The 72,089-nt window shown below is 47.0% G+C and overlaps 1 pseudogene; it reads right to left on the bottom strand.

Annotated features, from left to right (window-relative positions):
* Positions 1–18,537: 18,537 nt before the first annotated feature.
* On the bottom strand, positions 18,538–43,171 carry LOC139604601 (serine/threonine-protein kinase PAK 3-like; annotated as a pseudogene).
* Between the last annotated feature and the right edge of the window lie 28,918 nt (positions 43,172–72,089).

Here is a 72,089-nt window from a genome sequence, read left to right as displayed (position 1 = left end):
CAAGCTAAAGCTATCATTAGTACTTGCCCTGAATGTCAGACAAGTGGATATCACTAAATGGCAAATTTGGATATCACTAAATACCCTTCCTTTGGTAAATTTAACAATACTCATGTTTCAGTGGACAAGTTCTCTGGTGCAGTTTTTGCTTCTCTTCACACAGGTGAAACAGGTAATCATGCCTGTCAACATTTTTTGCAGAGCTTTTGCTTCATTGGGTGTGCCCCAAGAAGAAAAAACCGACAATGATCCTGCATATATATCTCAAAAATTGGCCACATTTTTAAAGATTGGGGTGTTTGTCACATCCTTGGTGTTCCTCCTTCTCCCACAAGTCAAGCAATTGCTGAGAGGACACATCAGACATTAAGATGCATTCTTGATCACCAGAAGGGGATAGTCGAGGTCACACCACAGATGAGGTGGAACAAAGCTTTATATGTTTCTAATTTCTTAAACAGCTCTGTGTCAGAACCCAATCCACCAATTTTTAGGCATTTTTTCAATAACACACAGGCAAAGCAGAAAGAAAATCCCCCTGTTTTAATTAGAATCCCTGGGACAGGACCAATTGAAGGTCTTTTCCGATTAATCACTTGGGACAAAGGGTATGCTTCTGTCTCTACAGGTGCAGGAATGAAGTGGGTCCCAGTGAAAAACATCAAACCATATCACACCCAAGAATGTGTTGGCGAGTTCAAGACTGTAGAAGCAAGTACGCAGACGTGAGCCAAACAGAGGGATCACGGGTCATGCCTGATGTTCCCTTTTCATCAGTGGGATCTGTAAACTCTGATTTGATGCGATTTTTAAATGTTTCAGTTGTTGGTTTCATTGTTGTAAGTCTGGTGAAATTGACAATGGGAGCAGTCCTGTATTGCATAGGAACATTTGGGCCAAAGAATTTCCGAAAGCAGTATCTGAGCCCCAAGACTTAGAAATCCTTGGCCCTTTAACAATGGATTTCTGCCTTACATTTACAGCTAATTATTAGTGAGAAGGTGATCCTCCAAAGTACAATGTTACTCCCCATTATTTTGCATACAGAATCTTTGTTAGTGATTTAATCAATGACTTTTAACTTTTAAAATGTGTCTTGGTTTGAAAAGACAGGTGTCGGCTAAGGAAGGCAGGAGCCTCCCCTGAAATGGAAAATGTAAACCTTCTCCCTTTGAATTGTTCTCATTTTGAAATTAATCAAAGTTTTGCCTCTTAGGCAAAAATATGGAGCAGGAATAACAGTTCTTTATTAGGGAAGAAAATAAAAGTAAAATAAACAATGCAGTAATACAAAACAACACTGACAGAGTCAGAATACCACCTGACACCTGTCGGTGATGGAGAGAGACAGGGAAGAACGTGTCGGTGATCAGAATCCAATTTTATTGTGGGATACAAGTGCTTATATACTATTTTAGGGAGACTAGTAATGTGTACTACAATGATTAGGTTAAAATCACATACACAAAGTTATGCATATAACAACATCTCTTGCTTGCAGATTTTAATGAGATTTTCTTTTTCCAGTAAACCTGTTTGATTTAATCTTCTTGAAATCTAGGTCTAATTTTCAAAGTTCTGTTTGCTGTTGCCAAGGCATCCTGTTATCAAATCTCTGATGTTACCCCCGTCCAAAGTCCATCATCTGTCTTGTGTCCTCCAACATTCAACAGACACCCTGTTGGTCAGGGGGTTGGTAGTAATCCAATTGAAATGGTGGCTGCCGTCCTCCTGGAGAGGCAGATGTGGTTCTGTTGAAGCAGTGATCCTGTAGAAGGGTGTGGTCTTCCTCTGAAGATCCAGTGGTGGTGTAGATGAGCCTGGTCTTCCTCTGGGAATCCAGTGGAAAAGTCTGTCCTGGTGTCCCAAAATCTCAGCTTCTATCCAGTTAGGAATGCTTGGCTCCTCCCTCTGGGCAGAGCTTCTCACAATGTGGGATGATGTAATTTTATCAGTCATGCTGTGGCACTCAAAGGCACATTAAGAGCAGATGTCTCCCTGGAGGGAGGACTGGTTTGTAGAAGAGATGAAAAAACTGCTCAATTAACAGAAGATAACAGAGCCACACCTCCAACAGATGGCAAATAGAATACACACATTACCTTGCAACCTAGGACAAAATTATGACAAGTGGCAGAACTTCAGTTAAAGAACTTTGCAACTGAAATTTGGCTATGATATATTGATTTTTTTTAATGAGTATCTTAGTGGATATCCCTTGGATCTTAACCATCCTTCTTGAAACAAGGAAATAATAATGAATAAGACTATTAAGAAAACACTTCTTAATACACACACTAAGACTTCCTTGATGCACAGCAGTAATTGCCTGAGACAGAAATATAACATTTTCCAAATCATAGTCTTATTGATTTTGGTCCTAACAATAGCAAACACCCATAATGAGTATTGTACTATTAATTCCTAGGCATATTTTACAAACAGTTGTACATTTTTCTAACTTTTGTAGGATAACCCTTCAGTGTGTTTATATTAGAGTTTTTGGAACATGATAGCCTTGATTTTTCGGGAGCTAAGGTGGTTATGAGGTTTTGAAAAGGTTTGTAGGGAAATGTTGGCTTTCTGTTGCACTTGGTGAGAGAGTGGCTCTCTCTTAGCTGCTGTGAAATGGCTGTGGCATGTGGCCAGCACCATCTTCTCAGGATGGCTTGGTGTAGAGATAAGGAGTTTAGAAGGGGTCTGGAATCAAGAAGCAACTCAATATGAGGTATGCATCTTGTTCGATTTATTACTGCTTGATATGTTCTTTTATACTATTGTTAGTTGTCCACACAGCTTTAGCTTACATGTTATTGGTTACAAATATTCTGTTTGTGAAGTTTTACTAATGCTATGATTGGTGCAAGCCAGCTGTTCATGCTTCTGCTTACTTCTGCAATGGTTCTGCCTTGTGGTTTACTGATAGTCTGCTAGCGGGCCTGGAGGCATTGTGTAATTGACCAGCTTCTCTTTATCAATGGGCCAAGGGCATTTCAAGGACTGCCTGCTGGCTTCAGGCCTGGTTATGCACTCCTTGCAGATAACCGTGCCTTTTCTCTATCAGCCAAGCCCGTGTGCTTTCTGCACTACTGGTCTCTAGACTCTCATGACTACCCCCATTTTTTTTTTGCATAAGCCAGGCCTGATCAGTTATGTGAAACAGAAAGTGCTTAATGCATGATGCAGCACAGCTCAAGCAGCAAAGCCCAATAAGCAGTACAATTAACAGCAAAAGACCTGTTTTCACTAATCCACAAATCTAACCTCCTATGCCCAACCAGTTCGTGAAAGCTTTTAATCCAAAAAATCAGACATGTTGTTGAGTCTTCTGTGTATGTGAAATCAATTGCTGAATTTCTTTGTGGATAGACCTAGAGTTCTCATTCAGATCCATGCAGCACAATCCGTCAAACTCTTCACACCCATGTCTGTGGCCAAGCAATAGGAAGTCAATGGCAGCCCTATTTTGGAGTACTGTGTGCTGTACAGTAGAAAGGTCATCTGCCATTTCAGCTAAAACCCTGCTAGTGCCATTAGCTTGTTTGACCACCCAGCATGATAATCTCTCTAAATTTCCATGTGCCCTGGCTGCTGATGCCCAAGGCAAGAAGGTTGAGGTAATGTTTATTTCCCAAGCATTCCATAGCGTTAGATCATCTTGGCAGTCTGAACTTATGACTTGTGTCAAATCCCTTTTCCATCTAGTGGGGTGAGATTTGTTAGGATGGTGGTGGGGCAAGGCTCAGCTTAACTGTCCGATAGTGCAGGGCCCTCCTACAGGTGCAGATGGAATACCAGACCATGCACGGTTTCCACAAATCAAAAAATAACCTGCTGGCAATCTCCTTGGGTAGGTAGTTCCAGGGGCTGAGTGATCTTTCATTGGGCTAAAATTCTTGCACCAGTTAACCTTTCATTCTGTTATGTTACCTATCGGGCTAACAGATGTAGGTATGGTCTGATTACAAGGTCTTGGCAATGGCTCATTGCATTTCCATTTTGTAGAGTTTATGAAGATGCAGTAGCTTGCTGTAAGGGAATCCAGTAGGTCTATTTCTTGTGGCTCAGGGCCTATGGGGAGTTTATCATCCCAAGAGTCATCATTTCCCATTCCCTCCAGAGTGTAAACGGGAGATTTGCATCTCCTTTAAGGCTTGCACAAAAAATTTCCATGTGGAGTCATTTAGAGATACTCCTACCAGGCAAGTTAAAGATGGAGTACTCGGTGTAGCTAGGCTCACACAAAAGGTAGTAGTGTTCAAACTTTGTGCCAAGGATACCCACACATTTTGTCTAGGGTCAAACCGTTGCCTAGAGATTTCTAACTTTTCCCCGCTACTTCCTGTTATTGGGACGAGATTTACCACTATAAGCACCCACCATCTTGTTACCCAGCCTCTTTTTCACCCAGATCTGTCTAGTCTCGGCCCAACAGTAATTGGGAACTGGTATATGTTGTACTGGTATACACACCTCATGTTGTACTGGTATACACACCTCTCTTCCACAGCAGAATTCTAACTGCTTGGTTAGTTTTCTAAGCCTGAGCTCCTTCAGGAGACCTTGTAATTGCCAAACTCTAAGAGCCCTCTCTTTCTGAGCCTTTGATTCGAATAGTTGATGGAATTCTGGTCCACTAAGGTTTTGTCTCAACCACTTTCCTAAAGATCTACGTGCGTTTGTTCTATATTGGTAGAATTGACACATGTGGCAACCTTGTGCTGCTCCTCATACTCTAGCTACCCACAGATCTCTCTCACAACCCCCACAATAAATTCTAACTTATCCACATCCAGTCTTTCCACAGAAACAATTCTCTGGTTTGACTTCAGCAGTTATCTGCTCATGGATGGCCAATAGCAGTATCTCTGGATCTTGCCAGGATAAGGTCAGCCCCAGTATTTCTCCTGCTTCCTCGAATATTGGTTTTAAAACAAGAGCCCAATGGTATTGCTCACGCGTGCAGGATTCTGGGTCGAGAGTTTCTGTGTCATTCATACCGCTGCTCGCATCTACTTACAGGGTACCCATAGCGGACCTGTGGGAGTGGAAACACATATATATCCTCAGCCATTAAATATGACAGATACAGGCCCTTCCCATTCCCCAGTTCTTGGATTGCGAAAATGCACAAGCATATCTCATATTACCACTCCTCCATTAACACAACTGGAATGTATTACCGCCAGAAGTTCTTGATTTTCCCCAAAAACACACAAATGATTCAACACAAATTAGGTTCGATTCAAGCATTCTTTTGGATCGAGGACCTCCTTGAATTTGTTTAAATAATCCTTTAAAGTTCTGTTGGTTCTCTCTACAATAGCCTGTCCTGTAGGGGAGTTCGGAATGCCTGTTTTGTGTTGCGCTCCCCGTGTGAGCATGAACCGTCGGACTGCATCGCTACTATAGGCAGGCCCATTATCAGCTTTTATCGGCACTGGTACACCCATAATGGCGAAGCAGGCAGTCAAATGTTTACAAACATGAACAGCTTTCTCTCCTGGTTGTGCAGTGGCTCATATAGATTTTGAAAAGTTACCGACAGTGACGTGAACATATTTGAATGTTCTGAACTCGGGTACATGAGTTACATCCCTTTGCCAGAGTTCTTAAGGCTTGTAAACATTTTGGATTTATTCCTATTCTGAGGCCTGCATTGAGGGAAGTGCAGAGTACGCCTTTGGCCTCATTTATTGATAAAGAGAATCATCGCCTTAGCCCTTTGGCATTCTGATGAAATTCATGGGAGATTCTGGCTGCTTCAAATTGATTGACTGGTGCTTGATTTTTCTTTACCACACTAACCAACTGATCAGCTCTGTGATTTCCTTCTCCAAGTCCTTCTTGCAACTTATGAATTCGAATGTGAATAACACAGTAGGCAGCTGTTCTTTGTCTTGTGGCTCTCTGCAGTTGCTGGAAAAGGGCAAGGAATCGTTCATTCTGTATATCCTTGATGAATGCCTCTTCTATCCTTTGGGCTACTCTAGCAACATAAAGAGAGTCTGTAACAATATTCAGCAGTGTAGAGAGCCATTGTGACATGGCCCAGCAGACACCTGCCAGCTCTAATGTTTGGAGTGTATCTTCTGGTAGGTCTTGCAAAATTTGGTGTTTCCATTGATCATTCTGGTACCAAGTGACCGCAGCTCTTCTGGTGTTTTTTCCAGCATCAGTATGTACTGTGAGACCATCCTTTAATGGTCTGCGTGAACATTTTTCCAATGTTATCCAAGAGTGCTCTGTAAGAAACTGAGCTTCCTTTCCTTTAGGAAGAGCCATTGAAATGTACCCTGTATAATCTAAGAGCGCAAGTGTCAGAGCAGTAGAATGTCTTGAGTGCCCATTCAAAGTCAGCTGTGCTCATATTCGAGTACTTGCAGCCTCCATCCCCGAGATAGCTGTCACCCAATCTCGTCCTTTCCGGATCACATCTCCTACTGTTTCCAGTCGGGTTTGAATACTTTGTTTAGGTTGGAGATTGACAAATATCCATTCTAGGATATATAATTTGTCTTCATTTCTTCCTCCCTTGATTTTCTTTTTCCACTGCGCCATGACAGCAAACACAGAAGTCGGTCAAGAAACAATCAGGAGGTGGATAGGGAGATGTAGGTGGCATTAGGATGCCCACTGTGTGGATATAAGAGTGCTGATATTAGAAATGCACTGTTCTTGTTCTGGGGTGAGAGAAATCTGTTTTGCTGCATCTACCATTCAGGAGAGGCCACAGAGGAGCCAGATCATCGTTAGTAATGCCCACAAGGGGTCAGACCTATTGCAAATTGCCCATCAGAGTTTGAATGTTAGTAAGACTCTTGATTTCAGTAGTGATGGTGGGTTTTTGTGGGCAAATAACACTATTGGTGATCTGCCACCCAAGACATTCCCATGGTGAAGAGCATTGGACCTTTTCAGGTGCAATCTGCAATCCTGCCTTGGAGAGGATTGCTGTTAGAATCTGCAACTGATCATTGGTGAAAGGCTTTTCATGTGCCAATAAGATGTCATCCATGTAATGATAGATCAGGGTGCGTGGCCAGAGTCGCCGTACTGGCAGCAATGCTGTGGCCACAAACAACTGACACATGGTTGGAGCTGTTATGCATTCCTTGTGGTAGTACTACCTATTTAAATCTTTGTGCAGGCCAGTCCTTACTTACTGCTGGCAGGGTGAAGGCGAAACATTGAGTATCGTGAGGGTGCAATGGAATGGTGAAAAAACAATCCTTCAGATCTATAATTAATAGGGGCCACCCTGCTGGTAACATGGAAGGTGATGGCAGACCAGGTTGTAGGGCTCCCATAGCTTGCATCTGCTCATTCACTTTCCTGAGATCATGCAGCAACCGATATTTTTCAGATTTCTTGGGAATGACAAAAATGGGGATGTTCCATGGGCTAGAAGATGGTTTGATATGTTGAGCTGCAAGTTGTTCCTGGACCAGCTCATGTGCTTTTTGCAGCCTCTTTTGGCTTAGTGGCTGTTCTACCCATACAGGCTCATCTGTTATCCAAGTCAGCTTTAGAATGGGTGGCTGCTCGACAGGGGCTGCTGCCAGAAAACCGTGTCTGGGGTGGTAAGAACAACTCCCCATTGTGTCATGCATTCCCTTCCAATCAGAGCATTCACTCCTTTTGGCAGTGGCAATACTGTAACTAATATGGTAGCAATCTTCTCTTCTATCTGGAAGGTAATGGGCTGAGTACTTAGGTGTGCCAGGGACACTCCTCCCACTCTGTTCACTGCTGAGTCGCTATGCCGAAGAGGCCAATGCCTTGGCCAAATATTGTTTGAAACAATAGTGATATCAGCTCCAGTGTCTAACAAGGCCATGAAAGTAATAGTTTCGCTGCTATTCATCACTTGTTTCTCTGGTCTATTGTGCATGTCCAATGTAAGGCAGATGATCTCACCTGTGGGACCAAAACTTGCATCTCCTTGTACACCAACTTCTCTTAAGGGGGTTTTACATACTTGGCTGGTAAGATTTTGCAATGGTACAAGCTGTGCAATCTTGCTGCTTTTTGGAATGTGTAGGGGTGGATGCATAGTATATGCAACAATTTGGATTTCCCCAGTAAAATCTGCATCAATCAAACATGGTATTACTATGATTCCTTTAATGCCAGAGGATGATTGGCCCATCAGTAGAGCTCCTATCTGGTATTGTGATTCATGCAACAGGCCATTTATTGATGTAGGGATCCGGAGTGGCTTATCATTGATTAGCATTATGTCTACTGCTGTTGCCAGGTCGATCCCCAAGCTCCCCTGGGTTGCTGGTTAGCCAATTCCAGAGTTTGAGCAGCCATTATTGTCTGTGCGTGGCTGCTCCCCGTGCTCCTCTTTACATTTCCTGAACTGCAACATGCCAAAGTGGAGTGGGAGTTGGACTGGCAGTGGTCGCAGCATACCATAACAGAGCAAGTTCTATGCAAGTGGCCTTTTCTCCTGCATCGATAACAGGCACCTCTATTATCCCTGGGTCTGCGGCAATTGTTAGTTTTTGCTGATGGCTTTAATGCTGCAGCCACAACTTGAGTTTGAGTAGATACAGCACTTTTCAGCTTCTGAAACAAAGGCAGCTTGTTGGCTCAAAGCACTGTGCACCATTCATTCTACAATTTCTTCTATAGTCATAGTTCTTGCAAAGTTGATAAAATCATCTTGGATTTGCCATTCACATTCTCAAATGCAAAGGTTTGCAGCATTTTGCTACGCATGTCATCCAATAGATCAGGAGCCTGCTCAAGTGATTGCACCAGTCTGTTGATAAAACTCTCGTATGGTTCTTGTAGCCCCTGTTTAATAGTAGTATATGCAGGAGCCTTGTGTTCAGAGGGGACTAAAAATACAGCCTGTTTTGCTGCTTCAGCATCTACATTGTGGAAGACAGCAGGAAACTGAAGTTGTGCCGTAGCGTTGGCATAATTTCCTTGGCCCAGAAGCATGTAAATGTTAATTGCGTGCAACGGGTCTTGTGCTGGCTGATTGACTGACACTATATGCTGTGCCTGCCTTTCCCACTACTTTTCCCACAAAATATATTGTGCCGGGGTCAGCAGAAGCTTTGCCACAGTCATGCAGTCACTGGGTGTCAGAATCTCAGCGCCGAAAAGGAAGTTGATAAGATGTTATGCCGGTTCAGAATGCAAACCATAGTCTGAGACTGTATTGCATATCTGTTGCATAAGCTTCCACTCAAACGGTTTCCATTCCCCACACGACTGCCCATTTCCTAAGCTGACCATATACACCAGGCAAGCAGCAGCTGACGCCACTTTCCATTCACCTTCCAGAATAACATCGCGGATAACGCCCAACAACTGGCTCTGTGGGGGCACTGGCTTAATAGTTACCCCTTCGGTTGTAGTTACTTGCATATCCCCCACAGGAGTTGCTTCTTTTGCCTTCAGATCTTTCATTCCCAGGTCTGACAGTTGCTGAAGGACCAAATCTACTAGGTGGTCAGATGGCTTATTTCACCTTTTTCGTTTTGATAGTGGGGAAGACAGTCTTTCAGTCTCTGATTCAGGGTCTGACTGAATTCCCAGTCCATCCAAATCAGAAATAACAGGTTTTGATATTTTCGGACGGCAACTTGGTCCCTCTATGTCTCCCTGGAATTGAGAGGACGCAGACGAACCTGCAACCTCAGATGAGCCTGCTGCCTCATTCGCGCTTGAAATGATTTCTGCAACACTGTTCTTAATAGTAGCAATAACACCCTTCGCTGTTTGGGAGCATTCATTGTCAAAAATGTGAGTATGCTCAGGCGGCAGACTGTCTTTCCCTAGTAATTCTGAGGCAGTAAGTGCCATTCTTTTCTCCGCAGCCATCTTCTTCAGGGTGTTTATCACCTCTCGACAAGTATTGCCCAACTGTGAAAGAGTTTTACTGCTGTTGTCTAATGAAGCGTCCCACAAGCTAATTGCAACCTCATTCCATTCAGTCAAGCTAAACATCAATACAGGACCCTGAAAATGACCATTTTCCTTAGCCCACTTGCAAAGCTCATGGATCTTTTTAGTACTCATGCTGGCTTCTCACTTAGCGAGCATTTTCTCCAGAAGTGAGAGTGCCCCTTCTCTATCCATGACCTGAGTAAGCAGTCTTACTATGGCGGTTGTTGACTGTTGTGATCAGTCTGGTCCAGCTACCCGCAGAGCAGATCCCACTTGCCTGTTCCCCTTCTTCCCATCGCGGCTTCCCTCTCGGCCGTCCGACCAAGAATCAGAGGCTTTCTAAAATTGGACACGAAGCCAAGTCCCTGTTTGGGCACCAGATAATGGGTTTTAGAAGGGGTCTGGAATCAAGAAGCAACTCAATATGAGGTAGGCATCTTGTTCGATTTATTACTGCTTGATATGTTCTTTTATACTATTGTTAGTTGTCCACACAGCTTTAGCTTACATGTTATTGGTTACAAATATTCTGTTTGTGAAGTTTTACTAATGCTATGATTGGTGCAAGCCAGCTGTTCATGCTTCTGCTTACTTCTGCAATGATTCTGCCTTGTGGTTTACTGATAGTCTGCTAGCGGGCCTGAAGGCATTGTGTAATTGACCAGCTTCTCTTTATCAATGGGCCAAGGGCATTTCAAGGACTGCCTGCTGGCTTCAGGCCTGGTTATGCACTCCTTGCAGATAACTGTGCCTTTTCTCTATCAGCCAAGCCCGTGTGCTTTCTACACTACTGGTCTCTAGACTCTCATCAGCTTGGTTGCTATTGCCGCCATGGCCCCACACCCTCGCACACTTCTTTCCACTCTTTTTTGCTGGTTGGGCCCCCTGCAGGGGCTTTTCCCACACTCTGCTTCTGGGTTTGGTGTCTGCAGCTCTTCTCAGATCCATCATTGGAGGAAGGCTGGGGGCAGGGCCACTCCCAGTGCAGATGTGGCCAGGCTCCACGGAGGTGTGACTTTGGAGCCAGCCCACTCAGTGTCCATGGTGATGGGAAGTGGGGGGGACCCGGTGCCAATGGCAGGGGTCGATCTCAGCAGCCACGTGGCACGGTGCAATGGCTGCGGAATTGCCCTTTAACCTGGGAGGGCTCGGAGCGGCTGCATGGTGTGGTGTGCCCAGAGGGGCAGAAGTGCCCACCACGTGCTCTGCTCCCCCAGAGCAGGGCGGCGTAATGTGCCCACCTGGGTCAGCTGCCAGAGCTGTGGGGAACGTCATCTCTCCACGTGTCTGGATTGTGCAATCGGCACCGCCTGAGGCATGCGGGACTCCAGGTGGCTCTCCAAAATGCAGTTTATTCCATCCAAGATGTTACAGCAGTCCAGGGTCATGGGTGATGGAGCCTGTGCCTACAGCTGTCAGCTCCAGCTGCAGGCAGGCCTGGAGACCCTTTGGTTTTGGTTACAATGCATTATAGACTTTTCTTTGCTCAGCATCTTAATACAGTAGAACCAATCTATACCTTAACTATTATTTATAGCCTATCATAGCTACTATAATTACCATATTCATGTTACTGTTCTCCAGTCACTAAAAGTTAGTACATTACAGTTTAAGCTAGAAGCTGTTGTTCAATTTTCTTGCAGTGGAAAATTCTGAGACCTTTTTTCTACTTGCAGCTTTGCTGACTTGTTTGCCTGTACTATCTTTCTGCTTGGTAAAAACATCTTGTTTGAGGTGGGTTTATCCTTTGCTCTAAGTCATAAAAACCCCTTCTAACTAACATACCCTTTGCCTTCTTGGTTATCCAGTAAGACTGGCTCAGAAATTCTTTTCTTCTATATCAAAACTTGCTTCCATCTCTATTCCTTCACCAGACTCTACATTTAAAAATCTTTCTGCTAAGCATACATATCTGTGGGACTTTCTTGTCAAAGTTTCATCCTTCCCAACAGCCACTGGCTCTCTGGATATCGTTGGTGTCCTCAGCTTGGGCAGCCCCTGGATGGTCTCTGTTTTCCAAGATTCCCCCACTCCCTGGGGCTGAGCTGCTTCCCACAACTGCTCCACTTCGGCCAGCCACAGTTCCATTGTAGTAGGACAGGTTTTCACAGCAGCCGGGGCCCGCTGGCTCCCGCGGCAATGCCGCTCACGCCCAGGGTGGAACGAAGAGGCGGCTGCTCTGCTGCCCTTCCCCCTTTGCCCTTCATAATCTGATTTATAATAAGTCCAGAACAAGCATCCATGGTTTTATAATACTGATGGCTGCATCATCACCAAATGAGACTGCCTCAAATATATTTTGTCCAACCCTCTCCCAAAAGGGCAAATCTAAAACGTCCCCTTCTGATATGTGCAGCTCATGGCTTTCGCACCACGTGAATAAATCTTGTAGAGTTCATTCATCGTGGTTTATCCCTCTTCTTTGAAAGAAGAAAGTCAGTACCTTCATTGCGGAGTTTTCTGATCCTGACATCCAAGCTCCCATGGTCTCCTAAGTGGTTCCAGTCCACAAAAACAAGGCTAGCACCCTCACAGCACTTTACGCTACTTAGCAAAATCCTGGCTTTTCACCCTATTGGCTCTGCCACCATTTCCAGCTCCCAGGCTGTATTTCTCCAGTTCCAAACACCAGTCGAGGGTGTGATGCCCTTGTAATCTGGTTCCCATTCGGTTTCCCAGCTGTCACACTTGTAATCTGGTTCTACACCATTTTCCAGCTCTAACGCTGTGTGTCTCCTTTGTGCTTCTGAATTCTTATCACTTCGGCATTCACCACGTGTTAGGTCAGGTGTGGGGGTTGCTGGTGCAGGAGACAGAGATTGCTCAGCCTCGAGGTTCGTGTGGCACAGAGAGTATTTATTTCCCAGGCTACCCCTAATATAGAGCATTTGAAAGACCTGGTCTGCATATTCTCATTGGTCTGAACTCCACGCCCCCTCGGGATCTGGCCAGTGAAATGCTTGCAGCTTCCTAAGAGACCTGACTGGGAGAAGCCCCTGGCAGTCAATCCTGGGGCTTGGTAGCAAGCTCATCCATGACATTCAGTAACACCAGCCAACGGGTGCCTTCTTTCTGCTCAGTTCTGCTAGGTCTCAGTTTGGTCTCAGTTATGTCAGGTTGAGATTAAAGGCATAAAAAGGGTGTGATTTTTACAGTAAAAGGATCTCCTTTGGATGCATGAGGGGGTCCCTGTCACTTTGTTCCCCACTGCTGCATGCAAATCTGCCTTTTGGGAGTGCTAATTCAATAGTCACTATACATAAACAAAGCTAGAGCTATAATTCTCAAAAAACTTAGAACTGTTTCAAGGTGTTTTGTTTTGTTTGACAGAATACCTTATGTGTGGGGTTGTGGTGGTGTTCACAGGGGTCCCATGACAAGGGAAAAGATGAGAATCTTGACTCCATGCTTCAGAAGGCTGATTTATTATTTTATGATATATATATATTATTAAAATGATATATTAGAACTATACTAAAAGAATCGAAGAAAGGATTTCATCAGAAGGCTTGAAAGGAAAGGAATGGAATGAATTACAAAAGCTTGTGACTCTCAGAGAGTCCCAGCCAGCTGACTGTGATTGCCCATTAAATAGAAACAACCACATGAGACCAATCAAAGATCCACCTGTTGCATTCCACAGCAGCAGATAATTACTGTTTACATTTTGTTCCTGAGGCCTCTCAGCTTCTCAGGAGAAAAATCCTGGCCAAGAGATTTTTCAGAAAATATCATGGCTACATGGGGTAGAGAGTTGTATCTTACAGGCTGCCTTAAAAGAAGAGATACTGCAATCCCACAAAATCAGATCAACCAAAGCACTCCCAATCTATTAGTAAGAATTAACAAAGTCTGAACTGATATTTTTATCTCAAAGCTTTGTACATACTTCCATCCATACAATACCACTGTGATTAACTACACTGACACACAGGTTTGCATAACTATTATTTTCTCAAATACACTGGAGTATGGTAGAGCAAAAGAAAATATCGATTGCAGTGTCTAAAACATGTTGTTAAATATTCCCTTTGTGTTCCCAGCTTTAAATTATAATTTACCTTTATAAATAAAGGTACTATAAATAAAGGTACCAGAGGTTCCCATCAACTCCACAGATCTTAGAGAGGTGTTTGAAAGCTAGGTCTGAAGAAAGAGAGATGTTTCATTAGAAGGTTTCAGTTGCAGAGTTTTCTGACTATATGCCACCTGTCACTTCTGTTTACAGTGTCTATAAAATAATTTTCATGTTGAAACTCACTAACAACTACCTTCCATATTTATTTATGGTTAGGCACTCATGCCAGATCCTGTTGAAGTCAAGAGAGGGTTTCTGAATATAGCAGGAATAGGATTAAACCTCAAAGGTCTGCCAGTACTATCATTGAAATACTAATTTGCGTGTTTTCTTATTTTTTGGACCAAAATACAACCATGGCTTTTATGAATGTATTTTGAACCAAAATATGACCATGGCAGCTGGTATGCAGATGCAATAATTACAGAACTGAAGTCATTTGAGATTACAGAAAGGTTAAAAATTATGCATGGGAAGGTAATAACAGGAATTTCGAGCTAACAAAAAATGGTTTGTCCTGCAGCCTTGAGGTCATGTCCTTATACCCTTCTCAAAAGAAAACCTATTCATCGAACTCGCATTATCATCCCACAAACATGTTTAAATTAATTGGAACTGTTGGTTAGCCCATGTCAATTAGCATCTTGCTTTTTCTTTTTGCTGACTAACTCTGATTCAATTTCAAATCATAAATCTTTCAAGGAAAAAATATACCATGCAGAGGAAACCCCAAGGCATAGGCTTCTATACATGGTATTGCCAATCCCTGTGTGACAGCCTCCTGCTAGCTTCCTGCATCAGACACAGGGCAACTTCACTGGCTGCAACATAGACTTTCTTCATATTGGTGACATTTTAAAAATCCAAAGACACTGCTTGTTTTAAAAGTCCTAAAAAGAGCATTCTATGCTCCTGAAAGCAAACATAGAGGCACTAATGTGGTTTAGGAGAGAAGGTGTTTGTGCAGTTGGATAACAGCAGCTTGCATGTTGACGTGTCTGGGGGGATTTATATGTTTGCGCTCCCCTTGTTTGAGGCAATGAGCGCAATGTCACCTGTGCATACCTGACACCATGGTTTAAGAGTATATGCCTTGAAGGTGCAATGCTTTATTTGTAATCAAAGGGGAAATGTATCTAAACTTATTAGGATAAACAGTTCCTTTGCAAATAGACTGATCTAGAAACTTTGCCATTTTTAAGGAGTAAAATCCCAAGGTTTTAAGGAAAATGCACATATGCTTTTCATTGCCTTATAGAATTTTCTTGGACATGACTTGATTTTTCTGAAACTGGACTTGTACACCTGCAAATACATTTGAGGGGTCTTGTTAAATTTATTTCAAAGGTATTTCAGACAGTAGGAGTAGCAGTAACATCTTTCATTTCAACAATGCTTGCTGCTTTCTTTTGTACTTAACTCCTATGCTACCTAATTTCCTTAAAACAGGATTTAATTTATACAGAGATATGTCATTGTTTTCGTCTACAACTGTTACTCAGAATGGAGTTTTGCAAAATGAATGCTCACAGAAGTGCTGATTTGACAATCTTAAATACTGCAGCATTTTAAAGAGATAGGATAATGGGATCTCTATTCTCCAATGTGTGGAGTAGAGACCCCCATTACCTGTGACTTCCTTTCTCAGTTAAAAAGAATAGAGGAATAGGTGGGCTTTAGCTGTGTGTCTAGATATGAAGCCACATGAGATTTTTGAATGGCTCCACACAAGTTTCTCAAGTTTTCTCTGGTCTCCAGGTTCCCCAGCCCCAGGACCACCACTGGCTGGTTTTGTTGGTTTTGCATGGCTTAATTTTTGGAGAGGAGGAAAGAAGGCAGCCACCAAAGTGGCATTTCTCTGAGGAGCTGCTATAAGCTTTCTCCGTGCAGGCAAAACCAATCACTGACTGCCTCTGAAAATAAGCCCACTGCTGAGCCAATTAGAAAAGCTGGTGATGCCTCTGGGACAGCGTATTTAACAGAGGAAAAAAGGTGCAGGAAGCTCTTTCTTTCTTTCTGCCTTCCGAGGGGGTCTGTGGGGACAGGTGAGCTACGGCCGAAACTGAGAGCAGCCAGGGCCACAGGAGCCCATGCAGCCACCGCCACCTGGGCACGGCCCGCGACACACTTTGCCTGCCAGGCCACCAAGAGCCTGCCGCAGCGCAAACCAAAGGACAGAAACCTTCTTATGAGGACCACTCGCTTTGTTCTCAAGGCTAAGACAGCCATTTGCAGGCATTAATCACTGCACTGGAGGAATAGAGGGCTCAATATTGTCTGCTACAGCTAAAGGAATTCAGCATTTCTTATTACAATTTAACTTTTTCTCAACACCTTCCTTCTCTGGGAATTGCTCACAAGCATTTTGTCAAAGCACCTCGCAAATGCTTTCGCTGACTGAAGCCGCATTGCATTTTTCCTTCAGAAATTAATGAAGAAAACACAAACTGCCTTCTGAAACCCTTCTGCTCCCTTCCAATTCAGTTCACTACCCAAGCACAAGCCTCAGGCTCATCCCAGATTCCCTCTGGGAGATAGGAGGTAATATTTTGCTGCAGCCAAAAGATTATTAGAAAAAAAAAGTTGCTGGTGCTAGGTGGCGCTAAATGCGCTTTGCATTTGTTCCAGTTAATTTGTTGGGTGTTGCGGTGAGCTGGAAAAGAGGAGGGGGTGAACACCAGACCAAAAGGGAAGTAGGAGAAGAGGAGAGGGGACAGAAAATAGGCTATCAGGAGGGAACAGAAGTTCCCTAGTACCCAGCCAAAGGGAAAGGGGACAGGGATCGCACAGGGCTAGAAAAAGCAATAAAAAGCAGCATTATCTTGGCGTGTGTATGTCCAGCTCTCAGGAGAGGGAGAGACAGCTGGCTCAGTTGAATCCTTACTAACAAGGCTCTCCTTTGCTTTAATGACTTTGTCTCCATTTAATTGTATCTAGGAGTTTGTTTATTTCTAACACCTCTCTCCCAGCAGCTCAGAGCTGCATTGCACAGCGCTTGCTGTGTGCCAGAGAACACAAAGCAGGCTGGCCTGATGGGCCTGAATATTTCTGCCAAACACTCTGCATCTCACACCTTTGCTCTGGCTCAGTGCAGAACTGCAGGCGCTTCCTCCCAGAGCTGCGTGAGGCGCTGGCTCCTGCAGACGTGCCCTGCCAAGCTGTCCCTGCCTCACGCTGGCCTCGCTTCCCCTGGCAGAAGTGCCGGGCCTGAAGGAGGCTGCCCTGTGCTCCAGCCTGCCGAGCAGCCCGGCTCCCTGCCCCGGTGCCCAGGGTGCTGCACACACTGCTGACCTTGGCCAGGAGTTGCAGGGCAGCCGGCAGAAGAGGAGGAATCCTCAGCCAGCCCAGCAGCCCTCGGCTGCCCTTGGCCTTTCTCTGCTCCTGGGCACACTCCAGACAGCCAATGCCTCCAGGCCGGGCTGTGCCCAGCACGGCTGCGCTTCCCCTCGGCAGCAGCCAGCTGCCACCTGGGCTCTGAGAGCGCAGGATTCGCCCGCTCCCAGGAACAGGCACCCAGGGCCCGGCTGCTGCCTCTTGCAGCTCCAAGGGCCTCCTTCCAGCCTGCCTCTGCCAGGGCTCAGCCTGCTCCGGCCTCTGCCTGGGCTCTGCTGGGGCTCCAGCCCGGGCAAGGCCGGGCCCACTCTCACCTTGTGTTGTCATCTTATTTCAAAAGTTCCATACCTTCTCAGTGATTTCTCATGGGCACCTCCTCACAGCACTGATTCCTTCTTTTTCACAACACAACCAACAAATTCCATCTCTCTTCTCACCCAACTAACCCACTCTTTTGTAGCACTTGTTTTCTTATTGGACACAGCTGTGGCCTATTAGGGGCAGGCCTATTCCTAATCTTTGGTGATTAGTACAGCTGCAACTCCTCAGGGGTGAGATTACCTTCTGCACTATTCTCTTACATTCTGTCCTTCCACAACCTCACAGGCGCTGATAGCTCTGCACCTCAGGAGACCTTGCCAAGCACCCTCTCTGATCTTTCTGCTTTCTCACTTGAGCAAGGCTCTCCTTCTGCCAAAGGAGATTGCACTTAGGGACACAAATCCAAGTGGCAGCAACCCAAATGCTCTCAAGTCACAGGTCAATGCCTTCATCTGCACAGGATGTTTGGGCTGCCCCATTCTTCCTTTTGTTTTTCCTGCAAATGCCATTGCCCTTTCTGCCTTAACTAGACATATCACAGATGTGCCAAAACCAGCCAGTGGGTTGTATTCCAAAGGCAGTGTGGTCTGGAGAGTACGAATGAAGAAGATCCTTCCCCACTTTCAAGGCACACCAAAGAAACCATAAGTGTGACTGAGCACCAAGAAAAAACAACTGGTAATTCAGAAGGAAATGTTGAGTTTTCTGAAGGGGTACGAAGGAGGGGAATCTTCCAGTTGAGTTGATATTTAAGAAACTTTATTTCATTACTTTATTTAATTAATCCTAATCTATAATCCTATTCTACAAAACTCTTCAACAATCCTACTCTAGAATCCTACTCTACAATCCTACTCAAAATTGGCTATGGAGATAACATCTTGACACAATTGTTACATTCTCGTCTCCTACTTCTTCTTGACTGAGTTGATGAGTGGTGCCAAAATGGATGCTGGCTTGGCTGTTGTAACAAATGGATGCTGTCCACAGGAAAAAAAAAACAAAAACAAAACAACAAAGAACATTGAAACATGACTTTCCAAGCTCAGTGCTTCACAGGCTCAATCAGGATTCCTCTAGTTCCTAGAAAGACCCAGAAAGTAGAACAATGGGACAATCTGCTCCCCAGTTGTCATGTGCAGGACCTTGCCATCACAGGCAAACCTGGCCCAGAATCCCACTCATCTGTTACTATGATGTCTTCATCTTGCTGGGATTTTTGCCCTGCCAGTGCTCTAGAAATGGTGCTTTCTGTCCCTGGCGTTTCTCCCTTGCAGGAAACTCCAATGACTCACATAGGTCCCTGCCTTTGCAAGACAGGCACTGCACTGTGCAGGGAGACAGAGCAGTGTCTGCCTTTCCATGCCCTGCCCCTCGAATGGCACCTTCCTTCCCAGCAGGGCCAGCCCAGTGGCACTGGGCCCTGCAGTTCCCTCTCTGCCACACAACCTGGCAGTAACCCTGGCACAGGGCTGTGGGCAGGAGGGGCTGTGGGGGGCTCACTGGGAGCCTCTGAGGGGCCCTGTTTGTGTGCCAGAAACCTCTAAGGGTGGGCTGGGGGGCACAAACCAGGGCCCCTCAGAGGCTCCCAGTGAGCCCCCCAAAGCCCCTCCAGCCCACAGGCAAATCTCTGACTGCTCAGCTGGGACTGGCTTCCTTGGGTTCCACCACCACCATTTCATGTCTCTGTACCCTGCATTGCTCTGCTTCAATTGTTTTGCCATTAGATAAAACTCAAGACCCCACCAAATTACAAAAGAGGGTGACAGAAACAGTCAGAAAACAGAGCACCTCTCCTCTCAGGAAATGCAGAGAGAGACAGAGTTATTTAGTTTTGTGAAGAACAGGCCCCAGGGAGACTTTGTTGCCACTTTCTAAGACTTCAGAGTGGTTTTGAAGAAAGTGGTGGATAGCTTTTTTACAGGGCCACTTAGAATAGAATGTGGGTGAATTTTTCAAAAAACAAAGGAGATCTAATAAGAGTATGTCTAAGGAAGAATTTGCTCACTCAGAGCATGGTGCCACCCTGGCACAAGTTGTCCCAAGAGCTTGTAGGTGCCCCATCCCTGGAACCATTCCAGGTCAGGTGGCAAAGGGCTCCAAGCAACCTGATGTCCCTGCTCATTGCAGGACAGTTGGACCAGAGGACTTTTACAGAGCCCTGCCAGCCCAGCCCAGTCTAGGATTCCTCACCATTTTCATTTGAAGAGTGGAGGTGAGGAGGAAGGGGGCTCATCTGATGCCTTGGACTTGAGTGGAGGAGGAGCCCATCCCTCAGAGCCTGTTTCACCTGCAGCCCCTTCACATTTTACCTGCAGGAGCTCCTTGGCAGACCAGCGCCGCTCCTCATCGGTCTGCAGGCAGCGGCTCAGGAAGTCACGCAGGCAAGGCGAGAGGAGCTTGGGCTGCTGCAGCTGTGGGGTCCCTATTATGGCTATCATGAGTTTAACCTGGATAAAAAGGAAACATGAGGCTCCACCTGCTGCTTTCACATCTCTAAGTGCTCTCCCACATCCCTTTGTTTAACCTCTGTTCTTCAGTGGTAGTTTCTGCCCTGGCAGAGACCTAGAGATGATTTTCCTTTACCAACCAAAAACCCAAACCCTGATGCAGCCACAGCTTTTCCACCATCCCGCAGATCTTGCCTTGGCAGCTGATTTCATTGACTGACCTAGTTAGTGGGAACTACATCAGCAAAAGCACATTTGCTTCTCTGAGGATTCACACCAGCTTGAGAGGCTTTTTTGGAAGAGGGATTTTTTTCCCTACTGATGGAACCAAAACTACAGCAAATGCTGATGTCTTGCAGGGACATTTTTAGGAGGGGACCTTGGTGGAAGTAGTTCCAATAGCACACAGGACATGGGACAGGTGAGAAAGACAGTGGGATAACTGAGTATTTGCTCCTTACTGAGGCAGGACTTTGGTTCCAGTAAGGAGGTTCTTGATCTACCATTTCGATGCCCACAATTCCAAAAGACCAGATGTCCACTTTGGGGCCATATGGTTGATGCGTCACCATTTCAGGCGCCAGCCACCAAGTTGTCCCGGCTACTGAGCACCGTCTGCTCTGCTCAGGGGTGAGCTGAGTAGAGAGGCCAAAATCAGCTGAGGAGAAAGCAAAATACTGGTTTTATTTCAATTCTGTGCAATTAGGAAAGCAAGCAAAAGAATTCCCCAGTAGAAGTTTGAAAATGTGCTGTTGAATCTCCTGGCATTGGCGACTTTTAAAATCCCCCCATGTTTTACACTGTCTCCAGCAGTGGCTTTTGTTCTTTGGAAACTTTAGACTCGTAACTCCCTCCCTCTGGAAGGGACACACACAGAGCAAGGCCACTCTTGACTGCTTGTTCCTTGTCATACCTCTGTGCATGTTGCAAACATGTCACCAGGTCATGGTGGTCCCTGCGCTGCCACCAGCACCATTTTTGGGAAGCTGGCAGTCACTCAGAGCAATCCCACAGCCACATCCCTGGAATGCTGCACCTGACCAAGAATATACTGACCCAGCTTGACAGAACCATCGGTTCTGAGAAGGATGTTGCAGCTCTTCACATCTCGATGGATCACATGGTTTGAGTGAAGAAAATAAAGTCCTTGCAGGCACTGAGAGAGAAAACAGGAACAGGAGGGCAAAAATGAGTGATGGGATTTCATCACACAAGAAAGGAAACAAAGAATCTAAAAGATTCCCTCTCCAGGGGAATGGGGAGTAATGGCAGAACACAGTGCCACTGAGAGGAAGAGCTTGCTGCTCCAACACTTGCAGAGCAGGACCTTTCTGAGGAAAGGCATGTCAGCTTTTGAAAGAGCAACAGCACCTGCTGTTGTAGGCTGTCCCCTGCAAACCAGCCAGACTGACTGCTGCTGCAGTGCATGTGCTCAGAAGCAAAGAGCATTTGGGCTGCACTCCTATCCTTTTTAGCTGAGGACTGAGAGAAATGAGTCTCTCTTTTTTCCTTTGCTGTTTGTTTGAAATCCTGCCACCAGCACCTTTGCTTTCACAGGCAAGGAATGCAGTGAAGACAGGCAAAAGTTTAGTGAGGCAAGATGGAGAACAGCAAATACAAGAGGCAGAGCGAGAGTACAACAGCAGGAGATAAGAGTACTGGCACTGAGTACAGGGAGTGCAGGGGCACTGGCAGGCCTTTCACTTGAGGTGCTTTTACTTGCCCATAGCATACCAGCAACACAGAAACAAAGCTTGGCCCATGAAACCTCTCATGGTCTGAGCCCCTGTTTCCGAGACAATCCTGCCCAAGCCCTTGGAAACACAGATGGCATTGCTGACCTCCCGGCTGATGGCTGCCATCTGGTCTTCAGACAGGCAAGTCTTGCTGATGATGTCGCTCAGAGTGCCTCCATCCATGTACTCCATAACCAGCCAGAGTTCCTCACCCAGAAGGTAGCTGAAAGAAGGAAACAAGGATGTGGATATAAACATCCATGGGTACCTTGATATTTTGCTTCTGGGTTTCTTGTTTCCAAGTTCCTTTGTGACTAGGACAGAATGAAAGGAATAGACATTCCCTCTTGGCTGTGCATTGTTTGCAGTCTGTGCAGTCTGGAGGAGAAAGACACAGCTGTGAAAAAGGAGATGTCTTAGATGGCCAGCAAGTGAAAAATGCAGTTTAGTAACAGCCCAGATAAAAACCTGTCAGGCGTGGTGTTTCTGGAAATAAGCACCTTGTCTTCCTGGCATGTACAGCAATGGCAAAGAGGGGCAATGATCTAAGGGAAATCCACTTTATGATGGTTCATCAGCATTTAGGAAACTTTAAAAAATCAATCCCAAAAAAAAATGTGGAGGCAGTGTACTTGGAGGCTATTGACTTAGGAAGATACAGCTGATCCAGGTTTTGAATAATTTTGGAATAATTTTCAAACTAGGTGTGCCAAGGAAGACTCATGCAGAAAATATGCAGTCTCTTCTCATCCATTGGAGATGAATAGAGAAATATGAATAAATAAAAACTGACAGCTCTACTTTCTGCCACTGACCAAAGTGGGTTTTTAACCTCTCATGTTTGCTGTATGTAAATGCCCATTGATAGGATAAGACCAAGACCTCTCACCTGTCTAAATAATTCACAACACTGGGACTTCTACACCTCTTCATGATCATGATTTCATTAACGGTTAGTTGCTTCTTCCTCAGTCCTTTTAGATTTATTTTCTTTATGGCCACCTAAAATGACATTGAAAATCAGTAACTCGAGAAGTTGGTGGCACAAGACCACAACGCACATGGAGCAAGTGATTTTGCAATGACACAGCTGAGCTGTGCCAAACTGCCTTGTGATGAGGCACTGCAGTAATGAGGAACTGACATTCCAACAGCCCATTTCTCTGCTCCCTTGGGGGCCAGTTACAGCACACGTGGGGCCACTGACATTTTGCCTTGACCACTTGGTAACAGTGGTGTCTCAGCTATCACCCGCAAACCTCTGACCACACTCTCTGCTGCTTTGGATGGGATTCAGAAGAAGTAATCCATGCCTTAATACTCTGTGGGTACATCTTGGGCTACGGGCAGGGCTTAGGGCTTTTAGGGCACCTTGCAGATCTCTCCCTACATGCAGTTCCCAAGTGCAGCACTGCAGGTGGCTAAGGAACTACCAGGAACTTTCAGATGTATTTGCTGGCAGCCAGAAATGAGAATTCAGGACTCTGAAGCTGTAGCCCCAAAGAGCAGTGAGGTGCTCGAAGGCACCACCTTTGTTTTAGCAATGGAGAGCGAGCGAGCGCGTCCTTCTCTGAAAGGAACCGCTGCCCTCTGTGCCTTCCTTCCGGCAGCTGAGGAGGACAAAGTCCCAGATGTATTTTGCAGGCTGGCACCAGTCTGTGCTTCTTGTGCCTTTTCAGGACAGCTCTGCCCAAAGCTCCAGCCACAGCTCACACCAGAGGGGAAAGCCCCTCAAGAGCAGCAGAGTTTGCAGGGCCTGTTGACATTTACCTCTCCTCCTGTGGCATTGGTGAGTGCTCTGACCACTTGTCCAAAACCCCTAGAAACAAAACAGAAGCAGAGAAAGGAGAAGCTGTTTAGCTCCTAGAGTGAAAGCCAGCCCACACAGGAAATCTGTGCTGTAAATGCCTAAAACCTGCAGGTTGCAGGAGGGCTCTGCCAGAAGGCAGATGATGCATTTTCCTCTCAAGTGCATGGGCACTGGGCCTGTTCCTGAAGCTCTGGGGTTCAACTTCTAAAGGGAGTTTAGTCTTTCCTCTTGGGTTTCACTTTCTAAACTGTGTGATTCCTATCCTGACCACAGAGTATTTCCTTCTGCAAATGAAGGGAAAGAAATGTTCCTGGGAACTGTTATCTCAGAGCTTTGATAGGGGATAGGTTGCTTTTTCAGGCAAGCAAGTTTCTTCTTTTTTCATTAGTGTGGCAGTATGATTTTGAGACACAGAAAAATGCTAAGGGAATTAACACAGAGCATTCCCACACTTGAGACATATAGAGATCTCCCAGATCTCTCCATGCTCTTTGATGCAGGCAAGACCTTGGCGGCATAGAGATGTCTCTGACAATGCCCTCTGAGCCCACTCACAAATTCGGAGCAGCACTGAGAGATGGGACAATCTATCCCCAGTGTCTGAACATGTTAGCAGCTAGCTTGACTTCACACAGGATAGACATTCTGCCAGAAAAACACCTGGCCCATGGTTGTGCAGGAGTAACTGCAGTTGGACTCACCCGCTGCCAATATGTTCCAGTTCCGTGTATTTCATCATGGGATTTTCCTGGTTCACCATTCTCCCTGAGGGAAACAAAATGCAAGATGCTGACTTAAAAGCAGAGATCCCAGCTTTTAGGAGATCAAAAGGCAGCCCCACTGCCTGGGGCTCTGAGCCCTTTGTGGTCAGCTGGGTAACAACAACAACCGCAACAGCAACAGGACAGGCAGCCCTGCAGTACAGATGGCTGGCACAGAGACTGATTTTGTACAGTCCTTTGAGGAGTTCTCTTAACAGGAAACAAAGCACAGGGAGATGCATTCCCAGGAGAGAAAGACATCTTGCCCACCTTTCAGCAGTTTGCCAAAAGAATTCCTTCCCATTTGTAAACCCGAGCAGCTCATGCTAGACCTAATCCCAACGGGCCTTTCAGCATCAGGACCCTCACCCTTTATGAGCAGGCTGAGCTGAAAGATGCCCCTCTCCCAGCTAAGGATGGCTCCAGCCTCTGCAGTCCCTCCAGCCCTCAGGGACAGGGCAGCTAGCACAACAAGGCTGGCAAAGCCCAAGCATGAGCACTGACAGGCACTGATGGGAAGAAGCCAGAGTGAACCTGAGCCCCTTACAAGCTGTTGCTCCCATTCAGGACACAACAGGATGGGCTTTGAGATCAGCCTCACCGAGGCACAGATCAATGCCCTTTTTGTCCCAACAGGTGATGGTAGACAAAGAATCCACCGGGCTCTGGTCTCAGCCCCACCAGGTCTTATCTGAGAGCACAGCACTGGCAGCTGTTCTGGGCAAGAAGCAGATTCATTGGGTTGTGCTGCAGAATCACAAAGGACTTGATGTGTTTTCCTAGAGACTGATCTGAGCAGGGCTTGGGCCAATGGCTAGGATTCTAACAGTCATGGGAAAGAGTGGGAATCGGGTATGGAAAAGTGCCATGGATCTGGGGAATAGAGCATGGCTGGGCTGGAGGCTCTCTCCTGAGAAATGCCTGCATTACACTTTTATCTGATCACGCCACTTGGATGTGTCTCTTGGACACATCTTGATAAACATAAAACTAGAAGATTAAATAAAGGTTGTTACAAAAGTATCTTGTTTTTTTTTTCAGGGGCACATGCTCTCTATTTGTCCTGTAACCTGATGTTCTTTCAAAGTAGCTCTTATTGACAAAAAGATAGCATTCTCATGAAAATAAACTGCAGATGTAGTAGTGGTAACAGTAACAGTCATAAAAATGCCATCAGTAAGATGTAGAGCAGAAGGGCTCTTTCAGGATGGAGAAAAACCAACTCCACCAAAAAAACCCCACAAACCATCAACAAAAAAAACCCCAAAACACAACAAAAAACCCCACAAAAACCAAAACAAAAAAACCCCCACAAAAATTAACAATACAAAAACACCCCCTCCCCCCCCCCCAAAAAAAAAAAATCCACAACAAAAAAGACAAAATTCCAAAGCCAGTCCATTTCTGTGAAGTTTTTATGTTCTGATGGCTGGTTGGAAGTCAGGAGTCTAAGGGGAATTTAGGAAGCTGAAAATTCTGTTCAGTTTGGCCACGAGCACACAGGACTTGCCTAGATCATTTGCTAGGTCACAGCCTTCTGCTGATCCAAGAACAATTCCTGCTTGAGCCTTTAGCAGAGAGGCAAGCTCAGGCAAACCCAAGCCAGTCCAAGGTACCCTCAGAGGCAGCAGGAACACCCAGAGCGCTCTCTCGCTGCCTCGGAGCACAGCACTTCCTCTGGGGAGTCCTAAATGGCCCTGTGACACCAAACTCAGGAGGAGCATTTGGTACAGCTCTGCTGACACCTGCACACAACACACTGTCCCTCAGACAAGAAACCCCCTGGACGTACCCAGCATCTCCAGGTATCTCTTCTCAGTCTCCTGTTTCGGAGAGATGAAGGAACTGCCTGAGCTTGAGTTCCCAGGTTTTACAGAATGGCTTCTTCCAGGTAATGCTGCTGCGGCAGCAGGTTCAGAGCCCATGATGTGCTGGACCTGGAGCCTTTCTGGTGGGCACTGTTCCTGTGCCTCACTCAAAACCTGGGGTCCTTCATTGCCAGACATTCGCTGGAAGTCTTCGCAGGCTGCCCGGTGAGATGCCAACACTTGCACCTCAAATCAAACAGAACAAAGCAGTCAGAGACTCCAGCTTGTCCCTGTCAGCCAGGAGTCATCGACTGTGAGGAAAGGCAAAGAACAGACTGACAAGGGATACAGACAGCTTGTTCCAATCCTCCAGCTGGGTCTGAGAACAGAAGAGCAGGAATCAATTTGGATGACTGCTGGCCAAAAGGCCAAAGGACAAGTTTCCCTGTCAAGGGCAGCAATGGAGAATCAGCACACCAGGAAATGTCCTTCAGAGTGACTGTGATACACACTACAGCAGGACAGCACTCGGAGGCATCACCCCACTCCCTGCTGCTCTGAGTGGAAAGGCAAGAAAGGCAGAAACCACCAGTTTGGTGACTGCAGTGACTGCATCCCTCTTTCACTCACTTGCTTTTGTAGAGACTGAGGGAAGACATTAAGTTTCTCTCTGATGATTTTCATTTCTTCCTCCAGCCTCTTTTGCCTTGCCTTGATCCTAGTGTCAGCTATCTGAAGCTCTGCATTCAGCTGTTCCTTCATGTTCTCTAAAAAACAAGCGAGAGGATGTTTCATGAGTGGAGTGCCTGCCACTCTTTCACTCACCTGGTTTTGTTGATCGCCCCTCTGCTGATCGAGATTCTCCTCTTGAATACTTCTCAAGTCTTCCTTGTTCTTTCTCTTCACTGCCATGATGGCACTCTGAGCTTCGGGCAGCTCTGCTTGTGGCTCTGATTTCATCTTCTGTACACACAAATGCAGAGCAAGTGACTGGGAGCTGCCATCAGACTCAGCTTTTTCCTCTTGCAGCCTCAAAATCACATTTATTCAGCCACTTCTTTCTGCTTTCCTATCCACATCTGCTTCCAAGGTAATCCTCCTGTCCCAGTGCTGATCTCTACAAATTCCAAGGCTCTGTGCTTCCAGTGCCTGTGGGACTCCTGGCCTCCTCAGTCCCAAGAGCTCTGGTTTTATGCCCCTCTTCCTGCCCTTCCCTCTGTCCCCTGGCCAGTCAGGCTTACCTGGCCATTCTCCTGTGGCTCTTCCACCTGCTGCCTGAGCTGCTCTTCCTGCTCTCGGCCTGGGAACAGCTCTCCCTGAATCTGCCATGGCATCTCTGTTGAAGCAATCTGCTCCTGCTCTTTCTCTAGAAGCACCTGCACAGAAAGCAAGAGAAGATGGGTTCCAACTTCCCATAGGACCTTTGTGGGCCAAGACTCAAAGACTGCTGGGCTCACACGTTCCCAAAGCACTGTGCTGCTGTTCTGCTGGGTCATTCTCTGTTTGAGGGGAGGCACAGATTCCAAAGTGACCCTGGCCCTACAATCAGGGTCCATCTGGGACTGAAGCTCCAACAGCCTCTCAGGCAGCTGACAGGGAAGGTGTGGCATTTCTCAAGGGTCTGCTGAGGGCCTCCCTCTGCTTCTGCCATGTCCTGTTTGTCTTTTAGTAGTGACTGACACCCCGCCCTGTCCCACAGCTCCATCCTGGCTCTGCAGGTGGCTTCCTGGGTAAGCTCACTCCTTGTGAGAGACACTTCTGGAGTTCATGTTCAGGCCTGCACCAGCATTCCTGCCTTTCTGATATCCACACTCTTGTTAGAAAACCTGGTCATTCAGGAGATGAGGATGCATGCAAAGATCTCTGATGGAGGTCACAGAGCCTCTATGGCCACCTCAGTATATGGAAGAAGACCAAGGTGTTTCTTCTCCCTCTTTTGTTAACTGAGAATTCTGACCAGCAGAAACAGACACTCTCCTAAGGCCCCATTAATGAATGCACTTACACAGCCCTGGGGATGCCAGTGAAGGAAACCATGTGTCACATAACTCATGTATGACCAGAGTCACCAAACACCACCTAAACATGGAATTGTTTCACCTCTCTAGGACAGGCAGAAATTTAAAGAATTAACTGGGGACTTGAGGGCAGAAGAGGCCAGAGGAGGAAAACAACTCTGAGGGGAAAAACCACCATATCTGGAAGGGGAAACATCTCTGCCTGCTCGGAATCCGTCAAGGGAATTTGTCTCTAATCCTCTCCTGAAAGGGATGCTTTAGGTGAGCTTTGCACCTCCAACTGCCTTGGACAAGAGCCAGGAAGATTCAATTATGTAAATGTTACATAGATAGATAGATAGATAGATAGATAGATAGATAGATAGATAGAGAGATAGATAGACCTCACTACTATAATCTCTCTTTACTGTCCTCTCTGTTATGTACACATCAACACTCGGTAGCAGTGCCCCAATCAGCAGCAATCCTGAGATTGCTTTCCTGTTGCTCAATAAACCACACTCTTGGGGAATGTGAAGCATTCCTGTAGGTCCTTATGGAATCAGAAATGCAGCCCACCCCGCCTAGCTCTTCTGATCTCTGAGGACCACCTGGAATGCAAAGGCATTGATCTCCTGCTCAATTCCCAAACACAACACAGACTGATTGACTGGGCTGAAAAAAGGCACAGGCATTGCTAAGCTCAAAGTGATCAGTAAGGCCCTACAGGCTGGCCTGGAGCCACAACAGCTCCTTCTGCACCAAGGTCCCTGCAGAGAATGATGTGTTCTCATGCAAAAACACTGCATTCCAGAAGTGCCACCTTGGAATATAAAATTTTACCCAGTCACAGTGCTTTACAAGGGCAGGAAATAATTGCAAAAAAACCCATACTTGGGAGAAAAAGAAAATGAATAAGCCTCCTCCTCGAAGCAAACAAAAAAAACCCCAATTAAAACAATGGGGGAAAAGTCACTTCCAAACATGGCTAAAATATTTGGATACACTGAGGAGATGCTGAAGGTCCCTCATGAGCCTCCCATTGTCCCACAGCACCTCCTCACTGGCATTGTGCTGCACCCCTTGCCCAGCTCCCCTGTCCTTCTGTGCACGTGCTGCAGCCCCTCAAGGACTTTCTGCTGCCCAGGGGCCCACAAGTGCACCCAGCACTGCAGCTGTGGCCGCAGCGCTGCCCAGCACAGGGCCACGCTCACTGCCCTGCTCCTGCTGCCCCACTGCTGCTGACACAGGCCACCATGCCCTGGGCCTTCTTGGCCACCTGGCCACACGCTGCCTCATCTTCAGCAGCTCAAGACAGGCTGCACCCCTGGGTCCTTTTGGCCCATGCAGCACCCCAGCCGCAAAGGTGACCATTTAACTGCAGATACAGCATCCACCATTGAAAGATGGCCTTCCTGTTCTGAGCAACACAAGACAGCAGTCAAGGACTTATGGCTTCACCCCCACTCCAGGCTCACATTAAATTTCCAAAGCTGCAGACTACATCACAAAATGCATCAAAAGAAACTTGCCCCTTCTGCTTTTTGCCTCAAAAGAAGGCTTCATATTATGCACTTTGTTTCTTTGGAAACACGAGACAAGAATGGGCCTGCACAGCTTCATGGACAACAAAATCATCTCCTTGAAGCTTATCAAAGGAAAAAGGCAGCTGGGTAACAAGACATTATAGAATGAAGTATTACTCAAAAAAACTGTAGAGCAGTCTCACAAGCCAAACACACCTTTCCAAAATGGGAAAACAATCAAACAAAGCCCCGTGACTTCCACCGCTACCACATGCACCCTCGGCCATAGTGCAGCAGAAGCCCAGGGATAGAGCTTCCCTGAGCCAAGCAGCCAGATGCTCTCCCAGAGGCACCAGTCCTTTGAGGCCTAAACATCACAGGTCAAATGCCAAAGTTCTGCTGTCGCTGCCTGCAGGAAATCCCGAGCTCCTGGCAGGACTCCAGCGCTCAGCATCCTCAGCCAGCAACAGGAAGTGCCGGCTGCTCTGAAACTTGCACCTCTGCCTTGCACTAAAGACATCACAACCCACAGCTCATACTTACGGGCTCAGGATATTCAGGCTCTGGTGTGACCATTGATGGAGTCTGGTGTTCATCCATCTCAATTTGCTCCTCTTTGGCATCTCTTCCAGGAGCAGCGGGAGCCAGGGGAGAGACGGCTGTTGGTTCTGTCATCTGCGGCAAGAGAGAAGCATGAGGCACAGGCGGTCACGTCTCATTAAGAGGATCATTTCTTTTCAGATCTACCACCACATCTTCGAAGGAGAAATCAGAACACTTCGTAGCGACATAGGGATTTTAAGTCCCCCAAACCAAATTATACTGGGCCAATTCAACAGAACTCTAGAAGGATATAAGGTTGATTTTTCTCCCTGCTATCAGCAAGCAATGTTTTCTCTGTAAAAAGCAGCTTTTAGTTCTTGAAAGCTCTGAAATGGAAAAGTAGGAAAGCGACCGCAATGCCTTTGCTACTGCTGCTGCAGACGTGGAAAACTCAAACTGGATCACAATCTCATCCAGTGCTGCAACAGGGCAGGAAACGTTGTGCAGAAGCATCTTTGCTTGCTGGAAAAGGAGAAAATGATCAGAGCTTCCTCTCCTAGCAAACCAACTAGCCAGCAAGCCACAAGATGGAAGGGTCACCCACTCCAGTGTCTAAAGCACTTGGATGCAGTGAGGGCATGTTTAGTAGGGAAACAGCCCTTGTGATGAGAGTACTGTCGTGTAGAGATTGATGGAAGTCTGCCTGAAGGTCCCTCATGAGCCTCCCATTGTCCAGGCTAAAGCTCCCTCAGCACCTCCTCACTGGCCTTGTGCTACACCCCCTTGCCCAGCTCCCCTGTCCTTCTGTGCACACGCTGCAGCCCCTCAAGGACTTTCTGCTGCCCAGGGGCCCACAAGTGCACCCAGCACTGCAGCGGTGGCCGCAGCGCTGCCCAGCACAGGGCCACGCTCACTGCCCTGCTCCTGCTGCCCCACTGCTGCTGACACAGGCCACCATGCCCTTGGCCTTCCTGGCCACCTGGCCACACGCTGGTCCTTGTTCAGCTGATCTTCTTTGGCACCCCTGGAGCCTTTTAACTCACACAGCTCCCCAGCCACAGCATTGACCGTTTGAGTTCAAATACAGCATCCACCATTTCTACTTGTTCTTCTTCTGAGCAACACAAGACAGCAGTCAAGGACTTATGGCTTCACCCCCACTCCAGGCTCCAAGGCACCTGCCAAAGCTGCAGACTTCATCACTAAATGCATCAACAGAAACTTGCCCCTTCTGCTTTTTGCCTCACAAGAAGGTTTCCCAACTCCGCGCTTCCTTTCTTTGGCCACACAGGACAAGAACGGCCCCCCAAAGCTTCATGGACAATACAACCATTTCCTTGCACCTTATCAAAAGCCAAAAGGCAGCTGGGCAAAAAGACTTTGTAGAACTGAAGAATTACTCAAAAAAACTGCAGAGCAGTCTCACAAGCCAAACACACCATTCCAAAATGGGAAAACAAACAAACAAAGCCCCGTGACCTCCAGCACTACCACGTGTGCCCCTGGCCAGAGCACTGCAGAAGCCCAGAGATAGAGCTCCCCTGAGCCAAGCAGCCAGATGCTCTCCCAGAGGCAGCAGCCCTTTGGGGCCTCAACATCCCAGATCAACGGCCACGTTCTCCTATTGCTGCCTGCAGGAAATCCCTAGCTCCTGGCAGGATTCCAGGACTCAGCATCCTCAGCCAGCAACAGGAAGCGCTGGCTGCTCCAAAACTGGCACCTCTGCCTTGCACTAAAGACAGCACACACACAACTGGCACTTACGGCCTCGGGATATTCAGGCTCTGGTGTGACCACTGATGGAGTCTGGCGCTCGTCCACCTCAATTTGCTGCTTTTTGTCTTCTTCTCCAGGAGCAGCGGGAGCCAGGGGAGAGACGGCTGTTGGTTCTGTCATCTGTGGCAAGAGAGAAGCATGAGGCACAGGCCATCACTTATCATTTAGAACCTCATTTCTCTTCAGATCTACCATCACATCTTCTAAAGAGAAATCAGAACATTTCGTAGTGACATAGGGATTCTATATCCCACCAACCAAATTATTATGGGCCTATTCAACAGGACTCGAGATGGATATAAGGTTGATATTCCTCCCTGGCTGCAATCAGTGAGCAAAGTTTTCTCTGTAAAAAGCAGCTTTTATTTCTAAAATGGAAAAGTAGGAAAGCGACCGCAATGCCTTTGCTACTGCTGCTGCAGACGTGGAAAACTCAAACTGGATCACAATCTCATCCAGTGCTGCAACAGGGCAGGAAACGTTGTGCAGAAGCATCTTTGCTTGCTGGAAAAGGAGAAAATGATCAGAGCTTCCTCTCCTAGCAAACCAACTAGCCAGCAAGCCACAAGATGGAAGGGTCACCCACTCCAGTGTCTAAAGCACTTGGATGCAGTGAGGGCATGTTTAGTAGGGAAACAGCCCTTGTGATGAGAGTACTGTCGTGTAGAGATTGATGGAAGTCTGCCTGAAGGTCCCTCATGAGCCTCCCATTGTCCAGGCTAAAGCTCCCTCAGCACCTCCTCACTGGTCTTGTGCTACACCCCCTTGCCCAGCTCCCCTGTCCTTCTGTGCACACGCTGCAGCCCCTCAAGGACTTTCTGCTGCCCAGGGGCCCACAAGTGCACCCAGCACTGCAGCGGTGGCCGCAGCGCTGCCCAGCACAGGGCCACGCTCACTGCCCTGCTCCTGCTGCCCCACTGCTGCTGACACAGGCCACCATGCCCTGGGCCTTCTTGGCCACCTGGCCACACGCTGCCTCATCTTCAGCAGCTCAAGACAGGCTGCACCCCTGGGTCCTTTTGGCCCATGCAGCACCCCAGCCGCAAAGGTGACCATTTAACTGCAGATACAGCATCCACCATTGAAAGATGGCCTTCCTGTTCTGAGCAACACAAGACAGCAGTCAAGGACTTATGGCTTCACCCCCACTCCAGGCTCACATTAAATTTCCAAAGCTGCAGACTACATCACAAAATGCATCAAAAGAAACTTGCCCCTTCTGCTTTTTGCCTCAAAAGAAGGCTTCATATTATGCACTTTGTTTCTTTGGAAACACGAGACAAGAATGGGCCTGCACAGCTTCATGGACAACAAAATCATCTCCTTGAAGCTTATCAAAGGAAAAAGGCAGCTGGGTAACAAGACATTATAGAATGAAGTATTACTCAAAAAAACTGTAGAGCAGTCTCACAAGCCAAACACACCTTTCCAAAATGGGAAAACAATCAAACAAAGCCCCGTGACTTCCACCGCTACCACATGCACCCTCGGCCATAGTGCAGCAGAAGCCCAGGGATAGAGCTTCCCTGAGCCAAGCAGCCAGATGCTCTCCCAGAGGCACCAGTCCTTTGAGGCCTAAACATCACAGGTCAAATGCCAAAGTTCTGCTGTCGCTGCCTGCAGGAAATCCCGAGCTCCTGGCAGGACTCCAGCGCTCAGCATCCTCAGCCAGCAACAGGAAGTGCCGGCTGCTCTGAAACTTGCACCTCTGCCTTGCACTAAAGACATCACAACCCACAGCTCATACTTACGGGCTCAGGATATTCAGGCTCTGGTGTGACCATTGATGGAGTCTGGTGTTCATCCATCTCAATTTGCTCCTCTTTGGCATCTCTTCCAGGAGCAGCGGGAGCCAGGGGAGAGACGGCTGTTGGTTCTGTCATCTGCGGCAAGAGAGAAGCATGAGGCACAGGCGGTCACGTCTCATTAAGAGGATCATTTCTTTTCAGATCTACCACCACATCTTCGAAGGAGAAATCAGAACACTTCGTAGCGACATAGGGATTTTAAGTCCCCCAAACCAAATTATACTGGGCCAATTCAACAGAACTCTAGAAGGATATAAGGTTGATTTTTCTCCCTGCTATCAGCAAGCAATGTTTTCTCTGTAAAAAGCAGCTTTTAGTTCTTGAAAGCTCTGAAATGGAAAAGTAGGAAAGCGACCGCAATGCCTTTGCTACTGCTGCTGCAGACGTGGAAAACTCAAACTGGATCACAATCTCATCCAGTGCTGCAACAGGGCAGGAAACGTTGTGCAGAAGCATCTTTGCTTGCTGGAAAAGGAGAAAATGATCAGAGCTTCCTCTCCTAGCAAACCAACTAGCCAGCAAGCCACAAGATGGAAGGGTCACCCACTCCAGTGTCTAAAGCACTTGGATGCAGTGAGGGCATGTTTAGTAGGGAAACAGCCCTTGTGATGAGAGTACTGTCGTGTAGAGATTGATGGAAGTCTGCCTGAAGGTCCCTCATGAGCCTCCCATTGTCCAGGCTAAAGCTCCCTCAGCACCTCCTCACTGGCCTTGTGCTACACCCCCTTGCCCAGCTCCCCTGTCCTTCTGTGCACACGCTGCAGCCCCTCAAGGACTTTCTGCTGCCCAGGGGCCCACAAGTGCACCCAGCACTGCAGCGGTGGCCGCAGCGCTGCCCAGCACAGGGCCACGCTCACTGCCCTGCTCCTGCTGCCCCACTGCTGCTGACACAGGCCACCATGCCCTTGGCCTTCCTGGCCACCTGGCCACACGCTGGTCCTTGTTCAGCTGATCTTCTTTGGCACCCCTGGAGCCTTTTAACTCACACAGCTCCCCAGCCACAGCATTGACCGTTTGAGTTCAAATACAGCATCCACCATTTCTACTTGTTCTTCTTCTGAGCAACACAAGACAGCAGTCAAGGACTTATGGCTTCACCCCCACTCCAGGCTCCAAGGCACTTGCCAAAGCTGCAGACTTCATCACTAAATGCATCAACAGAAACTTGCCCCTTCTGCTTTTTGCCTCACAAGAAGGTTTCCCAACTCCGCGCTTCCTTTCTGTGACTGTGGTCACAAGGGTTTTCAGGGTGAAGAAGAGACGAGAATGTTGACTCCATGATCAGAAGGCTTGATTTATTATTTTATGATATATGTTACATTAGACTATACTAAAAGCAATAGAAAGGAAAAGTTTCTTCAGCAGCTAGCTAAGCTAAGAATAGAAAAGGAATGAATAACAAAGATCTGTGTCTCAGACAGAGCAAGAGCCAGCTCTGCCATGAGTGGTCAAGAAATCCAAACACCCACCGGAGACCAATCACCTGTTGCATTCCACAGCAGCAGATAACCATTGTTTACTTTGGTTGCTGAAAACTGCAGCTTCTCACAAGGAAAAATCCTAAGAAAGGATTTTTCATGAAAGATGTCTGCGACACCTTTCTTTGGCCACACAGGACAAGAACGGCCCCCCACAGCTTCATGGACAATACAACCATTTCCTTGCACCTTATCAAAAGCCAAAAGGCAGCTGGGCAAAAAGACTTTGTAGAACTGAAGAATTACTCAAAAAAACTGCAGAGCAGTCTCACAAGCCAAACACACCATTCCAAAATGGGAAAACAAACAAACAAAGCCCCGTGACCTCCAGCACTACCACGTGTGCCCCTGGCCAGAGCACTGCAGAAGCCCAGAGATAGAGCTCCCCTGAGCCAAGCAGCCAGATGCTCTCCCAGAGGCAGCAGCCCTTTGGGGCCTCAACATCCCAGATCAACGGCCACGTTCTCCTATTGCTGCCTGCAGGAAATCCCTAGCTCCTGGCAGGATTCCAGGACTCAGCATCCTCAGCCAGCAACAGGAAGCGCTGGCTGCTCCAAAACTGGCACCTCTGCCTTGCACTAAAGACAGCACACACACAACTGGCACTTACGGCCTCGGGATATTCAGGCTCTGGTGTGACCACTGATGGAGTCTGGCGCTCGTCCACCTCAATTTGCTGCTTTTTGTCTTCTTCTCCAGGAGCAGCGGGAGCCAGGGGAGAGACGGCTGTTGGTTCTGTCATCTGTGGCAAGAGAGAAGCATGAGGCACAGGCCATCACTTATCATTTAGAACCTCATTTCTCTTCAGATCTACCATCACATCTTCTAAAGAGAAATCAGAACATTTCGTAGTGACATAGGGATTCTATATCCCACCAACCAAATTATTATGGGCCTATTCAACAGGACTCGAGATGGATATAAGGTTGATATTCCTCCCTGGCTGCAATCAGTGAGCAAAGTTTTCTCTGTAAAAAGCAGCTTTTATTTCTAAAATGGAAAAGTAGGAAAGCGACCGCAATGCCTTTGCTACTGCTGCTGCAGACGTGGAAAACTCAAACTGGATCACAATCTCATCCAGTGCTGCAACAGGGCAGGAAACGTTGTGCAGAAGCATCTTTGCTTGCTGGAAAAGGAGAAAATGATCAGAGCTTCCTCTCCTAGCAAACCAACTAGCCAGCAAGCCACAAGATGGAAGGGTCACCCACTCCAGTGTCTAAAGCACTTGGATGCAGTGAGGGCATGTTTAGTAGGGAAACAGCCCTTGTGATGAGAGTACTGTCGTGTAGAGATTGATGGAAGTCTGCCTGAAGGTCCCTCATGAGCCTCCCATTGTCCAGGCTAAAGCTCCCTCAGCACCTCCTCACTGGTCTTGTGCTACACCCCCTTGCCCAGCTCCCCTGTCCTTCTGTGCACACGCTGCAGCCCCTCAAGGACTTTCTGCTGCCCAGGGGCCCACAAGTGCACCCAGCACTGCAGCGGTGGCCGCAGCGCTGCCCAGCACAGGGCCACGCTCACTGCCCTGCTCCTGCTGCCCCACTGCTGCTGACACAGGCCACCATGCCCTGGGCCTTCTTGGCCACCTGGCCACACGCTGCCTCATCTTCAGCAGCTCAAGACAGGCTGCACCCCTGGGTCCTTTTGGCCCATGCAGCACCCCAGCCGCAAAGGTGACCATTTAACTGCAGATACAGCATCCACCATTGAAAGATGGCCTTCCTGTTCTGAGCAACACAAGACAGCAGTCAAGGACTTATGGCTTCACCCCCACTCCAGGCTCACATTAAATTTCCAAAGCTGCAGACTACATCACAAAATGCATCAAAAGAAACTTGCCCCTTCTGCTTTTTGCCTCAAAAGAAGGCTTCATATTATGCACTTTGTTTCTTTGGAAACACGAGACAAGAATGGGCCTGCACAGCTTCATGGACAACAAAATCATCTCCTTGAAGCTTATCAAAGGAAAAAGGCAGCTGGGTAACAAGACATTATAGAATGAAGTATTACTCAAAAAAACTGTAGAGCAGTCTCACAAGCCAAACACACCTTTCCAAAATGGGAAAACAATCAAACAAAGCCCCGTGACTTCCACCGCTACCACATGCACCCTCGGCCATAGTGCAGCAGAAGCCCAGGGATAGAGCTTCCCTGAGCCAAGCAGCCAGATGCTCTCCCAGAGGCACCAGTCCTTTGAGGCCTAAACATCACAGGTCAAATGCCAAAGTTCTGCTGTCGCTGCCTGCAGGAAATCCCGAGCTCCTGGCAGGACTCCAGCGCTCAGCATCCTCAGCCAGCAACAGGAAGTGCCGGCTGCTCTGAAACTTGCACCTCTGCCTTGCACTAAAGACATCACAACCCACAGCTCATACTTACGGGCTCAGGATATTCAGGCTCTGGTGTGACCATTGATGGAGTCTGGTGTTCATCCATCTCAATTTGCTCCTCTTTGGCATCTCTTCCAGGAGCAGCGGGAGCCAGGGGAGAGACGGCTGTTGGTTCTGTCATCTGCGGCAAGAGAGAAGCATGAGGCACAGGCGGTCACGTCTCATTAAGAGGATCATTTCTTTTCAGATCTACCACCACATCTTCGAAGGAGAAATCAGAACACTTCGTAGCGACATAGGGATTTTAAGTCCCCCAAACCAAATTATACTGGGCCAATTCAACAGAACTCTAGAAGGATATAAGGTTGATTTTTCTCCCTGCTATCAGCAAGCAATGTTTTCTCTGTAAAAAACAGCTTTTAGTTCTTGAAAGCTCTGAAATGGAAAAGTAGGAAAGCGACCGCAATGCCTTTGCTACTGCTGCTGCAGACGTGGAAAACTCAAACTGGATCACAATCTCATCCAGTGCTGCAACAGGGCAGGAAACGTTGTGCAGAAGCATCTTTGCTTGCTGGAAAAGGAGAAAATGATCAGAGCTTCCTCTCCTAGCAAACCAACTAGCCAGCAAGCCACAAGATGGAAGGGTCACCCACTCCAGTGTCTAAAGCACTTGGATGCAGTGAGGGCATGTTTAGTAGGGAAACAGCCCTTGTGATGAGAGTACTGTCGTGTAGAGATTGATGGAAGTCTGCCTGAAGGTCCCTCATGAGCCTCCCATTGTCCAGGCTAAAGCTCCCTCAGCACCTCCTCACTGGCCTTGTGCTACACCCCCTTGCCCAGCTCCCCTGTCCTTCTGTGCACACGCTGCAGCCCCTCAAGGACTTTCTGCTGCCCAGGGGCCCACAAGTGCACCCAGCACTGCAGCGGTGGCCGCAGCGCTGCCCAGCACAGGGCCACGCTCACTGCCCTGCTCCTGCTGCCCCACTGCTGCTGACACAGGCCACCATGCCCTTGGCCTTCCTGGCCACCTGGCCACACGCTGGTCCTTGTTCAGCTGATCTTCTTTGGCACCCCTGGAGCCTTTTAACTCACACAGCTCCCCAGCCACAGCATTGACCGTTTGAGTTCAAATACAGCATCCACCATTTCTACTTGTTCTTCTTCTGAGCAACACAAGACAGCAGTCAAGGACTTATGGCTTCACCCCCACTCCAGGCTCCAAGGCACTTGCCAAAGCTGCAGACTTCATCACTAAATGCATCAACAGAAACTTGCCCCTTCTGCTTTTTGCCTCACAAGAAGGTTTCCCAACTCCGCGCTTCCTTTCTGTGACTGTGGTCACAAGGGTTTTCAGGGTGAAGAAGAGACGAGAATGTTGACTCCATGATCAGAAGGCTTGATTTATTATTTTATGATATATGTTACATTAGACTATACTAAAAGCAATAGAAAGGAAAAGTTTCTTCAGCAGCTAGCTAAGCTAAGAATAGAAAAGGAATGAATAACAAAGATCTGTGTCTCAGACAGAGCAAGAGCCAGCTCTGCCATGAGTGGTCAAGAAATCCAAACACCCACCGGAGACCAATCACCTGTTGCATTCCACAGCAGCAGATAACCATTGTTTACTTTGGTTGCTGAAAACTGCAGCTTCTCACAAGGAAAAATCCTAAGAAAGGATTTTTCATGAAAGATGTCTGCGACACCTTTCTTTGGCCACACAGGACAAGAACGGCCCCCCACAGCTTCATGGACAATACAACCATTTCCTTGCACCTTATCAAAAGCCAAAAGGCAGCTGGGCAAAAAGACTTTGTAGAACTGAAGAATTACTCAAAAAAACTGCAGAGCAGTCTCACAAGCCAAACACACCATTCCAAAATGGGAAAACAAACAAACAAAGCCCCGTGACCTCCAGCACTACCACGTGTGCCCCTGGCCAGAGCACTGCAGAAGCCCAGAGATAGAGCTCCCCTGAGCCAAGCAGCCAGATGCTCTCCCAGAGGCAGCAGCCCTTTGGGGCCTCAACATCCCAGATCAACGGCCACGTTCTCCTATTGCTGCCTGCAGGAAATCCCTAGCTCCTGGCAGGATTCCAGGACTCAGCATCCTCAGCCAGCAACAGGAAGCGCTGGCTGCTCCAAAACTGGCACCTCTGCCTTGCACTAAAGACAGCACCGCACACAACTGGCACTTACGGCCTCGGGATATTCAGGCTCTGGTGTGACCACTGATGGAGTCTGGCGCTCGTCCACCTCAATTTGCTGCTTTTTGTCTTCTTCTCCAGGAGCAGCGGGAGCCAGGGGAGAGACGGCTGTTGGTTCTGTCATCTGTGGCAAGAGAGAAGCATGAGGCACAGGCCATCACTTATCATTTAGAACCTCATTTCTCTTCAGATCTACCATCACATCTTCTAAAGAGAAATCAGAACATTTCGTAGCGACATAGGGATTCTATATCCCACCAACCAAATTATTATGGGCCTATTCAACAGGACTCGAGATGGATATAAGGTTGATATTCCTCCCTGGCTGCTATCAGTGAGCAAAGTTTTCTCTGTAAAAAGCAGCTTTTATTTCTAAAATGGAAAAGTAGGAAAGCGACCGCAATGCCTTTGCTACTGCTGCTGCAGACGTGGAAAACTCAAACTGGATCACAATCTCATCCAGTGCTGCAACAGGGCAGGAAACGTTGTGCAGAAGCATCTTTGCTTGCTGGAAAAGGAGAAAATGATCAGAGCTTCCTCTCCTAGCAAACCAACTAGCCAGCAAGCCACAAGATGGAAGGGTCACCCACTCCAGTGTCTAAAGCACTTGGATGCAGTGAGGGCATGTTTAGTAGGGAAACAGCCCTTGTGATGAGAGTACTGTCGTGTAGAGATTGATGGAAGTCTGCCTGAAGGTCCCTCATGAGCCTCCCATTGTCCAGGCTAAAGCTCCCTCAGCACCTCCTCACTGGTCTTGTGCTACACCCCCTTGCCCAGCTCCCCTGTCCTTCTGTGCACACGCTGCAGCCCCTCAAGGACTTTCTGCTGCCCAGGGGCCCACAAGTGCACCCAGCACTGCAGCGGTGGCCGCAGCGCTGCCCAGCACAGGGCCACGCTCACTGCCCTGCTCCTGCTGCCCCACTGCTGCTGACACAGGCCACCATGCCCTTGGCCTTCCTGGCCACCTGGCCACACGCTGGTCCTTGTTCAGCTGATCTTCTTTGGCACCCCTGGAGCCTTTTAACTCACACAGCTCCCCAGCCACAGCATTGACCGTTTGAGTTCAAATACAGCATCCACCATTTCTACTTGTTCTTCTTCTGAGCAACACAAGACAGCAGTCAAGGACTTATGGCTTCACCCCCACTCCAGGCTCCAAGGCACCTGCCAAAGCTGCAGACTTCATCACTAAATGCATCAACAGAAACTTGCCCCTTCTGCTTTTTGCCTCACAAGAAGGTTTCCCAACTCCGCGCTTCCTTTCTTTGGCCACACAGGACAAGAACGGCCCCCCACAGCTTCATGGACAATACAACCATTTCCTTGCACCTTATCAAAAGCCAAAAGGCAGCTGGGCAAAAAGACTTTGTAGAACTGAAGAATTACTCAAAAAAACTGCAGAGCAGTCTCACAAGCCAAACACACCATTCCAAAATGGGAAAACAAACAAACAAAGCCCCGTGACCTCCAGCACTACCACGTGTGCCCCTGGCCACAGTGCTGCAGAATCCAAGAGATAGAGCTTCCCAGAGCCAAGCAGCCAGATGCTCTCCCAGAGGCAGCAGCCCTTTGGGGCCTCAACATCCCAGATCAACGGCCACATTCTCCTATTGCTGCCTGCAGGAAATCCCTAGCTCCTGGCAGGATTCCAGGACTCAGCATCCTCAGCCAGCAACAGCAAAGTTCTGGCTGCTCCAAAAATTGCACCTCTGCCTTGCACTAAAGACAGCACCACCCACAGCTCAGACTTACGGCCTCGGGATATTCAGGCTCTGGTGTGGCCACTGATGGAGGCTGGTGGTCATCCACCTCAATTTGCTCCTTTTTGTCTTCTTCTCCAGGAGCAGTGGCAGCCACAGGAGAGACGGCTGTTGGTTCTGTCATCTGTGGCAAGAGTGAAGCAGGAGGCTCAGGCCTTCACTTATCTTTTAGGACCTCATTTTATTTCACATTTACCACCCCATCTTCTAAGGAAGAATGAGAAACTTTGATTGCATTGGGATTCTAAATCTATAGGAATAGAATTCTCAGTCACTTTGACTCAATTGAAATGGACTAATTCTACTCTCTAGGGAGTTGCTCTTAGTTCACTATTCCCCTCTAGCTGCTGTCAGGAAGCAACATTCTCTCTGCCATACTGAGTTTATAATTCTTCATGGCTCTTAGATGGAAATTAAAAAATATCCACTTATGCCTTTTTTATTTTTGTCAAAGGCATGAAAATGGATTTCCCTTCGGCCTCCCTACCTGGCCCTCTACACTCTACTGTACTGGCCAAGCTGACAGCTGGCTCTACAATTCCTTAACACATGAAATGAACATGAAATGTTCCTTTCTCACTCACCTCATGATCAGCACCTCTGAATGCATGCTTCAGGTGACCTGTGGTGGGCAAGGGAAAATGAACAAATGCTGTGAGAAAACTGCCTGGGCTTCTGAATCCCACAGAACAAGTCAACCCAAACAGAGATGATTTCCCGTTTCACAACATCCCTCCAGGAGACACATTTCATTCACAAAGCCAGCAAGGGATCAGGACAATATTCTTGCTTGTGCCTACACGTTGGCCTGTTTTGCCAGTAAATGAATACAAACATGACCAAGAAAATGCAAATTTTTCTTTAACACTCAGTGCTCCTGTTCTACCAAACACATCAAGCAGCTTTTTTTATCCTCTCCCTCAGGTACTGTTTTTTTTAAAATCAGTTGCATACAGTAATTCTCATTAACTTGCAGGAAACAAGTTGCCCAGGAAAGGTTCCCCAAAATCCCCGTAGGCTATAGCAGCTCTATTGTGAAACAGCACAGCAGCAGCTCCAGGGTTCTGGAGCAGACATTTACTGCTTTGGAGTTTGCACTTCCTTGCAAAGGGAATCAATATTTTAGCACTCAGTTAAAGATCAAGTTAGACAGTAAAATCCCTTCAGGAGAAAATTTAGAAAGAAAAAGCTTTCTCTGAATTCTGGGAACAATTTCAGAGGTTTTAGAAGGGCCTCCAAGAAGGTCTCCCAGTCTACATTTTCAAAGCTGTCTTGCTTGTCCCTCCAGGTTCCCTTGCAAATGCTGCCCCCGTGGCTACAGAAACCCCCTTTTTAGTTGAATGACTTGACAGGAGCTTTACCAAACCAGTGGCATCCTAATGCTCTTTCTCTTTCTAATTCAATGGTGTCACTAAGAAAAAGCAGGAAGACATCGGTTTGGTTACATCCAGGGAAAACCTCTACTTACGTGCCAGCTGAGTCAGGTAATATGCAGAATAAAAAATGGCAAAAGCAGCAAAAACTGCAGCAGTGAGTTCCTCCCTCATTGTGGCACTGCTCTACGAATGTGCAGGCAGTGCTTACACAGTAGAAAAAAAAGGCTCTCGTCAGTTCACAGCTACACCCTGACAAATGCCTTAACCAGAAGGATGTGCCTGCTCTCAGCAAGACCTACGGCTGCTCTGACACTCAGGCCTTCCTTGCACCAAGGCAACCTTCTGATGTCACCACAACGACGTGGAAACCATGCCCTGACATCACAAAGCAAACGTTCTACGTTTGTCTGTGAATTATCCAAAGCAATAACCAACCTTCCCTACAGCAAACACAAAATAGCCTGCAAAGTTCTCCTCTGTCACAAAGCAGCACAAATTCCTGTCATGGGCCAAAGCCTGTTGTTCAAGGGATCCAAGAGTAACTCCAAGAGTGCACAAAGCACCTACAGCCTGGACCCCAAATAAGCACTCAGATGGGACCCAAGCAAAGGAAACCAGACCAAGAAAATGGCCCACAGCATTGCACAGAACCAGGAGAGAAGCCACTGTTGGCATAACAGCTGAAATCATTCCTAAAAAATCTCCCCACCTATTTGCACATTTATTGGACATGCCCAGGGCTCTGGTGCATGTACATCTCTGCCTTTATTCCCCTTTGGAAGCAGTCCAACTGGCAGCATCTGCCCGCCCGCAGGAGCTGCTCCAGGCTGGGAACACGACTGGCGGTGCTGATTTCCAGAGGCTTCTGTGTCCCAGGGGAAGCCAAGGCAGGAGCGGGTTGAACGCTGCTGCTGCTGCTGCTGCTGCTCTGTGCCAGAGAGCCCCGGCTGGGCAGAGCACGGTGCCCACTGCGCTGTGGGCTCCTTCTCCTGCCACATCTGGGCGCACCTGGGAACAAGGCATGACAACTTGTGGGCAAACCAAAGGGTTTCTGGGGCTGCACTGCTCTGCATATACCCAGGCCACCCTTAGCTCCCAAAAAGGCAAATGAGAGTAAAACAGCTGAAAATGTTTCATTTTGACCTTTCTTATCTGCTGACAGAAGTTGCCAAAATGAAAGTGACCAAGCAGGGCCCGATCCCTGCTGCCAGCTCAGGGTTAGAAAGGAGGCATTACTGTATTTTAGTACTCAGTGCATAGGGAATCACTTCTCTTACATATGCACACCCAGCAATCTCACTTACTACTTTGCATCCATGGAATCAAGACACATTCAATACTTTGTGGAAACTCACAGGCTAAACATTACCCCAATTTTATCTGACCCATTTCAATCACTTCTCAGAATTTATTGACATCAGAGTAGGAGTGTCCTGTAGGTCCCTGGTGGTCATTGTCACAGGTCCAGGAGGAGACCCATGCACAAAAGAACCTAAGACACAACAGGGACTGCAAAGCAAATAATACATACCAACCCCTGGATTCCCAAAAATCTGCTGAGCAGGAGAAGGAGGTGGAGCATGGTGCTCGGTGCCAGGGGCAGGTAGGCAGTGCACTTCCAGGACATCCCCTGGATCAAAATGCTGTGGATCTCATCCTTCTCACCCCTCCACCCCAGAAGCAGGCCCTATATCTATCTCCTGCTCAGGAGTAGAATTTTCCCAGTTACAGCATCGGCCCACACATGGCCAGCATGTGAGATGAGGCCATGATGGCTCAGGATACCAACTCCCTGACAGCAAGGGCTCCATTACACACTATTCCCCTTTCAAAGCTTGACTGCCCACTGATTGACCAATACATTGTTTCTCTTTCAAGGGTGTCCTGGCTTGACTATATCATGCTTGTATCCCCAGTCATCTGTTCTGGTTTTGCTGAATAATAAGTTTTGCAGACTTGTTCCAAGACTGAAGGGGGGAGAGAAGAAGCACGGAGTTTCTTTTCAGAAACTGCACTCACTGCTCCACATTCCTGCTCCTGGACTGTGATGTCTGCGGATAGAGAGACGGCAAGACAGAGCTCTCCTTTGCTTTTAGTTCGTTTTAGCTAGCTGAGGCAAACAAGTTCTCTGGACTGTGGGGTTTTCTTTCCCCTTTTCTTTGGACCTGTTTAGACCTTCTCCAGACTGAACACCAGAAGAGCACTGGCAGCTCACACCTGTGACCCACCGTGCTGGGCCTGGGCTGCGGCATTTCCAGCACCACAGGGACTGATAAGAGACTGAGTGAGCTGAGCCAACGCCCTCGGATGGAACTTTGTGAGTTTGTCTCTCCTTTGGAGCGGCAAGAGGTTTTATTGTTTAATAATATTTAGGTTTTATTGCTTCATAAACAGGTTTTTTCCACTCTTCTCCAAGGAGCTATTTTCTCCCAAACTGGTTGCGAGAGGGGCCAATTGAATGTGCTTTCTAGAGGAACCCCTTCGGGGGTTCACTCCCAAATTTACCCTCAGCCAGGACAAAGGGTCAAGTTCCAACACATTGAACAAGATATTTTCTTCATTTCCTTGTCAACCTGCTCAAACATGGATCAAAAACAGCAGGGTCTTGGACACAGTTGTTTGAGAAATTCCTCAAATCCATTCCTCAAATTCTCCTTTACTAGTCAAGAGCATCCTAAAAACACTTTCTTCCCTTGAATGCATTCCAGCTACCTTCTTAGAAGGACCATTCGCATTATTCTCAAGGTTAAGATAGCCACTTGCACACATTAAGCACTGCAATGGGGGAATACGGGGTTCAGCACGGCCTGCTAAAGCTCAAGGAATTCACAAGATTAAGCCCCATTTGTTACGCCTTAACATTTTCCCAACGCCTCTCCTTCCTACTCTGGGATTCAAACACTAGCATTTTGCCAAGAAGTCCTGCAAGTGCTTTTGATGAGTGAAGACACATTGCATCCTTCCTTCAGAAATTAATTAAGAAAACTCAAATAGCCTACTGCAACCATTCTGCCCCCTTCCTAATTAGTTCACTAGTCAAGCAAAACCCTCAGGAACATCCCCGACTGCCTCTCTCCCAGCAGCTCAGAGCTGCATTGCACAGAGCTTGCTGTGTGCCAGACAGCACAAAGCAGGCTGGCCTGATGGGCCTGAATATTTCTGCCAAACACTCTGCATCTCACACCTTTGCTCTGGCTCAGTGCAGAACTGCAGGATTGCAGGTGCTTCCTCCCAGAGCTGCGTGAGGCGCTGGCTCCTGCAGACGTGCCCTGCCAAGCTGTCCCTGCCTCACGCTGGCCTCGCTTGCCCTGGCAGAAGTGCCGGGCCTGAAGGAGGCTGCCCTGTGCTCCAGCCTGCCGAGCAGCCCGGCTCCCTGCCCCGGTGCCCAGAGTGCTGCACACACTGCTGACCTTGGCCAGGAGTTGCAGGGCGGCCGGCAGAAGAGGAGGAATCCTCAGCCAGCCCAGCGGCCCTCGGCTGCCCTTGGCCTTTCTCTGCTCCTGGGCACACTCCAGACGGCCAATGCCTCCAGGCCGGGCTGTGCCCAGCACGGCTGCGCTTCCCCTCGGCAGCAGCCAGCTGCCACCTGGGCTCTGAGAGCGCAGGATTCGCCCGCTCCCAGGAACAGGCACCCAGGGCCCGGCTGCTGCCTCTTGCAGCTCCAAGGGCCTCCTTCCAGCCTGCCTCTGCCGGGGCTCAGCCTGCTCCCGCCTCTGCCTGGGCTCTGCTGGGGCTCCAGCCTGGCCAAGGCCGGGGCCGCTCTCACCTCACAGGCGCTGATAGCTCTGCACCTCAGGAGACCTTGCCGAGCACCCTCTCTGATCTTTCTGCTTTCTCACTTGAGCAAGGCTCTCCTTCTGCCAAAGAGATTGCACTTAGGGACACAAATCCAAGTGGCAGCAACCCAAATGCTCTTGAATCACATCTCAATGCCTGAATCCGCACAGGATGTTTGGGCTGCTCCATTCTTCCTTTTGTTTTTCCTGCAAATGCCATTGCCCTTTCTGCCTTAACTAGACATATCACAGATGTGCCAAAACCAGCCAGTGGGTTGTATTCCAAAGGCAGTGTGGTCTGGAGAGTATGAATGAAGAAGATCCTTCCCCACTTTCAAGGCACACCAAAGAAGCCATAAATGTCACTTTGCACCTTTAAGAGACCACTGACAACTCAGAAGGAAATGCTGAGCTTATTCACAGGGTGAGAAAGAATGGAATCTTGCAGATGAGTTGAAGTTTCTGAAACTTCACTGATTTACAATCCTACTCTATAATCCTACTCCACAGTCCTACTCTAAGCTAGTTATGGAGTAAATGGTCCTTATGTCATTATCACAGTGTTAACGTCTCCTTCCTCCTCTTCACTGAAATGATGAGCGGCACCAGGAATGAAGCAGGCTTGGCTGATGTTACAAATGGATGCTGCTCACAAATAAAACTCAAAACAGTAAAGAACAGTGAAGCATGACTTTCAGAGCTCAAGTGCTTCACAGGCTCCATCAGGATTCCTCTAGTTCCTAGAAAGATGCAGAATAAGGAGCCACAGGACAATCTGCACCTGCATCTTCATGTGCACGACCTTGCCATCACAGGCAAACCTGGCCCAGAAACCCACTCATCCATTTATTCTGGTTGCTTCATCTTGCTGGGATTTTTGCCCTGCCAGTGCTCTAGAAATGGTGCTTTCTGTCCCTGGGGTTTCTTCCTCTCAGGAAACTCAGGGCGACAAAAACAAAACAAGGCAACAGAAACAGTCGGAAAACAGAGTATCTCTCTGTGGGAATCCTCAAAACAGAGGGTTTTGGGAAAGCTGCAAAAGGCAGGCCTCAGAAACAGCAAAACTTTGATTAAAGCTGAGCAGTAGCCATCAGTTTTGTCAGCAGAAAAATTATATAAGTAGAAAAGAAAGAAGAAATAGAACAATGGTGTGTGTATTAATGCTTGTCTAGAATAAGTCCCTAAGCTTCAGAAAAGTATATCTAGCAAGATATTCGGAAGTTTGAAGCTTAATAATGGAGCTCTGTGCATTGTGTTTTAAGGCTTACAAGCAGGTATTGTATTCGGAATAAGCAGGCATTGTTTTAACCAAAGATACGTGTGCTTGTAGTGGTTGGATAGAACTACTGTCAATATGCTTTTACTTTGTGTGATTGGTCAAAAAACTTATAACGTAAGTTGTAACATTAAATTCTTGGTCTGCTGCCTGGGATGTGAGCTGCTGGCATCTTCCCATTGTCATAACCATGGAATGAGACTGATGCTGAAAAATAAAACAGCTCAAGGCATGTTCCACAGCAGGTCCCATCCCATTTGTGATTTGTATATAGACCCTCGGCCAGCAGCACTTACCATAAAGAAAAGACATTGAATGACCAGAAACACCAGGGATTTTGCAGGAGGAGATAGGAGAAACAAATTCTGTTTCATTCTTTAAGTTCTCTTGAATAATTCTGCGAGTTTGCAAAGTGCACAGAGATGCAGTCACTAGAAGGAGGCCGTTACTCACATCTGGCATCCCTAAGCCTTTGCCTCAGAGTTTGCATACAGTTTGTAAGTGAGGGAGAAATGCAAGATTGGTCTAATTAGTAAGGGTAAAGGTTCACCTGGGGTTTGATGTGTGGGGATCTCTGCAGTCCCAGAAGGCATGCTGAGACCAATTTCTTTGGTTCCATTCCCTCACAGCAAAAAATAAAAGGAAAAAAATGAGGCTCTTTCTGTGCCACACTGTGGCAGCTCTGCCCTCTCAGCCTTTGCCTTGAGCCCATTGGTTCTTTTCCCTGAGCCCTGATCCCCGTCCTCGGCCAAGGGCCCCTGGAGCCATTTCCAGGGCTGCAGGAAAAGCTCCCTCAGCCATGACCACGCAAGAGCTTCTGGAAGAGTTGATAGTCTCTTGCTGTCTCATAGTTAGAAATGTTATGGATCAACTTGGAGCTGTAGAGGAACAAATTTTCAGGCACTATTACTCTTCAAATTTATTTTGTTCTAATCCAGAAGGAAGACAAAGAGGAGGTTTGGTGTTGGTGCTAAGTTATGCTTGCAAGTAGTGTCATAGTAGTTATTAAGTTGGGGGAAGCAATAAGAGCAGTGCAGCGAGCACTTCATGCAATACAAGTTAGAACCCAGCCCAAAAGATCCCAAGTTGATGCAGTTACACAGCTTGGTTTTGCCCAGGAAGTTTGTATTGTTTTCTTTTCCTAGGAACGGCTCCAGCTCCCTGCTAAAGATCAGAAGACCAGTCTGGGTGCGGGGCAGCTGCCAGCAGTTTTAAATTGAGATGTGATGATCATTTTTCACTTAGGCCCTGTCATCTTTGGCATAGATACAAGGGGCTTTTCCTTCCTTTTAATAATGGGTATGTAGTGGGCCAAATTTTCTCTTTTCTTTTTTAAAGAAACCTTCCTAGAGTTGAGATGGAGCTGTGGCTGAGCCAATGAAATTTTGAATTGCCACCATAGTTGCTTCTATTGACAATTTACTAATTTATGACTTGTCTGTATTCTCATCACAAGTGACATGTTGGGAGACCAAATATGAGTTAAAAGAACTTCATTTTATTTTTTTAATGAAAAAAAGTGGTGTAGGAAAACTCCTTTGGATGTATAATTTTTCTCAACATAAACTTCTATTTCTATGTATTTGAAATCATGTTAACCTTCCCAGCTCTGCCTTGGGAGGTTTTACAATTATTACAGTCAGGCTACATTTTTCAGATTTTATAATAAGGAACTAAAGAACCCTAACAGAAAACAAAAAAATGTCCCATGAGGAATGGTTCTCTTCACCTTCCTCAAGTCATTTTCGGTGGCAATGCTGTCACCTCAGCAGCAGTGCCATCGTGGCAGTGAGTCTGAGAGGTGGCAGCTCTCTGGCGCACACGGTGCTGCTGGCAGAGCTGGCTGCTGCCTACTCCAGGCCCAGGCAGGCACCTGAGCTGCCTCGCTGCACGGCCAGAGCCATCTCGATGCTGCAGTGCAGGCCAGAGGCGCCGCTCAGCCGGAAGCTGCAGGACTTGCCGCAGGGCAGCGCCGTGAGCTGGCAGTGGCGCGATTGCGGCAGGAGCAGCCAGGCCGACAGCACCAACGTTTGCACCCAGCGGGTGACTTTCTTGGCATCCAAGTAGGAGCCCGTGCAGAGGGTGTCCATCAGGTACCACTCCTGATCCGTGGGCAGCTGGCCACCAGAGGCGTGCAGGAAGCACGTGTGCCCCAGCAGCTGCTCCCCGGAGCACAGGCACTCCAGCGCCACACGGATGCGCCTGGCTGGCGGCCACTTCGTGCTCTCCAGGCTGAAGGAGTGGCCGGGGGGTGGCCGCAGGATGACCAGCGGGCGGTAGGTGCTGCTGTTCTCCTGGGCACTGCAGGCTGCAGGGCTGGTGTCCGTCCCAGCAGCTGGGTGCAGCTCCGGCATGAAGCTCCTCCGGGAGAGCACTCGGCAGACACCGAGGAGCTCGTCCACCAGCTCCTGCAGCACCTTCGTGCTGGGCAGGCCCTGCTTCAGAATCACAGAACAGCTGGGCTCAGGGGTGATCTTTATGGACCATCCAGTGTAACCCCATAGCAATGAGCTGGGACATTCCCAATGGGAACAGGTTGCTGACAGCCCGCTCCAGCCCTATCCTGGATGTGCCCATTGGTGATGGGCTGGGCACAGCCAAAATGCTGCCACTCCAGTCTTCACCCTTGTCCTTCTCATGCTCACTGACCTTCTCCTTGCTGCTGAACTTCCCCCTGACAATATTCCACTTGCTGCTGGATCCCTCCTGCGCGCTGTGTCTAGCAGAGCTGCACTTCCATCTCCTGACCAGCCAGAAGGCCAGAGAGAGCAAAACAGCCTCGGTGAGCAAAGGCAGCCACAGCAGCTGCTGTGCAGAAAGGAACAGGCTTTCCATGATGGAATTGTTGCCATCAATCTCCTGCAGGAGCCGAGTCATTTCCTGAAGCAGATACTCCTCGCGCTCCTGCATCCATTCAGCTTCACTCTTTTCAGTTTCTGGATTCACCTTCTGCCCAGCGTTGGCGAGCCAAGGCAGCCACAGCAGCTGCCATGCAGAAAGGAACAGGCTTTCCATGATGGAGTTGTTGTCATCCACCTCCTGCAGGAGCCGAGTCATCTCCTGATGCAGAAATTCCTCCCGCTCCCGCATCCGCCTGACCACATCCTTATCAATTTTCATGTCCGCTTTCAACCCACTGGGGGTGCATAACAGGGCCAGGATGAAGGCCAGTGTTGGAGACATGGCCTGGTGGGAGAAAGGGAGCTCAGCACGTCTGGCTGGGAGGGAGCAAGGGGCTGCCAACACCTGGAATGTCCCCAGAGCCTCTCTGGGCACCTGCCATGCTGAGAGCCTCAAGCCCCACTTCTCCCAGCCCTGGGGACAGTGCCCTGCCCTGAGGGTCCCCACTCTCCCTCTGGCTTTAAACCCCCAGGGCACCTTTCCCAGCCCCCATCCAGCTCAGCTGTCCCCCTGTGTGTGCACTCACTGGCTGCCAGAATGCAACTGCCCGGTGCTGCCCCTGGACACAGGTGCCAGCGTGACCTGTCCTCTGTGATGTCACAGCCAGCAGAACCATGTCACTCAGCTGCCAAGCTGGCCATGCCCCTGTGCGGAGGATCAGTAACAGGACATCATGCCATGATCAATATGATCAGTTGAAGCTGATTTATTACAAAAAGCAAACTATATTTATACTGTTCTCTGTTGTTCACACCTCAAGCTAATACATGATTGGTTAAATCCTTTTTACACATGCATTTTAATATTTCAGTTAATTTTGGTTACTCCTCCTTCTTCGTGCGTCTCACTGCAGTTTTCTTGTCTGCCTTTGCATCCTGCACTGTCTGCTTCTGAGTGTGTTCTTCTCCTTTCATGTCTTTCAAGGGCATTGTGACCTTACCCAGTTTCTATGAAGGCTGGATTGTGCATATGTTGCATATGTCCATTGTCCTGCAAAAACTCTCAACACCCCTGCTCACAGCTCCCACTGTGACCCGTGCCCTGGCATGTCACAGCCCCTAGAGCCACACCTGCCAGGCCACAAGCCCCAGCCTTGGTCCCCACTGCTGACCCCACTGCAGCTCCTGGGCATCCTCACCCTGAGAGCCACAGGAGCCCCCCAGGGTGCTCTGGATCCAGGCTGCAGACACCCTAAAGCCACCACTGAAAGGAACATGGATGGGGACTGCAGCTGGATCTTGCAGTGCTCACCACCCCTGTCCACCCTCTAGGTGAACCCAAACGTCACCTGCAGCAACTTCAGAAGTGTCGAAGACTCTTTGTTCTATATGTGGGAATGTCATGCAAAGTCATATACCAATGTTCAATTGCTCAAACACATGCAAGTCATCTGATTAAAAAAAGAAATCACTGCTCTGTTGCTTTGATATGTCTGTATTTCTTTGACTTCATCTATCATGCTTAAATGTTTTCTTCTTCCATTTTCGAACATCCTTCCTTGACACTTGCTCCGATCACTTTGGTCTGTCTGGTGTATCATAAGTGAGAGTATCCAGGGGAACCAGAATGTCACCTTCAAAGGGATGATTATACTCCTGCAGGATGCGGCTCATGGAGGCCACGAAGCGGGCGTTGCTGGGCCGCAGCCCCTCCTGCACCTCCGCATCACACTCCATGGCGTGGAGCCGCTCCCGCCACCGGCCGCCCCCCGTTCTGCACATGAATAAGACTCTTTGTTCTATATGTGTGAATTTCATGCAAAGATATATACCAATGTTCAACTGCTCAAACACACGCAAGTCATCTGATGAAATAAAAAAAAAAAAATTAAAAAAAGGCATAGCTTCTTTTATAGCTATTTCTTGTGAGCTTTTAAGAATGCTTTCCGTTTCCAAAATTCTGTTATATTCTAACTGCACAACTGTCTCCTTTTTATAATGGTAGTTAGAAGATCCAAGTGAATTTGTCTTAAGAATAAGGAGTCTTTAAAGCCATTGAGAAGCAGAGAGCTAAAACCCTCTAACAGCCTTACGAAAAGGATGTGTAACTAAATAGAATTTTGTCTCTCTATGTATTCTAGATGTAACAAATCCATGAAATTTGCAAATACTCAGTCTTTACTAAATCTTGCAGCCTATTACAATTTAATTTTTTCTTGCAGATGTATTCTATTTACAGGTTGTTTTCCAAGAAATTATCTCTGAGGGAGCCCTGCTCGCCCATGCAGCCTCTTGGAAACCTTACTCCCCACCAGCAAATAAATGGTCCCATGGCTGAAGTGACCCACATGACTTGGGGAAGCCTGCTCTGCTAGCACCTAACATTACCATAATTCATGACCAAAAACATTAAGCTCAACAGATTTGTCCATCAATTTAAATCTGGCTGCAGAAACAAAATTGATTTTTGAGGTAGAAAAAAGAAAATAGCAGCCTCAGTATTGGTCCCTGGGGTTACTGCTGCAAAAAACTTTAAAAAAAAAATGCTAAGAGAATTGAAAGTGCTAGCTCAGTAAGCAAACCAATGCTATGTCATAAGCACTGAGTGAGCTGCTAACAAATGCTAATAGCACCAAGCATGTAACACTATAAAACCAGCAGCAATAGATTTTTCACTGCTTGCCCGTGGACACAGCTGCCACAACTTTCAAAGGATGTTCTGCTTCAACTTTTCTTCGCACTCAACATCTATCCACGTAAACATCCAGAGCTGAAGGAGCAAGTAAAGAACTTAAAAGTTGAGAAGAACTCAGATGACATCAATGAACTTTTTGGACAATGGCGGTTGACAGTATAGGTTTCATCGTTTCTTAGAGGAACTCTTGGGGTTGTAATCATTGTTTTTACTCCTGTTTCCCTGTTTAGTTAAGTTTCTGCAGAGGTCCACTGGGGAAGTCTTCATAGTAAAGAAAAACAGGGGAGTTGTGGAATCCTCTGACTCCCCCCCCCTCAAACTCTGTATCATAGAGTTTTCCCCACCTAGGCTGATGGAGAAGACTTAACCCATGACGCTCTGCAGCACTACTGCCAATCTACATCAGATTGCCTCCCCCACTGGCCAGTTGACACTGCCCACCCCAATTATTCATCCCTCATCCCCCTTACAGGTTGTTGTTGCCCTTGGCCCTGCCCTTTGCCCGCCCCTGTGCCCTCAGGTCATTGGTCACTGACCCCACACTTAAGCTGTGCAGAGGACGTGGTTTGTCCTTTTGTCTCGTCCCTCTGGCGTGAGGGATGCAATAAAACCCTCGCTGGAATATCTCATGCAAAAACCCTTCCTGTCTTTCCTCTGCTGAGCTATCTGTGAGTCCATGAGTCCATGCACACATGGACTGGAAATGGCTGTTCTCGTGGCCTTCCTCTTAGCAGCTCCTGAAGGAAATGCCTCAAAGAAGGCTGCAGCATTTCTACCACCCTGCAATGCTGCAACAGTGAACAAATACACAAAAATCAACGGAAGTTTAAAAAATGAAACTTTTTATAAATTGCTACACCTGTGCTGCCAACATAAAAATATCAATTTAAGGTTACAAAAGAAATTTATTGTTACTATCATGCAATGCAAATATTTACAAATGTCAAATGCAGTTAAAAAACTAATGTACTGAAACCATCTACAAACACTATAAGCAAATATCAATTGAAGTTTAACAAATTTATTACGTACTACTACAACTGTACACCCATATACAAACACAGAAATATCAATATCCCTCTCTAAATAACCCTAGGCCTAGAATTAAAGGAATACAATTTCAGAACTATACAAATCTATACGCAGTTCAATATAATAGAGGTAAATACACAACCACAACAATGTACAGTATAAATATATATTAAGTGTTACATATTACATATAACAAGACCCATATAAATAAATACATAGGAATCCTATCTATAAATACAAATATCATTGTACCAATATAAAAATCCATCTAACTTTAACAGTAGAACTATACAGCTGTACAACTGTACACATATGTGAATGTAAGAAAGCAGGGATGTAAAGTGAACACAGACATATAAATATAACTAGATACATAGGTACACATATAAATAACTGCATATATATCTATGTTTTTGTATATATTTACACACACACACATATATATATATGTACACATAACATACATCCAAAAATGTAACTAGATACGCATTCATAATATCCCTATACAAATATCAGTCAGTGTATGTAAATATCCCTATACTTGTAACTGTCCAAGTCTAACTCTACACATGCATAAACAGCACTAGATCAGGAGGGATTGCAGCTGCTGATGTTCCCAGGCTCTCCCTCGGTCTCCTCCTCCCGGGCAGAGCAGCTCTCCTGGACAGCGACAGCAGATGGGACATCTGGCAAGCGAAGGGAACACTGAGTCAGTCTGGGGACGTTTCCCTTGGCAGCAGCTGCACTTCCATCAGGGAAGAGGAAATCTCAGAGCCTCCCCAGGAGGGTCAGAAGGAAAAGCAGCCAAGCGGACCAGGCTGTGGTGAGCTGTTCACTTCCTTCAGGCATCCCAGTTGCTCTGAGGGAACTCCCTCATGTCACGTTATTGAACCACCTCTGCACTTACCAAGATGGCGGCCCCCAAATCAATCAGTATTTATGTCTCCAGCTGCTTGCACCAATGACAGGGAATGTCCTCTAACAGTGCTGGGGCACAAAGTTACCTTCCACAGGTCATCTGACAGGGCCTTGTTCTTCCTGTGCTGCCTGTCTTTCTCCTTATCTTCCACTTGGAATTTTTACAGCATTTCTTTTCCTTTCCCCTTGATCAGTGCTAAAATGCATGTTTCTCTCCTAAGTTTCACTTTGTTCAGTGATCCTCTCAAGCCTTTTCTCAGAAGCTTTTATCATGGAATCGAGTGTTAATTTCATCAATTTGGGTGATTTTCTGTGAGATTTATGCAAGTCTCCTGTTCATTAGGGCACCACTTAGGAAGGTACCAAGAGAAAAAGGATGTTTCTACATGTCAGTTCACTAGTGGAATATTCATGGATAGAGAGAGTGATTAGCTGAATTTTACATCTACTCCTAACCTGAAAGTGCAACAGGTAACTTGGGGAGAAATTAAAGCCAGATCTCTCCTTCTACCAGCCTGTATTCAAATGTAAAGTAAATAGAGCAGAGTGAGAATGTTAGTGTTCAGTTCCTAAAGTGCCTTATTAAGGTGTTCTTAAAGTAATGGAGATAAAATCTGGGTTGGCATCCCTAATTTCCAGACACTCCTTGTCAGTTTCATTGACTCTGAAAACAGCAGAGATGTGCCCATCATACCTTATCAATCCATTTGGGGATGTTTTAGGTTCAGATTCTCTGAGGCTTTAGCTTTTTGGATCTCTAGACAATGCTTCCAGGAATCTAAATGGCTTTCAGAAATTAAACTTTTCTCCTTTTTTCCTCAGTCTTAGCACTCCTGTGCACCAAAAACCTTCAGTGAATGGATTCCACTCTAATCCAACTCCAAGCTGAATCTCTCAGTTGTGTTTACACTGGTGGTTCATGTGTCTCTTCTGAACAGTGCAATTTTAAAATCTTCATTCCTTTCTATCTCTGCCCTTTTTTCTGTTTTAGCTTGCAAATGCATGCAGATGTATCAGAAATTATACACTTCATTTCTGGTAGATCACTTCCTGTCTAGCAAAGGGCAGCGCAGAGGGTGCAGGTTGAGGAGGAAGAGTGTTGCAGTGCGTTGCCATTTCCTGTCTCACCTATCCCATCCCCCTCAGGTACGCCAACCTTTCCCCCTCCCCCTTTTGCCCTCCTGCCTAAGAGCTGCCCATCATCTTCACCTTCCAGCAAGGCGTCGTGTGATTGGCAGATGCCCCCCAGGCCTGGGCTCATTGGTTTGTCCTAGCGTCCACATCCCCTGAGCCTTCCCCTGCTCACACCTGGTTGGCCCTCACCTGTCCCTGGGGCTTAAAAGGACATGAGACCATGTGGCTGGGGGGGGGTCTGTCTGTCTGGAGCTGTTACCACATTCAGAGGTCTATCATGCTACAATAAAACTCTGGATTTAAGTTCTACGGCAATAACCCACTCCTTTTCTCTTCACTGTCGCCTGAACCTTTTCCACTAAAGGTAAACTGAGTTCCTACTATGCCTGGATTTGTTCTGAGCGCCGAGCTGCAGCATCCATCTGGCCAAAGGCATCTCTGTTGTGAAAACACCACAGCTGCAGCCTTTGGTCCAGCAGCGAAGCCAGACAAAGCCAGGCGGGACACACCCCAAAACATTCGGGGTTAATATTTAATATAGTGGCGCCCAACGTCAGGCTGCACGGACCTGCAGCCTCAGAACGAATCTCAGAACCTTGGAAAAGCGTTATAGAAGCTTTGCTTCCACTGGAAAGAGCTGTGGTTGCACGGCTCTCCAGAGAGACTTGGGACTGATCCCACAAAAAGCCTCGAGGAACGCATTGCGCCTTTGGAAAAACAGCTCCTTTCTGGTGAGCGAATTTTCCAGGGGAGAATAGGGGAGCCCCTTCCTGCCCAAGGGGTCCTATTCAGTGAAGAGACCAGCCTGCCTGACTTTTCCAGCAACAGCTTCGATTTCGGTGAGTATTTCTGCTCCTTCGGGGGATGGTAGCTCAAAAATCCATCTTTGCCGTGAGACAGGTTCCTTTTTGCTCTTTGCATTTTAGGCTGCGCAGCCCTGCGGTGATAAGGTTGTTCCCTGTGTAAAGCTTTAACTCTGTGGCGTGTTCTCGCCGCTTTTGGAATTGGCGCCAGCTCAGAGGAGCGGGATGGCTCTGCCTGCCCCTCCCCCCAGCTCGGCAGCGTGCCCGGCTCTCGGTGCGGGGGGGCTGCATTCTTGGGCGGGGGAGGCTTTGTCTGTCTCTCCACGCGGCCGGGGCGGGTCCCGACTCCCTGCTGCTGCTGCCGTGGCAATTTTAAACGCAGTGTATACAGCTGCATTGTGAAAGCTTTGGTCTGTTATCGCCTTTTAACCGTAGTTGTTTTTTTTTTTTTTAATTGGTAGCTGATTTGGGTTTTGTTTTCAGTCGGCGGGAATTTGTTCTGTGCCATTTACATCTAAGATGGGATCGAAATTAAGCACAGCACAAAAAGGAGTGTGTTATCATATTATTGGAATTTTAGTTAATGCAAATGTAAAGTTCTCTAAAGGAAAATTGAAACAGTTTATAAGGAGGCAGGAAGCTGCAGAGCCAATACAGGGTCCCACTCTGTCATTTGCCCCTGTTTCATATCAGCCTGCAGCCCAAGGGGGAGCTCAAACTGCTAATTGGAGCTCTTTTGGACGACAATTGATTAAAGAGATCTGTAAATCTCACAAGGAGTATGGCCCACACAGTCCATACTTCCATGGCCTTTTAAATTCTGAATTGAGCAGGACTGCAGTGGTCCCGCATGATTTAAAACAGCTTTTCTCATGCCTCATGACATCTACAGAATTGAAATTATGGAAAGTAGCATGGAAACAACTGTTAAAAGAGGCTCTCCCAGGCTTGCATGCTGATCCAAACACAGCAAAAGATGCTAATGGCATGCCGATTACCATTAAGCATCTCTCCAGTGTAGGTCATTGGTCTTCCCCCTCGATCCAAGCAACTGTAATACCCGTACAAACACTCGAGAAAGTAAAAGAAGCTGCTGAAAAAGCATTCTTTTCTGTCCAACATGAGGGGCCTTTTGAGCCCTACAGTAAGATCAAGCAGCTGCCATCAGAGCCTTTTCTGAAATTTGTAGAAAGGTTAACTAGTGCCATTGAAATCCAAGTTAAAAAAGAGAATGCAAGGGAAGAGGTTTTAGAGGAAATGGCATTTACAAATGCAAATGAACAGTGTCGAGCGGCAATTTTGAGCCTTCCTCTAGAACCTCCCCCTACACTAAAAGATATGCTTCTAGTTTGTAACAGGAAAGTGCTTCTGATGAGTGTTGCTGAAGAAACCAGACCAAGGCTGCTGCCAAGACCAACTCAGCGTGTTGCCGTTGCCAGCCCTGCGCCCATTCCCTCAGCACAGCAGTACCCTGGGCAGCAGTGACGACCACCAATGGTTGACCCCACAAAGCCATGCCTGCTTTGCCATAACCTTGGGCATTGGAGTAACCAGTGCCCCTGAAAAGGCAATTTGATGAATTTAGAAATGGCACGGGAGGGAAATTACAAACACTCTCAGGGGGTCAACAACAACAAAAAAACTGAATGGGGAGCGCCGGCCTGCCAGGCGTGCAGACATAAAAAGAGCAGGCCAAGAGAATGAGGGAACCAAAACGAACCAAGCGCGCGGTAATGTTACTATTTCTGTAAGTGAAGCAGATGCTTCAAAGACCACGTCTGCTGGTCCACTGTTAAAAATGAAACAAAATAACCTTTGTTATGATTTAAGTGAACCTATGTTAACCACGTCTTCTTTCAATGAGCCTTACAGGTTGCAGCTGACAGAATCACTCCACCTGAAGGACACTGACTGGCATTTTGTCTCTGACAACCCAGATCAGAAGGGTACTTGGCACCGTATTCACTGTAAGTACATTGTCATTGGGGACACCAAACACACACCACATGAGATTGAAATTGCTCCAGGAATGACAGCATCAGATCCTGAGCAATTCATTCTCGGGCTGCACTGTTTCCACCCCCCCCCGTTTCTTCCCAAATGACAAATTGTTGCACAAGCTATCCCTGTGCCGTTTCTGCCTGAAGGCACCGAAAAACAAGGGCACACAGTCACCTGGGTCCAAGTTATTGGGAGAGACAAACCCAAATTATGGTGTAATGTCAGTGGAGGTGGAGAGTCAAAACGCATTGAGATGCTTGTAGACACGGGTGCAGACTGCACGGTGATCCCAGTACAAGACTGGCCTGCACATTGGCCTTTGCAAAATGTTGCTAGTCATGTTCAAGGTGTAGGTCTGCAATTGGCAAGACAATCCAAAAGCATCATCCAAATCGAAGGACCAAATGGACAGTTGGCAAATATCCGTCCATTTGTGTTAGTTTATTCGGAACCTTTGTTAGGGAGAAGTTTAATGGCCCAGTGGGGTGTCACAATTGATATCCCAGACTCCCCACAGGATTTTTGTACAGCGGTCATGGAACAAAAGCGCCCCACCCAAAAACTGAAGTGGAAAACAGACAAACCAGTTGAGGTGAAACAGTGGCCGCTCAGTAAACAAAAAAAAAAGGCGCTTGAAGAGCTAGTGGAAGAGCAACTGAAAAAGGGTCACATTGTGGAGACCACGTCCCCGTGGAACACTCCAGTGTTTGTCATTCAGAAAGCTGACAAAAAGAGATGGCAGCTCCTCCACAACCTCTGACAAATTAATAATGTCATTGAAGATATGGGCTCTCCCCAGCCTGGTATGCCATCCCCAACAATGCTTCCTCAGGCTTGGAAATTAGCTGTTATTGATAGAAAAGATTGTTTTTTCAATATTCCCCTCCACCCTGACGATGCATCACGTTTCGCATTCTCGGTCTCCACCATCAACATGGAAGTCCCTATGAAAAGGTACCATTGGACAGTTCTCCCTCAGGGCCTTAAGGTCTCGCCAGCGATCTGCCAGTGGTCTGTCTCTTCTCTGCTTTCCCCAGTGCGTGCAGCTGCAGAAAAGGCCATCACCTATCATTATATGGATGATATCCTTGTGTGTGCCCCCACTGATGACTTACTCACACATGTGCTTGACCTAACGATTGATGCATTGATTGTTTCAGGGTTCGAGCTCCAGGAAAAGAAAATTCAAAAGATGCCACCTTGGAAATATTTGGGCCTAAAAATTGGAAATAGGACCATTGTTCCTCAAAAAACTAGAAATCAATCCAAGGATCAAGACCCTTGCGGATGTCCACAAGTTGTGTGGGTCTTTGAATTGGGTAAGACCATGGCTTGGTCTGACCAATGAAGACCTTGACCCTCTTTTCAATTTATTGAAAGGGGGAGAGGACCCAGGTGCTCCTAGGTCTATTACCCCACAGGCACGGAAAGCTCTAGACAAGGTTCAGATTGCAATGTCCACAAAACAGGCCCACCGATGCCGGCCTGACCTGCCATTCAAATTTATCATCTTAGGTAAGTTGGCACACCTCCATGGAATCATTTTCCAGTGGGAGGAAAAACAAACACCTAAGGCAAAGGGCACACCTAAAAAGGGCAGGACAAGCGGGACCCTCTCTTGATCATAGAATGGGTTTTCCTCAGTCACCAAAGGTCCAAGAGAATGACAAAGCCTCAAGAGCTGGTAGCAGAACTGATCTGGAAAGCAAGGACCCGGATCAGGGAGTTAGCAGGATGTGACTTTGAGTGCATTCACATTCCAATTGAGTTAAAATCGGGTCCAAATTCTATGCAAATATTAGAACAATTGTTTCGAGAAAATGAAGTGTTGCAGTTTGCTCTGGATTCCTACTCAGGACAAATTTCTGTCCACCGGCCTGCCCACAAAATGTTCCAACAAGATGTTCAATTTATTCTGAAATTAAGAAGTGCTCAGAGTAGGAGACCTTTTAAAAAGGCTCTGATTGTCTTTACAGATGCGTCCGGGAGGTCCCACAAATCTGTTATGACTTGGAAGGATTCTCAAACCCAGCGGTGGGAGATGGACATTGCTGAGGTGGAAGGTTCACCTCAAGTTGCTGAATTGGCTGCTGTTGTTAGGGCTTTTGAAAGGTTCTCAGAACCATTCAGTCTGATTACGGATTCTGCATATGTGGCAGGAGTAGTATCCAGGGCAGATCAAGCCATACTGCAAGAAGTGTCTAACATTGCACTTTTCGAAGTGCTCTCAAAACTTGTAAAGTTAGTCACCTGCCGAGAGCAACTACTTAATGTGATGCACGTCAGGTCACACACCGACTTGCCAGGGTTTATCGCTGAAGGCAACAGAAGGGCAGATGCTCTTGCTGCACCTGCAGTGATGGCCACTCTTCCAAATGTTTTTGAACAGGCAAAAATCAGCCACCAGCTTTTCCACCAAAATGCACCTGGCCTGGTTCGTCAGTTTCACATCACTCAAGAACAGGCCAAAGTTATTGTGGACACATGCCCAAATTGCCAACAACATGCACTCCCTACAGTGAGTACGGGAGCAAACCCAAGGGGGTTGAACAGCTGTGAACTGTGGCAAACAGATGTTACACACATACAGTCATTTGGATGGCAGAAATACGTCCATGTTAGTGTAGATACCTTTTCTGGAGCGGTCTATGCTTCTGCCCACACAGGAGAACATCTATCGATGCCATTAAGCACCTCGTACAGGCTTTTTCTTTCATGGGCATCCCCAAGGAGTTGAAAACTGATAATGGGCCTGCCTATAAATCCAAGGAATTCAGGAGCTTCCTGCAGCAATGGGGAGTAAAGCACAAAACTGGCATCCTCTACTCCCCTACAGGTGAAGCCATTGTAGAAAGGACTCACTGCAATATTAAAAGAGTCCTGGACCAGCAGCAACAGGTTCTGAAGGTGGAACCCCCCCACATCCGGTTGTCCAGGGCATATTTATTTATTGTTCACAATCAATTTTCTGAATTGTTCCTTTGGCAGCCTGAACCCACCGATCCTACGCCACTTTGGGGGGAACAGTCATACGATGATGAAAGAAAAGCCTCCGGTTTTAGTAAAGGACCCTGAGACTTGGAAGACGGTGGGACCTTAAAAATTGGTTACTTGGGGACGTGGATAGGCCTGTGTGTCCACCCCCTCTGGGTTAAAGTGAGTTCCTTCCAAATGGGTAAGGCCCTACGTTCCCAAGGTCTCAGAGAAATTGACAGAAGCGCCCCAGGTTGCCAATGCTGCCTGGAGAAGGAAACGCCGCACGCGTTCTCTGGAGGAAATTCCATTTAAGCCTCCTATCTGGAATAGTTTGTAATATGTTTGTCTTAAGTTCCTTGTACCAGTTTAGGTCCCATGGTTCGTGTGTAGCCTCAAGACGCCATGAGACCAAGCCTGCTCCTCGTCCTACTCGAGATCATCCCACCCGCGATCTCCTGCATAGTCCCTCAGCCCAAAGCACGTATGGACTACCTTGGCAAAAGCCCTCGGACATCAAGAGAGAAACTGACGACTGGCTGAGTGAACTGTTCAAAGGCTGGGGACTCTCAGGCTGGTTGGGATCTATTCTGAAAACTGTACTTTTGGTACTGTTTATATTACTTTTTGTTGTTGTAGTTGTTAGCATTGTTTTTGGACTAGTTGACCGCATGGTTCTCAAGTTGATTTCAAGCTCATCTCCCCCTCCTGAAGTTTACCATTTGGAAGCCCTTAGTGCTCCAATGAATAACATGGAACCCTCAGTGGAAAGGAGTGAACCTCCTGTAGAGGAGGAACCAATTTACCAGCCATGGTTTGGCAAGCATTCTGCACCACAAACCCAGTCCTCTTCTTTTTAAACAAAACTAGGGGGAGATGTTGCAGTGTGTCACCATTTCCTGTCTCACCTATCCCATCCCCCTCAGGTATGCCAACCTTTCCCCCTCCCCCTTTTGCCCTCCTGCCTAAGAGCTGTCCATCATCTTCACCGTCCAGCAAGGCGTCGTGTGATTGGCAGATGCCCCCCAAGCCTGGGCTCATTGGTTTGTCCTAGCGTCCACATCCCCTGAGCCTTCCCCTGCTCACACCTGGTTGGGCCTCACCTGTCCCTCCCCTCCCCCTGTCCCTGGGGCTTAAAAGGACATGAGACCATGCGGCCGGGGGGGGTCTGTCTGTCTGGAGCTGTTACCACATTCAGAGGTCTATCATGCTACAATAAAACTCTGGATTTAAGCTCTATGGCAATAACCTGGTCCTTTTCTCTTCACCGTCGCCTGAACCTTTTCCACTAAAGGTAAACTGAGTTGCTATTTTGCCTGGATTTGTTCTGGGTGCCCACCTGCAGCATCCAGTCGGCCAAAGGTATCTCTGTGGTGAAAACACCACAGCTGCAGCCTTTGGTCCAGCAGCGAGGCCAGACAAAGCCAGGTGGGACACACCCCAAAACATTCAGGGTTTAATATTTAATAGAAGAGCACATGAGGCTCGGGCTGGGGCATCTCGGGCCTCTCTGCCTTCGCCTTGAGCCCTTTGCTTCTTTTCCATGAGCCCTGATGGCTGTCCTTGGCCAAGGGCCCCTGCAGCTCTTCCCAGGGCTGCAGGAAAAGCTGCCTCAGTCACTGATGCACAGAATCAGTGCCTTGGAAGACAGGCACCTTCAAAAATGATCGAGTCCAACCCATGCCCTAACAGCTCAACTAAAGCACGGCACTGAGTGCCACATCCAGTCTTGTTTGAAAGGCTTGCAGGGATGGGGAGTCCACCAGCTCCCTGGAGGGCTCTGTCCAGGAAGAACCTAGCTAACACTGGGGGCCTTCTACGCGCCAGCGCTTGGAGCTCTGCAAGTTTGTCTTTCTGCTTAGGCAAAGGCCATGGAAAAGTACTGGGAAAAGTAGTCACAAATAGATTCTCCTACAGAGCTCTAAAGAGATGTGCAAAGAATACAGAAACCCAACAAGAAAAAAAAAAAAGGGCAAAAGCCAAATGGCATCAGCAAAGTCTTGGGCATAAACAGCTAGCTGCAGATGGTCTTGTCAACCCTCTTTCTTTGTATTTCTGGGAAGCAGAGGAATCCTGCTTGAGCCTCTGGGGAGATGGGTTTGGGAGGTAAAAGTGACTTCTTTTTTTCTCCTTGAGGCAGCTCCTTTTCCTAATGTTAACTGAGCCTCTCTCCAGCCTGATGCCTGTTGCGATTGTTGCAGCAAAACAATTGATGGCAGACTGAAGACACTGACAATTGCACAGAGGTGCCTTTTCCAGTGCCAGCTGGGAATGGGAGTCAGAAGAAAAACTGGAGAAAGCACAACTGCATTGGAAGAATGCCTTCCTTTTCATTCAGTAAAGAAGCTGTAGATCCACTTGTCAATGGTCAGTTGTTAAGGATGGGAAATTGTCTTTGAGGATTTTTTTCATGTGCTTTGGAAGTGGATCATGGTCTCCTTCATTGACCAACTGCAGACCAAAGTGCCTTTGCAATATGAGCCACGTGGCAGTTTTTGCCCAGCCATGCTAGTTGTGGCTAGAAGAAAGCAAGGGCAGAGGGTATTTGCAGCCAAAAGGCAGCAAAGCTTGGCTCAGCCAAAACATTCTTGGGAGATAGAGGCCTCCAGCTGTTGCTAGAAATGAGCAGAGTTCCAGCCCAATGGTTCTAAGTGCAGATCTTTTTGCCTTGCTCAACTGAAGAAGCAGAAAGATGAGCAAGGAGTTCCCAAAGGCCCATGACATAAGGGGTTTTTTTGGTCTTCTTGTGGAAGTTTGCAACTGAAGGTGTGTTTGCAGTTGAGCTAGTGAGAGAAAAAACAAAGAAAGAAGAGGCTTGTGACAGGGCCATAACATTCCACAAGAGGAATCAGTGGTGTGCATTTTATGGACCTCTCTCAATGCTCTCAAAAATATTGTAGCCCTGCTTTAAATAGACTGGTATGAAGCAACTTGGAGAGACAGAGACTCAAATGCTTCTAGGGGTTTTTTTTTAAGAGTGAGGAAAAGTATGCAAAGGGTGTTGTTTTGTGACATTTGAAAAAGAGACTAGTTGAGAATGAGCAACTGCAATAAATCAAGAATTAAAAAAGAAGGCTTTTGGTATAGGAATAATTAGAAAGACAAAACCTGTCAAGATAGGAATGGATGTTTTGATACAAATGATGAAATGATTGAGAGAAAAATAGATGCCCTGAAGTACAATACAAAGGCAGGTAGAACTGGACTTGAATGATCTCTTTTTCCATTGCTGGAGTTTCTTCCTTGTGAAGAGGAGCTAGGGTATTGCTGTAGAAAAGTGAGACAAGCAGGACGGGGCAGCGAGCCGTGCTCCGTGCAGAGGCTGCCAGGGGCTGCGCGAAGAGCGCCCTGCTGCAGCCAGAGCCCTCCTGGCCTGGGGCCCGGCAGCAAAGGGGCAGGGCAGCCACCTCCTCCTCGTCCTGACCCTGCCACTGCTTCCTGCTGCTGCTGCTGCTGCTGAGGGAAAGAGAAGCAAAGGCTGTTGGTGGAGAACACCAGGCCAACGCTGCCGCAGCCTGTCCTGCCCTGGCCTTCAGTGCCCTGCCAGAGGCATGTGGCATGGTGGGCAAGGAGCAGCAGCTGGCGTGTGCCTGTGGCTCAGAGGCTCCTGAGAGCTGGCATGTAACTGGGAAAAGCTGCCCCAGCCCTGGCCCTGGCCTCTGCAAGCTGTGGCAGCCGTGCAGACTGTCTCTGCACAACCACCTGCAGTGCCCAGAGTCCACTTGGTTGCCTTGCCTGCCCAGGGGACGCCTTCTCTCCCTCAGGGTGCCACAGCTCCATGGCTCCACTTGGGGGAAGAAGTGAGCACAGCTTGGCCAGACAAAGAGGTCACCTTTTGTTGCCAAAGTCACCTGGTGAGAGGTCAATACTTGGATGGGGCCGGATGGGGCCGGGGCAGGCTCTTGCTTGGGATCAACGGCACTCTTGACTGCTTGTTCCTTGTCATAACCTCTGTACATGCTTGCAAGCGTGTCAGCAGCTGCCAGCGGGTGTCCCTGCACTGCCACCAGCACCATTTTTGGGGAGCTGGCTGTCACTCCAAGCAGCACCACACCCACATGCCCGGAAGACTGCAGCTGACCAAGAATCTACTGAGCCAGCTTGACAGAGCTGTCAGTTCTGAGAAGGATGTTGGCGCTGTAGACATCTTGGTGGATCAGGTGGTTTGAGTGCAGAAAATGCAGTCCTCGCAGGCTCAGCGAGAGAAAACAGAAAGAGGAGGGCAAGAAATTGATGAAGCGAGTTCATCACACAAGAAAGGAAAGAAAGACTCTGAAAGATTGCCTCTCCAGGGCAATGGGCAGTAATGGCAGAACGGTGCCATTGAGAGGAAGAGCTGGCTCAGCCACTGCCAATATCTTCCAGTTCAGTGAATTTCATGATGGCATTTTCCTGCTTGACTATTTTCCCGGAGGCAAACAAAATGCAAGATGCCTACTTGAAAGCAGAGATCCCAGCTTGCAGGAGATAGAAAAGGCAGCCCCACTCGCTGGGGCTCTGAGCCCTTTGTGATCAGCTGGCTAACAACAAGCACAAGAACAACAGGACAGGCAGGCCTGCAGCTTTCTTTTCCACCAGATTTCCAGAAGAAGACCAAGCGCATCTACACCACCACTGGACCTTCAGAGGAAGACTCCACCCTTCTCCAGGATCACTGCTTGAAAAGAAGCACATCTGCCACTCCAAGAAAGCTACAGCCACCATGTATCTTTGGACTGCTCCCAACACCCCAACCAGCAGAGTGGCAGGGCATATGCTGACTCTGTCAGTAGCTTGTTTTCCTACTAGTGCATTTGTATTTTAATTTTCCTAATAAAGAACTGCTATTCTGCTCGCATGTCTTGGCCTGAGAGCCCCTTAATTTCAAACTGATAATTCAGAGAGAGGGAGTTTTCATTTTCCATTTCAAGGGAGGCTCCTTCCTTCCTCAGCAGACACCTGTCTTTTCAAACCAAAAGACAAGGCCATGACATTCCACAAGAGGAATCACTGGCGTAGATATCATGGACCTCTCCAATCCTATTAAAGTATTGAAATCCTGGTTTAGAATAGACAGGGATGAAACAACTTTGAGAGACAGAGACTAAAATGGCTTGTGATTGATTTTTTCTTTAGGAATGGGGAAAAGTACCCAAAAGGTGTTGTTTTCTAACGTTTTAAAATATGCTACATCAAAATGAAAAACGGCAATAAAAAGAGTTGTACAAAGAAGTGCTTTTAAATTAGAAACACAGAAATGTGGAGATATGAATGACATTTTCCTAAAAATATGAAATTACAAACCAATATATACAGTGAACTACAATACAAAGGTAGGGAAGGGTGTACTTTATTTAGATCTTCTTGTATTGCTGGTGAATTTTCCTTCTGAAGAGAAGCTAGTATTTCAATGAAGAACTGTTTCACATCTGATAATTAAATGTGCTTCTTTCTTCTAGTGCTGGGTAACACATCCCGGCTGAAAGGAGCTACTGAAGGCAAAGAACTGGTTCTGCGTGGTCTGAACCTGAAGGATGAAGAGCCAATAGCAGCTCTGTTTCCTGCCAGACGGGAGGGCATGTTGCTTGAAGGCAGGGTAAAAGCTCTGTTTCGTCTGGTGTGGGAGGATGCATGCATGGATGGCCCACTATTGGTTCTGGTTGGTATCAGTTTGATGGCTGGTTCCATTGATGACCCAAAACCTGTTCTGCATGGCATGGCACCGGAGGCTGTGTTGGTATCAGATGCGCTGTAGGGTCTGGCCGGTAGCACAACGGGAGGTACGTTGGTGTCAGACACAGTATGGACTCTGTGTCCAGGCACTCTCCGCTGTGCTGGGGTTAACAAAAGGATAAAAAACAAATCAGGAGAGAATCTATGGTTGCTGTCAAATGCTTCTCACAAGGGCACGTATGTGAAGTACTTAGAAATGTTTGCTCCTTAAATGCTTCTTTGAAACACATGGCACCTGATGATTAGATAGAAATATTTAATGGCCAAAGGACATTAGCACAAGTATCCTGCCCCATAAATTGGTGGTATAGCACTTAAATCAAGTGCTACAAATACTCACTTCAAGACATCTTTTACCTCTCATCATATTAACTCCAAAGCTGTGTTTTTTATTCAAGGAAACAAACTTATTCTGCATGTTAATGGTTTATAAGAGAAAGAAAGGAAAAAGCCTTTGGCTCTTAAAAAGAAAGCAAGAAAGCAAGCAAGAAAGCAAGAGGGAAAGCAAGCAAGAAAGCAAGCAAGAAAGAAAGCATTTAAAATAAGTGAGAAAGAAAAAATTCAAAAAGAAGACTTACCAGCAGGAGCAGAAGTAGCAGGTGTATGGGGTGCTCTGGGTCCAAAGCTCACCTGAAATATATCTGTTCAGAGAGAATAAATTTATTTCAGAGAAGGTAAATTTTTAAAAGCAAGGAAATGCACAGAACTGAAATGGTTGTGTTTGCAAGAGAAGATGATTTAAACATGTTAATGGTATATAATATAATGAAAGGAAGAAGCATTTGGCAAAAAAAAAAAGAAGAGAAAATAAGAAAGAAAAATCTAAAAAGTCAAAAAACCACCCACCCACTACTGCTACTGTGCAAAAGCAAAAAAATCGTAACAAGCAAACAACTGAAAAAAAACCCCAAACCAAAAATAGCCAAGCAATTGGGCACCAATAGGAAGAACTACAGTAGTCATTTTAATCCCTGTGTTAGCTTTCACCACCCCTTTCTCTTCTGAGAAATGTCTCAGAATATTTCTGTTAGCAAGAGTTTTAATGCTCCATGATGTTTCCAATTAAGGATTGTTGTATTTGCCTGCAGAAGCTGTGCAGCATGAAGGGAGATGCTGGCTAGGAAGCCACAGCCCAGGGACTACAAGTGTGTGAAAAGCAGACTTAGCATCATGAGCTTGTGCTGGTGCAGGAGGTGTACGAGCAGCTTGGGCTGAAAGAGGAAACTGAAAAGAGGCTGTTCAGAGAAAATAAAATTCCTTCAGAGGAGGTAGATTTTTAAAAGCAAGGAAATGTACAGAATTGAAATGGTTATCGTTGCAAGAAATGGCTCTTTCAAAATGTCTGCAATAGTGTTAATGCTCCATGATGTTTGCAATCAAGTATTGTTGTATTTGTCTGCAGAAGTTGTGCAGCATGAAGGAAGATGCTGGCAAAGAACCTACATCCAAATGACTGTAATTTCTTGACAAGCAGACTTCCCATCAGGATCAGGAGTACGAGGTGAAATGGGTCCTTGGGGTACGAAGACAAGCTGAAATGATTCTGTGTAGAGCAAGTAAATGTACTTCAGGGAAGGTGAATTTTAAAAATATGGACATGCATGGAACTGAAATGGTTATGTTTGCAAGGGCAGGCTATTACAATGATTTATCACATCAAGAAAATAAATGCCTTCAGTAAAAAAAAAAAAAAAAGTTGAAAGCGGAGATAATTAAAAAAAAAAAAAAATTAAAACCCAATACCAAACCACCCAGCAGAACCCACTCCCCAAAACCAAAGAACCCAACCAATCAACCAAATCCAAACTGAAAACTGAAAAAATTTGGCATGCAGTGGAGAGCCAAAAGGAAAATGACACAAGTAATTTTCATCCCTGTGTTAGGTTTCACCATCCCCATTGTCTCCTTTAAAAAATCTCACATTTCTGTTAGCACTCGTTTTACTGCTCCATTATGTTTAAAATCAAGTATTGCTGTATTTACCTACAGGATCTGTTCAGCATGAAGGGAGATGCTGCCTAGGAACCCACATCCAAGAAACTATCATTTCTTGAAAAGCAGACTTAGCATCAGGAGAAGTAGGAGCAGCAGGTGTACTGGCTGCTTGGGATGAAATTGGAGGCTGAAAATTACCTGTTGAGTAAAAGTAAGTTTGAAAAAACCAGGAAATAGTCAGAACTGAAATGCTTATGGTTGAAAGGAAAGGCTATTACAAAAATGTTAATGATTTCTAACAGAAAGAAAGGAAAAAGGATTTGGTGAAAAACAATGCAATTCAAAGAAGTCATAAAAGAAAAAAAATCAAAAATAAAACACCGCCCACCCACAAGGACCACTTTGAAAAACCAAAAAGAATCCAACAGACTAATATAAAAATTATCTAGGCATATAAAGGACCCATAGGAAAAAAAAAAATCCTCCAGCGTTACTTTTAATCCCTGGGTTAGCCTCCAACATCCCCTTTCTCATCTTTAAAAAGTATTACACCATTTCTGTTTGCATTAGGTTTAACGCTCCATTGTGTTTATAATTAGGTGTTGCGGGATTGGCCTGCAGAAGCTGCGCAGCATGAAGGGAGATGCTGGCTAGGAACTCACATCCCAGTGACTAAAATTGCTTGCAAAAGTGACTTAAAAGAAGGAGCAGGAGCAGGACAAACAGGAGGTGTAGGAGCTGCTTGGGGTGAAACATGAGGCTCAATATTATCTCTTGAGGAAAAATAGGATTTACAAACCAAGGAAATGCACCAATTGGAAATGGTTATGGTTGAAAAAAAAAGCCTATTGCAGAATATGATAGGTTTGTAACAGAAATAAAGGAACACCAATTTTGCTATTTAAAAAAAACCCAAAAACCAGAAGGAAAGAAGCATGCAATTAAAAGAAGTAATAAAAAAAATCAAAATGCAAACACCCACACATCCACCTCAACCACTCCCCATGGATGTGAGCTCTGAACCCACATCCAAATGACAAGAATTTTTTCACCAGCAGACTTATAATCAATAGCAGGAGCAAGATCATTAGGTGAAATAGGTCCTTGGGAACACTGTGAGGAGTCTGTCCAGAGAAAGTGAATTTACTTCAGGGATGGTAAATTTGAAAAAGCAAGCCGATGTATGGAATGGAAATGGTTATAGTTGGAAGGAAAGGCAAGGTAGGTTCCAGAGACAATACAGGTTCTGTAGGATGACACACCAGCAAATACGTTCCAGACGCAGTATAGTGTCTGCTGGGTGAGCGGCCTTCAGTCGCAGTATAGTATCTGCTGGGTGACGTACTGGAGAGGCTGAGCCGCTTCCGGACACAGAATAGGTTCTGCCGGCTGTCATACTAAGGAGGCCTGAGTCGGTTCCAGATAAAGTATAGGATCTGCTGGGTGACGAAGTGAAGACAGAGTCGCTCCCAGACATAGTATAGGTTCTGTCGGCTGTCATGCTACTGTAGCCTGAGTCGGTTTCAGACAGAGTATAGGTTCTGAATCTTGGACGTCCCCACTATTTAGAAACATACAAATATCAACGTCCTTGAACAAAAACTAATCTATTGCAAACCAAAACATTCATTATACACAAAGATCAATGGAAAATTACTAACTGAATTTATTGCATATTACAACAAGTGTACAGCCCATATAGAAACACAAAACTACCAGTATCTCTGTGTAATACCAAGAACTCGATAAATAGAATTCCACCACTATACAACTCCATACACATTTAAATAGAACTGAATAGATAAATAACCACCACAATATGCAGATGTTATAGATTATACATATAGAATGTAATATGTAAAATTTATTATAGATTAAATGTTACATATTACATTTAAGAATCAGATACATAAAAAAACCTATTTATAAACAGACAAAGTGCACTACCAATCTAAATAACTGTACTACTGCATAGATACAAATATACAGCTATA

This window comes from Agelaius tricolor, unplaced genomic scaffold (genome assembly GCF_023055355.1).
Source record: "Agelaius tricolor isolate 1412-34295 unplaced genomic scaffold, bAgeTri1.0.p SCAF_53, whole genome shotgun sequence".
In the NCBI taxonomy this organism is placed as follows: Eukaryota; Metazoa; Chordata; class Aves; order Passeriformes; family Icteridae; genus Agelaius; species Agelaius tricolor.
The sequence above is the reverse complement of the archived record's forward strand: the minus strand, read 5'-3'. Positions and strand labels throughout refer to the sequence as shown.